Source organism: Lathyrus oleraceus, chromosome 2 (assembly GCF_024323335.1).
Source record: "Lathyrus oleraceus cultivar Zhongwan6 chromosome 2, CAAS_Psat_ZW6_1.0, whole genome shotgun sequence".
Taxonomy (NCBI): Eukaryota; Viridiplantae; Streptophyta; class Magnoliopsida; order Fabales; family Fabaceae; genus Lathyrus; species Lathyrus oleraceus.
The window spans coordinates 39778249-39850337 of NC_066580.1; the positions used below are offsets into that span (position 1 = coordinate 39778249).

The 72089-nt window shown below is 38.6% G+C and overlaps 4 protein-coding genes across 4 annotated transcripts; 3 read left to right on the forward strand and 1 right to left on the reverse strand.

Moving 5' to 3' along the window:
• The first annotated feature begins 7407 nt into the window (after nucleotides 1–7407).
• Nucleotides 7408–9695, forward strand: LOC127117971 (uncharacterized). Its single transcript, XM_051048102.1, has 4 exons — nucleotides 7408–7769; nucleotides 8360–8396; nucleotides 9217–9300; nucleotides 9461–9695. Exons 1-4 carry the CDS (start codon nucleotides 7464–7466, stop codon nucleotides 9511–9513), a joined length of 480 nt encoding a protein of 159 aa, XP_050904059.1. The 5' UTR covers nucleotides 7408–7463; the 3' UTR covers nucleotides 9514–9695.
• A 1989-nt stretch (nucleotides 9696–11684) lies between these two features.
• LOC127121827 (uncharacterized mitochondrial protein AtMg00810-like) lies at nucleotides 11685–12197 on the forward strand. The gene has a single exon (XM_051052264.1). It carries the CDS (start codon nucleotides 11685–11687, stop codon nucleotides 12195–12197), a length of 513 nt encoding a protein of 170 aa, XP_050908221.1.
• Nucleotides 12198–19075: 6878 nt separating this feature from the next.
• Nucleotides 19076–20514, forward strand: LOC127121098 (receptor-like protein EIX2). The gene has a single exon (XM_051051698.1). The coding sequence runs from the start codon at nucleotides 19159–19161 to the stop codon at nucleotides 20164–20166; it is 1008 nt and encodes a 335-aa protein (XP_050907655.1). The 5' UTR covers nucleotides 19076–19158; the 3' UTR covers nucleotides 20167–20514.
• A 45542-nt stretch (nucleotides 20515–66056) lies between these two features.
• LOC127117972 (CSC1-like protein At3g21620) lies at nucleotides 66057–70954 on the reverse strand. Its single transcript, XM_051048103.1, has 12 exons — nucleotides 70625–70954; nucleotides 69838–70176; nucleotides 69596–69742; nucleotides 69363–69498; nucleotides 69102–69203; nucleotides 68401–68520; nucleotides 68209–68289; nucleotides 67757–68097; nucleotides 67392–67637; nucleotides 66953–67277; nucleotides 66645–66878; nucleotides 66057–66504 (listed from the first exon to the last, which is right to left on the reverse strand). The coding sequence occupies exons 2-12, from the start codon at nucleotides 70149–70151 to the stop codon at nucleotides 66253–66255; spliced, it is 2298 nt and encodes a 765-aa protein (XP_050904060.1). The 5' UTR covers nucleotides 70152–70176; nucleotides 70625–70954; the 3' UTR covers nucleotides 66057–66252.
• Between the last annotated feature and the right edge of the window lie 1135 nt (nucleotides 70955–72089).

Genomic DNA, 72089 nt, shown 5'->3' on the forward strand with positions numbered 1-72089 from the left:
AAGCGCCAAAAACCACAATCGCCTTCTCTACAAAAGATGCAACTAGAATCCACCCTCACAATGATGACCCCATTGTCATTACCGTCAGATGCGACAAATGGAATATCAAAAATGTCCCCGTAGACCAAGGAAGTTCTACGAATATTCGGTACTAGGAGGCATTTGAAAGACTTCGCCTCAACCTTGAGGAATTAAAACCCTCCAAAGGTTCACTGGTTAGATTCTCTAGGGAGTAGGTACAAGTAAAAGGATACATCACACTGAAGACAATTTTGGAGAGCAGGACCAAACCAAATAAATAAAAGTCAAATATTTGGTTATTGATGCCATCTTTTCTTACAACATGATTATAAGGCGACCAACTTTTAACCAACTGGGCGTCGCCTTGTCCACTTTGTATTTATGCATGAAGCACCTGCTCTCTGATGGACGAGTTGGAGGTATTCAAGGAGATTAGAAGATGACAAAAAAAGTTAAGTGGAGAGCCTCAAACTGAAAAGGGTTTGTACCTTAGGCATAAAGGCTAAATAAGCGAGCTCAGGAATAAAGCCTCCAGGAGGAACCTACAAAGGAGACGAGGCTCCCCTCCAAATATTAAAGAGATTGAAGATTAAAGGCCGAGAAAGAAGGCCCTATGGAGTCACATGCATTGCTGCCATCGATTTGTTTTTCTTTACCATTGTTTAACTATTTTGCTATTGATTTTTATAGGAAAGTATTACATCTCTGCCGATTGTAAGAACAAGTTATCTCGTGGGATGCACTCTTTCCCCTCAGCATTTTCATAGGGTGAAGGTTTTAACGATGAACCTCATTTTATTATCTTAGAAAATTTGTGTTTCCTATTCCTTTCTTTGCAGGAAACCTGAAAGCTTGAGAGAAGATTTCCCTATGAGGCGATTACGATGTTGGATCCCTGAGTTAAATCCTTATTGCTCATAGAGGCAACCATAATGCTGGATATATATAAGTGGGATCCTTGCCTCCCACAGAGGTAATCAAAATATTGGATCCCTAATTGGGATCCTTGCCTCCCATAAAGGCGATCAAAATGATGAATCCCTAAGTAGGATCCTTACCGTTCATAGAGGCGATCAAAATGCTAGATTTATAAGTGAGATTCTTGTCGCCCATAGAGCCGATCAAAATGTTGGATCCTTAAGTATGGCCCCTTCCACGTATATAGAAAACAAAAATGCTGGATCCCTAAGTGGGATCCTTATCGCCCATATAGCCAATCATAATTCTAGATGCTTAAGTGAGATCTTTGCCGCCCATAGAGATGATCAAAACGAAGGATCTCTAAGTGGGATCCTTGCCGCCTATATATACGAACCAAATGATGGATCCTTAAATGGGATCCTTAGTTCCCATGTAGGCGATCAAATTAAGTGGGATCCTTGCCTCCCATAGAGCCGATCAAGATGTTGGATATCTAAGTGGGATCATTTCCACCTGTTGAGGAAATCAAAATGCATGTTCCTTAAATTGGATCATTTCCACCTCCTGGAATGAATACATCATTAGGTACCTTTTGTAGTTCTTAAAAGAAGTCAAATTATTGTAGAGGGAATGATGATAGTAGACACCCTCAGCCAAGGGCTAAAGGATTAATCGTACAAAAATAATATGACAGAAAATAACAATAAAGGCAATTAACATAAAAATCTCCCCCAAGGGACGCCACTATTCTTATAATTACCAAAAGTCCCATAAGAGGCAAATAAATACAACAAAAAAGTCACTAGGGGCTAGGAAACAATTGAACCATCAATTCCCCTCCCGATTCATCTCATTCCCGACAACATCCTCTGGCTAAAGGACTCCCGACTCACCGCCTTCCGTCGCCCCACTTATATTATAAGAGTCTTTGATGGGAGCATGACTTTTAGGATCTAGAGAGGCCATCACCTCCTTATCCACCAGCTGGCCACTACAGATGGATTTGAGGAAGTCTATTTGAATCTGAACCAGACCGGGGTAGAGGAAGGAACCATGTTTTTTGGAACGATAAAAGTAGACACCACCTCTTCGGTAAGTTCTGACACCCCCTTCTCCAACTCCTTTTGGAAAAGGAGGGCGATGTCTAAAGATTTTTGCAAGGATTCCTTCTCAGTAGAGATAGTTTAGCCTTGACCTTCACATCTTCCATCTTTCCCTCCCACTTCTCTTTGTCTTCATGGAGGGCCTTCAACAACCTCTGACTCTCATTATAGGCGTCCATATGCTCCTGGAGCTTTGCCTTCAACTCTTTCTCAACCTTATCCTGCCTCTCCTGGTCGAGTTCCTGCAACGTGAGCGCCCTCATCAGAAAGTTATCTTTTATGCTTAGAATAACAGAGGTTGATTTAGAGTGAAAAACCTAGTCCTCAACATGAAATTCCTTGGAGAAAGGAAATGGGGAGCTCTTGAATCAAAGTGTGTCAAATTCGACATCGCTTCATAAAGTAGTAGAAGATTGGTGAGCCTCGCCTGTGGAAGACGCCAAAGTGTTTGCCTTCCCAAAATTAGGCGAGACGATGTAAGCAGCAGGAGAAAACCCCCCATCTAGCATTTTAGATTTCACATTGGGCGAGTTGAGAGCCGAGTACTCAACCTACCTTTTTCTCACCTTGGTGGTGTAACCCTATGGGTAACTTTGAGGGCTGTTGGTGTTGGAACGAACAACATGGATCTTTTCCCACATATGCCTATTATTTTTAACAAAAAACCTCACCATTTGATATACAAAACAATGCGCAAACACGAATCCTGTCTAAAAATACCTACAAAGGAAAATAAAATATAACTTACCTAAATAAGCGACGAGGTGTTTTCCTCCGTCCAACCAATGTTTAACCACTTCACAAAAGTCCATAACCTCGAAATTCCGTAGAAGGTGAACAATCCTCTCTTATTAGAGGGTAAGGACAATTATATCCTCTAAAAAGATCATTCATCCACGATAGGGGAAATAAGGGGGTGCCATCAACCCCTAACACCCAAGAATACCCATATACCATTTGTCGTGATTGGAGTGAGGCACAAAAAGGGACTTACCAACCCAAGAATACCCATATACCATTTGTCGGTCTGGTGGTGTAAAAAGAGAAAAGGACTCCCACATTTGAAGTAACGTCTAGGTCCTCACAGACCATCTTGAAGGCTCTTATATATCCACAACTGTTATGGAACAATTGGGATGAAGTGACATTGAGGACCCTCAAAACCTCCATGGAAACATGGGGGAGGTGGAAAATAAACATTGCACATTTGATAAAATATAAGTAGAAGTAAAAGTATGTAGAATCAGGTTCAGAGGAGACAAATGCAGTTTCCCTCTCGGAGGACGAACAAGTCTCCTGAACAACCCGATCTTCATCTTCTGAAGGGAAATCCTCCATTCCTGATCAGAAATGGAGGATTTGTTCATCAGAATCATAATACGGTCCAATTTCGAATGTCTCTTCATAAACCCGACTCACTATAAAAAACGAGAGAAAGGGAAATTCATACCTGAAAGAAGGTTGTGAATGAGGGACCGAGAAAGATTAGGAGTTGAGCATTTTATATGAGATTGCATAAATAGGGAGAAAAATAGAGAAAATAAGATGGAAAAATAAATATTTTATAGGGGAGTTGGAATCAAAAGGTACCCTTTAGACTCCCCACCATGATTTTGAAAAACTCAACACGTTTCTGACACGTGCCACTAGCACTTAATATCTCAAAAAACAGGTCATTGTTGCTTACATTAATTGGAAATAAACATTACCATCTTAATGATTGATTGACATTCCTAACTGACATTTTTATCTATAGATATGGACACATGTAAAACCAAACGTGGCCTCCTTAACACTAAGTGACTAGCTCGACCACCACCTCCATGCTCTCACCTATTATGAGATGAGGCATCATCAATTACTATTTGTGATCATATACATTATTATTTTATTTTAATGGGGGTAGATAGGGTTTTCCAACAACTACAAAATAAGGCTCAATATGAGCCCCACTAATCTAATCATAATCCTAAAACACCTAGAAATCTGATCATAAGACATTGTTGACAGAATCACCATCACCATATATACACAAGTATAGCCTTATTCATAACACGCTTCTAAAAAAGTCCACCCCTCTAATTTAAGAAATAAAATGACAATATCCCCTCTTTCACCTTTGGATTTATAATATTTGCATCACGCTGGCTTGAATTTTTTGAACATCAAGAGATTCAACCTTTTGGAGATTTTCAATTTTTCTTTCATTGCCATTAAAATGGCTTCTATATTTGCAACCAAGTACAAATATGCACGTGAAGGAACTTACCCAACCACAAAGTCGTATTCTTTAGAAAGAGCGTCACGAACCACCATAACATGTTCTTGATCATCAATTAAGATCAAGCTGCACCTAAGGTCTCCATAATTCTTTGACATGCTCGAAGATAATCACTAATTTTACCCATTTTTCTTATGTTGTGCAATCTATTTTTCAATTGAGTAATTATTCCAAATTAGACATGCATGTTCACATTTCACCATTATTATGTAGTAAGATGGCAACATCAATGTAATGAGCTATCTAAGAACAAGTTATCATATTGTTCCCAAGTATCAAATTCACCACCATTTGTTTTGCCTTATTTTTCACTATTAGTGAAAAATTATCTAGGTTTCCTACCTTGTTTTTCTCTCAATATATTTATAAAATGTCCAACTTAATTCTTATAGATTAAAATTGAAATCTAAATTATTATTTTTTACATTAAAATATAAATTGTCGACCAACAAGACTATGATATCATTACTTAAGGAATGCTATTTACACTCTTAGGGGATGCGCCCACACTTCTAGAAACTAAAAATGACCCTTCATGCATTCAGAGATGCATCTCTAGACACACTCAAAAGTACAACAATCATCGCCTTTCTGAGATACTCCCCATTTTGAAAAAAATATGGTCCGAAGATATATCTCCGTAAATTATTTGGGTGTATCCAAATATACATCTCCGAATTATCTCATGTACTCATTTATGGTGTTTTTATTCACTGGGCTGGTTTATTTAATAACTCAGTGATGATTCCGGAGATGCATCTCTGGAAATGGCAAACTAGAATTTGGATAAAACACCAGATCTTCTTCCTTATGCTCAAACATACTTCATTTTCAAAATCCTTAAAAAAGTTTCTTTCATTCTCAATCAACTCTTTAAAACCAAAACATCATTCTTGTATTTCATCATATTAAAGAGAACAAAAGAAGTTGAAATTGCAAGTAAAGTTCATTCATTTCATCATTCATTCCTTCCATCAATGGGTTATTTGAGCTGAAAAAATGAACGTTGAATTTGAATATGCATCCCCGGACAAAGTTTGACGCGTTCCAGATATGCATCTCCGAATTGTCATGATAGTTTGAGTTTTAAACATTTTCTTCTATTATTTGTGGTATTAGATATAGTGCAACCATATATGTTTCTCAAATCTATTGTGAGTGTGGATGTTAAACCGGTCGAAGTGAAGTAGGATGTTAAACCGAATGAAGTGAATGAAGATGTTAAACTGGATGCTTGACCGATTGTTGTCGAGGTAGATATTCATGCACAATTTACAAATAAATAAGAGTTTATTGTTCGTGAACATATGCTACAATGGATCCATATGAAGGCCGAGAGATTGGGGTTTGGCGTTGTAATTGGAAGGTCTGACAATGATTCAAATAGAAAATAAGCATTTGTAACAATGAAATGCGAAATAAGTGACACGTACCAACCACAAATTATGAAGTTAAAATGAGATGACATTGTATGGAGAAAATGTCAGTGTCAGTTTAAATTACACGAAAACCGTATGACGGATGACACATGGAAATTTAATGTGATTTCCGGTATACATAATTATGCCTTGACTAACAAGCTAGCCAATCATCCCATTTTATATCACCTTATTCCAAAGAAGAGGGAACTTATTTTGGACATGACAATAAGGATGATGGTGTCGAGAATCATACTTGCATATTTGGAACAAAAAAGATCTCTAAGTATTTAAAATATCAAGCAAATACACAACACGCGTGTTCAAAACAACAAGGCGGTAAGAGGACCAAAATCCGATATGAAATAATTGTTGAAACTTTTGGAAGACGACCACTATGTTTCTAGGTACAAAATTTGTGAGGATAAAGTCATTGTTCGAGATATTTTTTGGACTCATCCCAATTTCAAGTTATTCAACATATTTTCCTCTGTGCTCATAATTGATTCAACATACAAAGCAAACAAGTATAAACTTCCACTCTTAGAAATTGTTGGTGTTACTTCTACAAAGATGACTTTTTGAGTCGGTTTTGCTTTTTTGGAATCCCAAAAAGAAGACAATGTTATATGGGCTTTATAAATGTGCAAAACTATGTTGAAGGACCAACAAAACATGCCGCACGCAATAGTCACTGATCACGACACCATACTGATGAATTTAATTTCAACGGTGTTTCCTACATCGTATGCATTATTTTGTAAGTATCACATCACCAAAAATGTGAGAAGTTGACTAAAACCTCCGGTTGACACCAAACAAATCAAAGGCGAAGACGAAAAAATGGTCAAACCTGGTGTCGTGGTGGAAAAGATAATTGGATGCATGAAATGATATAATAAATTCTTTTCGTCGATTTGAAATCCAAATTAAATGCTCTTTTGCGATATCTAGAAAATCGGAGAGTTGTCAAACTAGAGTACTGTTCACCCTCGATTGACAACGAATGGAAGATACAATTCATCATGCTTGAACTAAAGAGAATGATGGTTTAAAGGTGATGTGGAGTACCTTTTACCATTACAAAATAAATGATCTGATTGAAGTGGATGCGACGATTGCAAAATCAGACAAATATATTATAAGGATGTTGTAACGTCTTGAACCACCCATTTGTAATGACATGTAATGTTAAATTTATGATAACACTAACAATTAACAATTATCTATATAATATTTATTTTGATTTAATTTATGTTGTTTTTCCATTTTGCCATTGTTCTAATTGTTTTTCGTTTGAACTAACAAAATATATTTCAGATATGCATCTCCGAAACACTCATTGAATATTAAATTAATGGGAGTTACGAGGATACTCTTTTATGCATACGAAGATACATCTCGAGACTAAATTTTAACAGAATAAGAGTTTCTTAACAATTTCATCTGAAATGTATGGAAAAAATGCATCTTGAGATACATCTCCAAACGTTATGAACGGTTGTAACTTTTCACAAAAGTGAGAGAGCAACCATATATTGGTGGAAACAACACCCCTTCTTATTTTTACCTCATGAGATTTGTCAAAATTGAAATACAGTCTAAAAATATTTCAACCATTAAATAAAAGAAAAATCAAATAATAATAAAGGAGAGGCCATAGTTAAGTTAGCTCCACATGCTAATAAACTTTTTTTTTATTTGTTCTCTTTTTTATCAATGGCTACAATTTCTCACTACAACCTTCGTCCTCTATCTTCTTCTTCTTCTTCAACCTTGATTCATCTTTCACCATGTTTTTCTACATCTTCTCTAACTCTTCCCCAACCTTCATCTTCATCCAAATTCTTCTTCCCATCTTCCAAATGCAGACGGAAACCAACCAAACTCAAACACTTCATGATCATTGACCCAATTTTGCTCTTTAATGGCTTCGGCAGCGCTTTGTATTTCGATACTCAAACACTTCTTGCTACTGTTAGTGTTCTGGCTGCCATTGCTCTTTCTCTCTTTCTTGGCCTCAAGGTAGCACATTTTACATTTCTTCTATTATAGGTTTCTTTTTTTTAGTTTTCATAAAAATGTCTTTTTTTTTGTGTTAATTCCTCTTTGTTAAATGAGAATTATGCAATAGAAAACAGCAACAATTGTAATATACTTAGAGAGTTTCTTGAATTTTCTCTTTGTTAAATGATATTTTTTCATTATCTTATAGCATTTTTTGAGGGGTACTTTTAGTGGTTGAGCTTATAGCATATCATTTTTATCCTAATTATTATCATCTTAGTTAAAATTTTATAAATATTAATTTAAAATTATTTTATGTCATTTTCACATTTTGTATTTATCAAATCATTAATTAATGATGTTACTTTGGGTTTTCAGATTGCAGTTTGTGCTGATTGAGTTCTGGATTTCTGTTGGTTTTGATAAAAAAAACATTTTCGGGGTTGTGGGCGTGGTTTGAATGAAACTAATAGAATTCATATGCATTGCATATATAATTGCATCCAGTTTTGCTTCCAGAAGTGTATTTTCCTTTGTAACAATAAGATTGTGGATCAAGCTTGATGCTTTGTTTTGGACTTTTAGTAACGAGTGATGCGGTTTTGCAGGGTGATCCGGTGTCCTGTGAGCGATGTGGTGGAAACGGTAATTATCTTTCTGCTTTTGGACTTCAAGATTGATGAGCATTTTTGTTGTTTCTCTTATGCAAGTTATTATTGCTTTATGCTTGGGTAGTGTGAGGAGCATTTTAAAATGTTAGCAGTGAGGACATAACATGTTACTTGTTTAGAAAGATGATTGAGTAAGCATAGTGGGGTGAAAGACTTGTCGATTATTGCCTTATTTGTAAGCTGTTTTAGAGAGTTTATCGAAATAAGTTGAAAACTTGTCGTTATGTCGCAAGTCATTTTTCTAAGTGTGATTAAACACTAGTACAAGTGTTTATCTCATGAAGTTAGCTCTTCTAAATGCCCTACTAAGAGAGTGCTGTGCTTCCTAGTATTCCACTAGTTACCATGTTTTTTTTTATATTCCTTACCCTTCTATATCCCTACCCTGTAAATGGAGATATATTGTATGAAAATGTGTCGTTGGCTATGAAATACTGACACAAACACATACGCCAAACGTTACACTGACACTAACATGGAGAAACCGGTAATAATTTGAAAAAATATAAACGACTGAATGGAACTACACGTGTTAGTTTCGTACTAGTTGCAACACGCATCAGACACTCCCTCACGTCTTAAATCTGAAGTGTCTGTGCTAGATAGGTCATTGAAATGGGGAAAGAAGGTGAGATACATGGTATAGTGATAGTTATGATTTACAATTGTATTTTCTATTGCCATTGCACTCAAAGTTTTTATTGTTCAAGTGAACCTGTTAAAGAGGAAACTTGTATTAGTATTGTTGAGTGTTCACAAAAGTTACGATTTTAAACACCATTATTGATAAGCAGGTGGAACAAAATGTGTTTTTTGCAATGATGGCAAGATGAAGCAAGAGATGGGGTTGGTTGATTGCAAAGTATGCAAGGGTTCAGGTAGTAACATACAAAATATTGTTATGGTTGCTTTAGATTTCTAACAAAGTTGCATTTATATTGCATTCTTTATTTATCTGGATTGACAACACTAGAGAAAAACCAACAAGATATTTCACAGTATTTTCTGCTAATACCTGTGCTAATTCACATTTTGTAGGATTGATACTCTGCAAGAAATGTGCAGGTTCTGGCTATTCCAGAAGGTTATGAGCTTTGAATTTCGCTAAATATCTTAAACCTTCTTGTTCTGAAATCTGTAAGATATTGTAACTATCTTATTGTTCATAGTTTATATTTTTTTTTTTGTATGAATCTTTTTAATCATATAACTATGCTTCCCTTTGACATGTAACATATATTTTGTATGTTTAAAGTTCACAAATATTTATATATGATTATTTGTCATGTTTCACAAATGAGACGTCATTAAAAAAAGATACATCATCAATTTTCAGTATAAAAATGTGAGGGACCTAAATTGTTTGATTTTATAATAAGAGGACTAAATTTGTGAATCACCTAAAATAAGGGAACAAAACTTTATATAATGACATGTCTAAGAAAAAAACATCCTGATAATAATTAAAGCTTTCCATAAAAAAAACTAATCTACCCGCACATTATCGTGTCTTAATCTAGTTTCATTCGATGCAATAAGTTGTTGGTGTGTGGACATGTTTCCGTGTTAGCGGTGTTGGGAAATCAAATAATCCGAATATTTTGTCACATTTATTGATGATTATAGTCGTTTTGTTTGGATATATTTCCTTCGGTCTAAATCTGAAGTGTTTTCTATGTTTAAGAAATTTTTGACATATGTTGAAACTCAATTTCAAGCAAGTGTTAAAATTTTTCGCTCTGACTCTGGTGGTGAGTACATGTCTCATAAGTTTCAGGAATACCTTCAACAAAAAGGCATCTTGTCGCAACGATCTTGTCCCAATACCCCTCAACAAAATGGTATGGCAGAACGTAAGAATCGTCATTTGCTTGATGTAACACGCACATTGCTTCTCCAAGCTTCTGTACCATCCCGATTTTGGGTAGAGGCTCTTTCCACAGCTGTCTTCTTGATCAATCGTCTTCCTTCTACTGTTATTGAACTTGATTCTCCTTTCTTTCGTCTTTTTAAAATTCATCCTGATTATAGTGCTTTACATACTTTTGGGTGTGTGTGTTTTGTTCACTTACCTCCTTTTGAAAGGCATAAGCTTGGAGCACAATCTGTTCAATGTGCATTTATGCGATATAGTCACTCTCATAAGGGATTTGTGTGTTATGATGTCACTAACCATCGTTTTCGCATTTCTAGAAATGTGACATTTTTTGATAATCAGTTTATGTTTCCCTGTGTTTCTCCTGCCATTAATGATATTGTTACTCTTACTAAGTTTTCTATTATGCCTCAATCTATCGAACATTATAAAACAGGTCATGTATATGTTAGACAACACAGGCAGCAGGTTCCCACACCCCTTCCCGATGCTGAACCGCCACCTGATCCTGTACTGGTTGAACCACGGCGTTCTGGTCGAATATCTCACGCACCAGATAGATATTCACCAGACATGTATGATTCCTCACATACTTCTCTGACTGCCACACTCTCTAGCATATCTATTCCTACTTGTTACTCACAGGCTGTTAAGGATGTGCGATGGATAAAAGCAATGAATGAAGAGCTTCAAGCTCTTCAAGAGAACTTCACATGGGATATTGTCTCTTGCCCTCCTGATGTAAAACCTATAGGTTACAAATGGGTGTATTCTGTGAAATTGAATTCTGATGGGTCCCTCAATTGTTACGAGGCTCGTTTGGTTGCGTCAGGAAACAAGCAGGAATATGGAATTGATTATGATGAGACATTTGCACCGGTTGCCAAAATGGCAATTGTCCGCACGATCATCTCTATAGCTGCTTCTAATGGGTGGACTCTTCATCAAATGGATGTGAAGAATGCTTTTCTTCATGGTGACCTGACAAAAGATATTTATATGACTCCACCTCAAGGCTTATTCTCTTCGTCTAAAGGCATGTGTAAGCTCAAACGCTCCTTATATGGTTTGAAACAGGCACCTAGAGCGTGGTACGAGAAATTCCGCTCCACTCTACTTGGGCTCTCCTTTACTCAGAGTCAGTGTGATTCATCTTTATTTATTCATAGCACATCTGCGGGTATTGCTCTGCTTCTTTTGTATGTTGATGATATGGTTATTACTGGTTCGGATCATGCTTCCATTCAGCAACTTAAGCAACAGTTACAAGCATCATTTCACATGAAAGATCTGGGTAATCTACATTATATTCTTGGTCTTGAGGTTCATTCTACATCCAAGGGCATCTTTCTCCATTAACACAAGTATGCTAAAGATTTGATTTCTATGGCCGGTCTCGAATCGGCTAATCCGGTAGATACTCCTCTTGAGATTAATGTTAAATATCATCATGATGATGGTGATCTTTTGCATGATCCCTTATTGTATCGGCAACTTATGGGTAGCCTCAACTACTTGACTATTACTCGCCCTGACATATCTTTTGCTGTTCAACAAGTAAGTCAATTCATGCATTCTCCTCGCCATCTTCATTTGGCTGCGGTTCGTCGTATAATTCGCTACTTAAAGGGAACCTCTCACCGGGGATTATTCTTTTCTGTTGGAATTTCTCTTCAGTTGAGTGCTTATAGTGATGCTGATTGGGCAGGGTGTCCTGATACTCGTCGATCTGTTACTGGTTGGTGCATGTTTCTTGGTTTTCCATTGATTGCTTGGAAAAATAAGAAGCAAGCAAGAGTTTCTAAATCTTCTACCGAATCAGAGTATCGTGCCATGTCTGCTGTTTGTTCAGAAATACTTTGGCTTCGTGGTCTTTTGGCTGAACTTGGATTTTCCTAAACAGAGCCAACTTCACTTTATGCTGACAATACAAGTGTCATTCAAATTGTTGCAAATCTTGTTTTTCATAAACGCACCAAACATATCGAAGTTGATTGTCATTCAATACGTGACGCCTACGATGATCGAATAATATCACTTCCTCACGTCAGTACTCAGTTGCAGGTTGCAGGTATTCTTACCAAGGCTGTTCCACGCCCACGACATCAGTTTCTTGTTAGCAAATTGATGCTCCTTGACCAGCCGCATCAATTTGAGGGGGAATGTTAATCAGGAAATAATCAAACACATTTATTGTAAATAATTTACATTCATAGAATAGAAAATTAGTCATTATGAGTTGTAATTAGTCATTATGAGTTGTAATTACCGACACTATTATATATAGTATAAAATGCAATGAGAAAGACATCAAGCCAGAATTTCTAACAACCATGTCTAAGAAAAAAACATCCTGATAATAATTAAAGCTTTCCATAAAAAAAACTAATCTACCCGCACATTATGTGTCTTAAACTAGTTTCTTTCGATGCAATAAGTTGTTGGTGTGTGGACATGTTTTCGTGTTAGCGGTGTTGGAAAATCAAATAATCCGAATGTTTTTCAAGCGGAACACTTTTCTCAAATCGGTGTAATTTAAATGACAACCAACAAAACCAACTCCAAAGTATAATAATAATAACAGAAAAATAAAATAGCAAAAACACCAAATTTTTAAATAAATGGTGGACCCACTTTAAGAGTGGACCCATCCTACATCGGTCGGGTTCATTTGGTACTCTTAAAGATCTAGATTTGATACTCAGTATACAAGCTGTTTTTTATTTTGTAATGTGTAAATGGTATCTATCTTTGATTTATAGTGGAGTGGATAATGTTACAATATTCCTAGTGCTCTTTTAATATATTAATCATTGAATTAGGTGACATGCTTTCTTTGACTGTATCTAAAGATTGTATGAATGCATCCACTGTCACTCATATTCTCCTTTTTTCCACTTTGGTGACCAGAATTATTTGTCACCATATATTCCAAATGAGCAGCAATCAATTACTCATAATCAACTCTTCCACTAACTATAGATGATGCTGAACACTAGTGTTGTATGTATTCTCAAATTAGTTGCATTAACCATTCTTGTGTTGCACTTGATTCTGAATGGAGCTTTTGGTTGCTTAGAGAATGAGAAACATGCTCTCCTTCAGTTAAAGGCAAGCCTTGTCGGAAACTATGAGAAACATGACCCCAATTTTGTCCCTAAGATCCCTCATGGCATCATATCATATCATCACATTGCCTCAAGGATCATTGTGCACCTTTGCTTCCCTCCTAGTGGGTGGGTTATCTTGTGAGTGTGATTCTTGATCACCAAGCATGTATTGCATTTGTATATCATTGCTTTTCATTTGTTTATTAACCAAAAGTACAAAAATATGTCATCTAACCATGTTACTTGCAGATGAAGCAAACTAGGTCAAGACAATCAAAGCCAGCCATTGAGCAATGGATGGTGGCCATTCTTGAAGAATTTGGGCACCATGATTATCCATCAAGAGTTCATATGAGTTGTGATATCATTTGGAATCAAGATCTCAAGTGGTAGAGGTTTGAAATTCATCAGAACATGGCTCAGTCAACCAAAACCCTAGCAAAGTCAACTGTGGTCAACTGTGCATTTGATCAGGGATTTGATGGTGGGAGATGGTTGGAAAGGTCTCATTCATGTCCATACAAGTCTCATTTGACATTTCAAAGATCAATATTGAAGGATTTGAGGTCAGATGAAAAGTTTCCAAAAATAGTAAGTGACCTGTAATTTCAAACTGCCAAAAATGGAAAGGTCTTCTCCTCAAATTTACATCATCAAGGAAGCTTCAAATGAAATTTTGTCCAACATGAAAGTTGAAGATCTTGCTCTCACATTTCCAAAAAGTCCAAGAACATCCATTTCTCATGTGTGGTTGGCAAGTTATGATCAAATCATTTTCAAGAAAAGTTGAACTTCAAGGAGGCATAACTCTTGAACCAAAAGGCCAATTCATGTGATTCTTTTTTGAGCAAACTCCATTTGACATGCTTTATCATTATCATTCATTACATTTCATCAAAAATCATCACATAAAAAGTCCATTTTTCAAGTGAACCAATTTGAATTTTGGTGGGAAAAAAAGTCATTTTGAAAAGTACACATGATTTTCACTCCAAACCAATTGCAATGGCCTTGAAACAGAAATTTGGACTTGCTGCAAGAAGAATTACACTGTTCCATTGGTTACATTTGAAAAAGGGCATTTTTGCCAAATTGCATAACATGATCAATTCACTAATCCCTTGCATTTTTGCTAATCATGTTTAACAAGTGGATTAACAGGTGGGATAAAGCACTAATTGTAACAGAATTCTGCATCAACAATTCACAATCTCAGATCCAAACTCAAAATCTCTCAAATTCTCTCAAATTTGCTCAAACTTTTTTTCAACTTTTTCCATCGAAATTCTTGATTCTTTTTGCTTGCTCCTTGTTCTAATCATCATTTGCAGGCATGATGAAGATCTGTTGAAGCAAGGTTGTGCATAATTCAAGCTAGATCGCAGCTGTTGAACTTGGAGCACTCACATGGCAGTTGAGATTTCAAGAAGAATTGAGCATTGCTGAGCTATTTTCTTGCTTTCATTCATCAACATAAGCACCATAGAAGTTCTGTTTCACCATTACAAGGCCAAGGAACCACGATTTCAAATCTGCACTTCAAACAAGGTTGGAATTCGACACTCTTAATTGTTGAAATTAGGTTAGGCATTTGATAGATCTTCTGTTGCTGAGCATGTTGAACTTTGAATCGTGCATTTTCATTAGATATTAAGGAAGTTAGCTTGATTTAAAGTTTGGTTGTTAGAACTTCTTTTGATCGATCCTTTTGATAGGAGTACATTTAGATGAAATCAATGCCATATTAGTGTTGTACATGATGAGAGGATTCGATCCATATAAGTTTCATTGATTTCTGTGATGAAAAGTTCTTGAGCATGATGAACAGCATGAAGATGATGATGAATGTTTGAGTTTCATTTCCAGATGCGCATTCGATCCATGTTCCCGTGTTTTTGCATGTAATTTCTGTTTATGGGCCATATAGCCATTCACACGCTGCCATGTGTATTAGTGAAACGGCGCGTTTCACTTGAAACGCGCCAGATTCAAAAGCGAACACAGCTCGATTCCGCTTGAGTGCATTTTCCTTTTGGCTTGGCATTATTTTTCTTCATTAAGCTTCCATGTGCATATCACTTGTTTCACCTTTTTTTTTTCATGCCATTAGAAAAATCATAACTCTCTCAATATAAATCCAAATCACATGCAATTTTTTATGCCATGATCCTTATAATGTCCTTTATTTTTTGATGATTTTTAATAAATTTGTGCACGTGTAGAAAAAGTAATTTCCTAGGGTTTATTCTTGCTTATGCATTCATGTACCTAGCTTGCCATTTCATTTGTGAAATCATGATGCTTAATTGGAAATTCTTGAAAGTTTACATGCATAATCTAGACTCATTCCTGGTCATTTTGGTATATAGTTTGCTATTTTTGCATTTCTGGATTGTGAGATATGATGTGATCTTTGGAGGTGTGACAATGTGTGTCATACCATTTCTTGTTCATCTTCTTGAATTTCTTTACCATGCTTATACTATTCCAATTGTTCTGGATTTTTGCATGATGATACTTATGAATGTTAAGCTTGCTCATGAATTTTTGTAGATTTTTTGAGTGCATTTTCTATTTGTTTGAGAATTTTCCCTCTGTTTGATCAATTGTGGACCTTTTGTGAGTCATGATCTTATATGATTTGTGAAATTCTTGATATGTATTGGATGGACTTGAAAGTTGGCATGTGTATTATAGACATCTTGAAGTTTTCCATGGCTTTAGTTGCATTCATTTATCATGTTTGGTTTCTGTTTTATGATTGCTTGAAGTTGATGCATCATTTGTGGCCTTATATGAGCTTGTTTTTGCATACCATGACTTCATGATTTTCATTGACTTGCTTCCCCTTATCCAATTGCAATGAATTTTGGTATGTTGCTCATTCAATGTGTTCTGTTTAAGCATGATTTTTCTTGAAATTTATTGAGCCATTTTGGTATTGATATGCTTGTGTTCATTCTGTTTGCTCCAATGTGATTCCAACTTGCATAGTTTGACATAACTTGTTTGTGAAATGGATTTGGTGCATAGTTTTGACATGAGACCAATTGGACTTTGTTCTTATTTGATTAGTCTTGATTTTGATCAACTTTCATGTGCTGTTTTGGTTTATTGCTCCTCCTTTGACCCTAGGCCTTGTCCTAGTGGTCTTGCTTCTCATGTTTGAGTTTGATTTTCAGGTTGAGAAGCAAATGCTTTAAGGCGATTCATTCAAGTTGTTTGAGTTTGGTCTATTTGATTGTTATGAACTAACTTGGTTTGTTTTGTAGAATGCCTCTAGCTCATTTGATTTGAGCATTGTGCTTTACACATGTGATTGATTGTGTTGACTGTTGGCTCTTAACTTGTCTGTTTTGACTTTGTGATTGGTATACTGATTATATTTGATTGATTTCAGGTACATTAGTTGCTATAGTTCCTTTGTGAACTTGCTTTTGCTTTGCTTGATAGCATTAGCATTGAGGTATAACATCCTCTTCCTCATGTAGTCTGGAAGACCTGGCTTGTTACTTGGCCAGGCACCTGTCTGAAGTCCTCCTTAAGAGGCAATGTTCTTGATTGTTTATCTTTGTCCCCAAGCAGGAAAAGTCCTCATTTGAGGCAATTGGTAGATAAAAGAGATGTATAGTCCATCTCCTACTATTCTGTGTGTCTTCCCTTTGCTCACATTACATGTTGTAGCATTGTGGATCCTAACCCAAGATCTATAGAGTCAATAACTTGTGGAGAGAGTTCCAACTTTCTGAACTCCCACACCTTCTATCATTTGAAGCTCTCCCTGACCAGGGATAAGAGCATGAGGCACACCCCTCATATCCTTTCATCTGCTTCACCTTAACTCTCAATATTAAGGTTAAGAGCACCATTCACCCTATTCCAGTTGACTTTAAAGTCTAACCCTTGATTGAGCCTAATTGCTTGTGTATAGTGTGTGCTATTTGACCTTGCTTGATTGACTTGATTGATTCTTTTGTACATGTTTGCTTGTATGCCTTTGTGCATTTATCATCATTGATTGCTCATTATTGCATGATCATCATTTCATATCTGTGTGACCATCTTTGATTGCCCATTGAGGACAATTGTAAGTCCATGTTGATTGGCCATTGTTCCTATGATTTGGAAGGGATTGAGTGTAAGACCATTTCATTGGCCACTTATGTCTTCTTTGCTTATTGCTTGTGTTGTTGTATGTGAGGATTCAATTGTAAGTCCATGTTGTTGGCATTTGTATTCCTATGATCATACTGTGGAGATTAGTATAAGTCCAGATAGATTGGCATCTGATATCCATGTTTTGCTTTTGTTTGTTTGTTGTATGTGAGGATTCAATTGTAAGTCCATGTTGTTGGCATTTGTATTCCTATGATCATTTGGTGGAGATTAGTATAAGTCCAGATAGATTGTCATCTGATATCCATGTTTTCATGTTTGTTTTAGGAGATTGGTATAAGTCCAATTGATTGGCATCCGGTATCCATTGTTTTGTTTTGTTTCAGGAGATTAGTATAAGTCCATTTATTGGCATCTGATATCCATGTTTGTTTTAGGAGATTGGTGTAAATCCATTGATTGGTATCCGGTATCCATCCTTTGTTTGTGAGATTGGTGTAAGTCCATTGAGTGGCATCCGGTATCCATTTGTTTGTTTGTATGTTATTGCTCATTTGCCTATTCCTAAGGACACACTTGGATCATCTTCTATATGATTTCAAGAGGTGAACCCTTCTAAGAAGTTTTACACTCCATCATCCATTTTTTTCCTCTTTGTCCTAATCCTTTTCACATCTTGTTTCAAAACTTGAAAGTATTATTGTGCAAACTTCTCACTTGTTTCAAATTAGAAACCTGGACCTTAAGTCTTTGACTTTTTCAAACTCCATTTTCTTAACACTTCTTTGAATTGAATTCTAATCATGCTTTGACCATATTTTGTAAATACTCATAATCAATTAACTTCACCCATTCAATTGTTTTGTGGCTTCGTCCATTGTTAATATGTTTTCATACATTAGCCATAGGTTTCAATTATCATAGCGGTTGATGTAAATCTTACCATATCCTTAGTGAGTTGATTGTAAGTCTTCCATACTTATTATAGGGTTAACCCCTCACTAGTATGTTGAAGCTATCCTCGCATGGTGGATTGTTGGTTTTGGTTGAGTTTTCTCCCGTTGATAATGAAAAGCCTTAGTGCTCTTGTTTTTAAAATTGAATCCACTGATGTTTGGAAATCTTTTAGCCGAACTACGACGTTTTGATCCTTTACCTTTTTATGGAAAGGTACGTAGGCAACGGGTTCATCCGTTCAAACACAAAAAATAATAATTTGTACATTCTTTTCTCATCATCCCATTCATGTTTGCACAATAATATTTTCATAACAAATAACATTTTCTTACAACAAGTGTGAAAAGGGCTCCCTAGGAGTACCTAGGACGCATTGGGTGCCTAACACCTTCCCATTGCGTAATTTACCCCTTACCCAGACTCTCTGATCTTTTCATTAGTTTTCTATGTGTAAAACTTCTTAGGCTTTTGTTCGCTTTTTAGCCAGTCCTTTGGATAAATAAAAGTGCGGTGGCGACTCGATTTCTTTGTATGCTTTGCTTATGGTTTAATCAATAAATCATATAGCGACGAATACACCGCTACAAAGGCAACTTCCAGATTGCTGGGATAATTTGAATGCATTGCAATTTCTAGATTTGAGTGACAATAGTTTGTCCGGTGAAGTTCCATCCTCAATGGGATCATTACTTGAACTTAAGGTATTGATGTTGCGTAACAATACTTTTACCGGAAAGTTACCCGTCTCCTTGAAAAATTGCATTGAACTGATCATGCTTGATGTTGGAAGTAATAGATTCTCAGGACCAATACCGTATTGGTTAGGACAGCAATTGCAAGTGTTAAGCTTACGAAAGAACCGATTCTCTGGAAGTCTTCCAGAGAGTCTTTGTTACTTAACAAACATTCAGTTGTTGGATCTCTCAGGAAACAATCTATCAGGACGAATTCCCAAATGCATAAAGAATTTTTCTGCAATGTCTCAAGATGTTTCCTCAACTATTACCACAGAATCCGTTTTATATTACACAGTTACCTATAGAGAGAACTTTGAAGGCTTTGATATTATTGCATTGTTGATGTGGAAAGGCGCAGAACAACAATTCAAGAATAATAAGCTCATTTTGAGGAGTATTGATCTTTCAAGCAATCAACTGATTGGAGACATTCCAGAAGAAATACAAAACTTGATAGAATTAGTGTCGTTGAATTTATCAAGCAACCATTTGACCGGAAAAATCACTTCAGAGATTGGAAGGTTAACATCACTTGAATTTCTTGACTTGTCGAGAAACCATTTATTTGGCTCAATTACTTCTTCTCTAGCTCGAATTGATCGCCTCTCCATGTTAAATCTATCTGATAACAATCTATCAGGAAGAATTCCAATAGGCACGCAGTTACAAAGTTTCGACGCATCGAGTTATGAAGGGAATGTCGGTCTCTGTGGGAAGCCGCTTGATAGAAAATGTCCAGGAGACGAAGAAGCCGCACATGAGAAACCAGAAACAATTGAAGAGAGTGGTCCAGAAGATAAAAAATCAATTTATTTGAGTGCGGCATTGGGATTTATCACAGGATTTTGGGCACTGTGGGGATCTTTGTTTCTCATGAGGACTTGGAGACATAAATATGTCTTGTTCTTGAACAACATAGTTGACACAATTATGCGTTTATGGCGCTGATTGGAATTAAATTTCAAAGGTGGTTTATAGCTTTGCAGGTAACCTTTTTCTTTTCCGTCTTTCACTCTAGCTTACATATTTATTTTCAAGTTGCTCAGACATATGATTCATTTATTTCTGGGTATAATTTTCACAGGAAGAGTTTGTCTAAACATCTCCGATAGAATTCATATGCAAAATTGTTGAAGAAAAGTAGCAGAATAAGTAACTACTCTTTGAACATACAAAAATGAAGGAATTCAAAGTTCTCAGTCCTGTATTAATGACTAACATAATCCATTTCTGAAGCATATATATGTTCTGAGATTAATAATGTTATTCTGTGTTCAGAAAGTATCAAGTATGAGTAGTGTGAGTAGTGTTCAGAAAGCATTTATAAGTGAGAGAACTCACCCACCAATTACCTTAAGGTTTTAGGTGATATGTCTCTCACAAAGATATTACTCTAGAAAAAAAGTCTCACAATATTCAACATTCTTCCTCTTTTTCTTTTAAGATAGATTCTAGGTAAAACAATACAGATAGTTGAGAGTGAGATGGTGTCACGTGTGACATTATATCAGGTCACGAGATTGGTCTCCACCTTAGTCACGGTCGTCTCAAAGGTGAATTCCATCCCAATAGCACCACTGTCTTCCAACTTAAACATCCTCATCAACTCAACTTGACTTTTAAAGATCTTTCGCATAATGTTTTTCCTTGTATTAATTAACATTGATAGAAAATCTGACTCCATTTCACCCAAAATTGAATCATTATATTCCTAAATTCTTACCAATTGATGTATCTAGGAGACTGTTATTATTATATAAATCCAGTGATTACATCTTTTCAAAAGTATGTAAGAGAATCGAGTATGATAATCCTGGATAACTTCGAAGAATCGTGTTCGTACACTTTCCGAACAAAGTATTTCGACCCTATTCTTGCATGGGTTCACGAAATCTTTGTGGGGATAATTCTTGAAGAACAATTTGTTTCTGGCAAAGAGAAATGTTCAGGAATGTAGAGAGAAAGTTTGGTTTCGTTATGTTTTTCAAACTGAGGCCAAATGACTCCTTATATAGGAGATCAATAACAGAAACCGAAAAGACGCAACTGTTCAGAAACGGTTACGTCGGTTGGGAAATGGTTCAACTGTTCAAAAGAAAATTTTGAACGGGGCGCTACCCCGCCAGGGGCTTCGCCCCTTGGAACCCCGTTTCAATTATTCGCATTCAATTATACGTTGGCTCGACGAGCGTGCACTCCGCACTACCCCTAACTCGTTTCCAAGCTTTAACGCATAATTGCATCGGCCTATAGTAAATCACGTTACTACTAAAATACATTGATGATACTAAAATCACCAACAAATCCCCCCATTTTAGTGTAATCCTTGATTTACTAAGTATATACAATAATATATACAAGGGTATAACACACAGGTATAACGATCAAACAAATGCATAAATGAAAATGTCTTGCGATTGAATTTTCATCTTAGTACAAATACACATTCCAAATACTCGAAAATCGGGGTGTCATAGCGATTGAACCCGTCAATCCATTTGAGTGTCTGAAGATATAGTACACATATGTTTCTTACAATACTCTACTATTCATACTTGACACTTTACAAGCCATGTGTCCTTATCCATTAATAAGCATATAGGAAGCCAAGTCCAAGCTTCTTGAAGCGGCAAAACTTCATGCTCACATAGGTGATTCTTTTAATCTTGCACCTGCATTTGCAATTTTCCAAAAGAACCATTAAGAAGATATAATTCAACCTAGCCATCACTTGCAGGTCTGAGCACATACCTTGGGAAGATAAACACAATTGCTCCAATCTCTAACTATGATCTTTCCACATTGAATTCTGCTTCTAATGTTGTATTAGAAGGGAATTGGGTATACCATAGCTAATAGATTTAAATGGACTTTAATCCCATCCCAATTACCGACTTCTTCACTAAGTCTCTAGCTAACCCCTTCGTCAAGTGGTCAGCTAAGTTTTGTTGCGACCGAACAAACTCAATAGATATCACCCCATTCATGATTAATTCCCTAATCATACTATGTCTAACACCCAAATGTCTAGACTTTCCATTATATATTTAACTATAAGCTTTAGCCAATGTGGCAGTACTATCACAATAGATAGAAATGGGTGATATCGGTTTAGGCCATATCGGAATCTCATATACCAAATTCCTTAGCCATTCCGCTTCTTTACCAGCAGCAGCTAATGCTACAAACTCAGATTCCATTATGGAACCAGTTATACATGTTTGCTTCTTGGAAGCCCATGAGATGGCACCTCCCCCAAGCAAGAACACCCATCCACTTGTAGAGGATGAATCTTCAACATTATTTATCCAACTAGCATCCGAATAACCCTCTAACACCGAAGGAAATCCCATATATGACAATCCATAATTCATTGTACCCTTCAAGTACTTGAATACCCTAGTTATCGCATGCCAATGATGTCTACTAGGATTATTAGTAAATCTGCTCAACTTTCCAACCGCATAAGCAATATCCGGTCTAGTGCTAATCATAGCATACATCAAAGAGCCTATAGCTTTTGAATATTCGAGTTGATCACAGGTTTACCTGTATTTGGCATAAGCTTTTCTCCCGGATCCATGGGAGTACTTACTGGAGAACAAATTTCATAATTGAACTTCTTGAGTATTTTCTCAATGTAATGAGATTGCGTAATTACAATCCCCTTATTCTCCCGTTTAATCTTAATACCAAGAATAACGCCCGCTTCTCCCATATCCTTCATGGAGAACTTTGATGACAAGAAATTCTTCGTTTTATCAACTTGATTTTGGTCGGTGCCAAAGATCAACATGTCATCAACATATAAACAAATGAAAACTCCTTTACCGGAAGTATCAAATTTGCTATATACACATTTGTCAGCTTGGTTTAGAATGAAACCATTAGACAAAACAACCTCATCAAACTTTTGATGCCACTGCTTCGGAGCCTGTTTCAGCCCATACAACGACTTAACTAACTTACACACTTTATGCTCATTACCAGACATTACAAATCCTTCAGGTTGCTTCATATACATTTCTTCCTCCAAATCACCATTCAGAAATGCTGTTTTGACATCCATTTGATGAATCACTAGATTATGAATAGTCGCCAAGGCAATCAACAATCTAATAGTAGTGATACGGGCAACAGGAGCATAGGTATTGAAATAATCAATCCCTTCCTTTTGTCTGAAGCCTTGGATAACTAATCTAGCTTTAAACTTGTCAATTGTACCATCGACTTTCATCTTCTTTTTGAAGATCCATTTGCAACCCAATGGTTTGCAACCTGGTGGTAAATCAGATAATACCCAAGTATTATTTTCCATGATAAAACCAATCTCTTCGTCAATTGCTTCTTTCCAAAAGACAGAATCTCGAGATTTCACAGCTTCATCATACGTTCTTGGATCCTCCTCTATACTATAACAATAATAGTATTGAGTGTCAATCTGATCCTTTGATCCCTCAACTAAATATAGTTGAAAATCAGATCCATAAGATCTAGATTTTCTAGCTCTTTTGCTCCTACGGGGTTCAAGTGTCTCACTTGGCACATCATTTGAATGATCATCCCTTAGAGATTCATCTGAATTAGGTATAGAGTCCTTTGGTCTAGGTATAGAAGAGAAACAATTCTCATCAAATATGGCATCTCTCGATTCTATAATCGTGTTAATAGAAATCGAGTCATTAGGTTCTATAACATAAAACCTATAGGCCTTGGAGTGCTCAGCATATCCAACAAAGATGCAGGCTACACCCTTTTCACCCAAAGTTTTCCTTTTTGGGTCCGGGAGTCTAACCACGGCCCTACAACCCCAAACACGTAGAAATGTTAAGTTGGGTCGTTTCTTATACCAAAGTTCATATGGGGTAGTCTTGTTCCTTTTATTAGGAACCCTATTTAACAAATAGCAAGCCGTTAACATAGCTTCTCCCCAAAACTCTTCACTCAAACCAGAGTAAGATAACATGACATTCACCATTTCCTTAAGCACTCTAATTTTCCTTTCAGCCACACCATTTTGTTGAGGTGTATAAGGTGTCGTAGTCTCATGAATGATTCCTACGGATTGGAAAAATACAGGATCATAATATTCACCACCTCTATCTGTACGTAATGTTTTAATCAACACATTCTGTTGCACTTCAACTTCAGTTTTATAAATTTTGAATTTATCTAAGGATTCGTCCTTAGCGTGCAGCAAATAAACATAGCAGAATCTAGATGCATCATCTATGAAAGTGACAAAATATTTTTTATGTCCTAATGATGGAGTAGCATGCAAATCACATAAATCACTATGTATCAACTCAAGAATGACAGATTTCCTTGTTATACTTTTAAAAGGTTGCCTAGTGATCTTTGTTAACATGCAAGTTTTACAATTTTCTACATTTTTATCAAAAACAGGAATTAAATCATCTTTAGACATTTCATGCATTCTTTTATAATGTACGTGTCCTAGACGAGCATGCCATAACGATGAATTGATAACATTCGAAGAGGACATAAATACAGAACCAGAATCATTAGGAACTCCATTCAAATTCATCATAAACATACCATTATTATAATATCCAAATCCTACAAACACACCAGACTTCGATAAAACATATTTATCGGATTCACACACTTGCTTGTATCCAAGCTTATTTAATACAGGACCAGAAATTAAACTCTTACGTAGTTTAGGAACATACAAAACATTAAACAAAGTAATAGTCTTTCCAGAACTGAATTCGAGCACCACGTTTCCTTTGCCTTCAACGGGAGCGAAGTGATCATCTCCCATGTAGAGGACAGAACCATCTTCCACTAGAACAAGAGTCTTGAACCAGAAACGATCCTTGCAAACATGTGTTGTAGCGCCAGAATCAATCCACCACGCGATAGCATCATCCTGCACATAGAATGCTTCAGAATTTAGTGAAACCAAATGTTTAATCAAACTATTCAAATCACGAATTGATTTCTGACCTTGGTTTTCGGATTGGTCCTTAGACCCCTTTCCTGAACCACTTGCATTCGCGTTATCATGCTTTTTGCCGGAACGACAATCCTTATTGAAGTGGCCTGTTTTGCCACACTTCCAGCATTCTAGTTTCGGTTTCTTGTTAGCACCGAAACTGCCCTTATTGTTCTTGAAAGCACGCTTCTTTCCTTTGTTTTTGTTGTTACCGTTCTTACCACCCTCTTCAACCATATTAACCGAGGGTCAAGCAATTTCTTTGCCTTTTCCTTTGTCATCCTCATGCGCTCTTAGAGATTCTTCTATGCGCAAGTGACTTCCAAGTTGGATCAAAGACAGTTCGTCTTTTCCATGCTTCAGATTGTGTTTGAAATCCTTCCACGAAGGAGGCAACTTGTCTATGATGCTTGAGACAGATATTGTTTCATCCATCTTCAATCCGTGTTGTGTGAACTGTCCAAGGATTCGGAGGAGTTCATTGAATTGTTCCATGACAGACCTCGATTCAACCATTTTGTAATTGTTGAAATCGGTTACCAGGAACTTTTTACTGGATGAGTCCTCTGCCATGTACTTGGATTCGAGACAATCCCACAATTCCTTTGCAGATTCTATGTTTTGATAAATATCAAATAAGGGATCAGACATACCGTTAAGAATGTGCCCTCTGCATATGTAGTCGTCGTTCTCCCATTTTGATCTGCGTCTCAGATTTTCAACCGTGTCTTCCTCCAGAAGTTCTGGAATCGGTGTAGACAGGACGTGCACCACCTTCAACGTTGTCAACATGAAATGCATCTTCTTCTGCCAACGCCTGAAGTCTTGTCCTTGAAACTTGTCCAATTTTCCGAAGTTTGTAGTCATCTCCTTGACGGTGCTTCCTCCAGCCATGATTATCAGAAAATACTTTGTTTGTTTGTAAGAGAATCGGGTATGATAATCCTGGATAACTTCGAAGAATCGTGTTCGTACACTTTCCGAACAAAGTATTTCGACCCTATTCTTGCCTGGGTTCACGAAATCTTTGTGGGGATAATTCTTGAAGAACAATTTGTTTCTGGCAAAGAGAAATGTTCAGGAATGTAGAGAGAAAGTTTGGTTTCGTTATGTTTTTCAAACTGAGGCCAAATGACTCCTTATATAGGAGATCAATAACAGAAACCGAAAAGACGCAACTGTTCAGAAACGATTACGTCGGTTGGGAAATGGTTCAACTGTTCAAAAGAAAATTTTGAACGGGGCGCTGCCCCGCTGTCGCATCGCGCGAAAAACCGGCGGGAAAAGAAGAACAACAGAGCCGCCACCGTGCGTTATTTATCCCAAAAGAGGGAAAGGAAACGCTCAGAGTAAACCTGGAAAGAACATGGTCTCGCGACCAAAGAGAATGGGTTCGGGAGTCGGTTATGCGAAGGGAAGGTATTAGCACCCCTACGCATCCGTAGTACTCTACGGGATCCACGCACACTAGAAAGGAAAATTGGTTGCTAAAACACTGCTCAAACATTCACAAATACTGGCTGAAAGAGACACAAGAGACTGACTGAAACTGACTCGGCAGGATGTCACATCCTGGGCCTACTTAGTCTATCAAGCATAGACATCAGAGTCGAAGTAGTTCGGACTGGGGAAATAACACATGCTCGCTAGGATGTCGCATCCTATGCATACGTATCTTCTCGGACGAGAGAAGAATCAGAGCATTCGTAGCTCGGCTGACACGCACTGAACAACTAAGCAAACAGACACACAAGGGTGGCAAACATGGAGCCCGACTACCACTCAATGGAATTACGTCAGCATCCGAACCAAAACACACGCAAAGAGGCAAACGTGGAGCCTGACATCCAATCACTGGACTTATGTCAGCATCCGAACCTAAACACACACACACTGGAATCCAAATGCCACTCGATGGACTTACATCAGCTTCCAAGCACACAACAACACAACAAGTTGATAGGGAGTCGGGGACTCAGCCTATAACTGTCAAACACACACAAAAGAAAAGAAAAGGCGCCCGGAGAGATCAGCTCAATCTCCTGCCTACATACTTCATCTGGTATGAAGATCAGGGCGATGTAGTTCCCCTACGCAGGGATAAAGGACTAGCCTAACCAGATAACAGAGGGAGACACAACTCTAGGGAGACTACGACTCGAGCCTAGATGTTGTCATGCAAAATCAACCCTAAGTTAAGGTTTCTAGCTAAATGGCACAAGGGCCAACCTATCCTAAGTATGGCTCACACAGGAAGCAAGCCACACACACTTAACTTGCACAGGAAGCAAGTCAAGCAAAACCTAACTTGCACAGGAAGCAAGTCTAAACAATCCTATCTTGCACAGGAAGCAAGTCAAACTATCCTAACTTGCACAGGAAGCAAGTCAAACTATCCTAACTTGCACAGGAAGCAAGTCAAACAATCCTACAAGCACAGATAGCACACGCTATACACAAACAAGTGGCTCAAACAAGGGTTAGGTTTTAGTCAAGGGGTCATATCAACCTCGACAAACAAACCTCTGGAACTGGGTGAATGTGCTCTTAACCTTGCCATTGAGAGACTAAGGTGAAGCAGATGAAAGGTGAGTGAAGATAAGACTTCACAGCTCTTATCCCTGGCCAGGGAGAGCTCAAGACAAGGATGTGTGGGTTCAGAAAGTGGGAACCCTTCTACACATTAAAACTGACTCAACTGTACAATTGTACAAGATCTTGGGTTTGTATCTGCAATGCATCAACACAGTGGTGTGAGCAAAGCGGATGACACACTGAATAGTGGGGGATAGATTGCATATCCCTACCTTCCACCGATTGCCTCTTCTCTTAGGAGGTCTTTGACTCTATGCGAGGACAAAAGTAAACAGTCACAAACATTGCCTCTTAAGGAGGACTTCAGACAGTTGCCTGGCCAAGTAACAGGCCAGGTCTTCCAGACTACATGAAGTAAAGGAGGCATACCTCAATGCAAATTGCTTATACAAGCAAAGCAAAGCAAAAAGTTCACAAGGAACTAAGCAACTAAAACACCTGAAACAGTCAAGCAGATGTTAGTATGCAACTTCAAACAGACAGAAACAGACAACAACAGTCCATTAGTGGGCACAAGGATGTGCAAGGCACAAGGCTTATGGCATATGAGCCAAGCCACCTACAAAACAAAGATGTTAGACAACAATATTTAACCAAGCTCATGTCAAAAGAATGGGTCACAATGGCCATTTGGTGGTCAACCTGAAATCACAAGCTCAAAGGTGAGTAACAGGACCACTAGGGCAAGCCTAGGGTCAAAAGTGAATGAGAAAGTCAAAACAGCAAGGGTTAAGTATCCAAAATCATGTTCAAACAATTAGGAAACAAAACCAATTGGATTCACATTCATACCAATCACTGTCATCATTTCATGAACCAATTAGGTCAAAGTAAGGCAAACAAAAACCCACAGAAGTCAACAGAAAGACTTGATTCAAAACCAATCTAAACATTTTTCAAAAATCACCAAATAAATCATGATCAAACCTAACACATAGCATGGTAAGCATGTCAAATTTCATCCCATTTGGACAAGTGGAAGGCAGTCAATGAAAATCAGAAAGACAAAGCCAATTTGAACATGCTCAATGAAGTCAACCAAACATGCATCAACTTAGAAAAATCATAAGTCTAGAATGGTGTATGATAAATGAATGGGACCAAAACCATGGTGAAGATGAGGATGTCTAGTTATCACATATGAAATTTCATGGTCATACAATAAGATTTGAGAATTTCACAAAAGATTTGGCAAGACATAGCACAAAAAGTCAACAAATGACCACATATGGAAGAAAATTCACAATCAAATGGAAAACAGCATGATTAATTCCAAGAAAAATCATACATCAATTAGACATACAAGGGATCATTCATGCAAAATTTGGAGTCATTTGGATGTGGGGAAGTGTGTGAACAAAATTTGTGAAAATACATGATCATGGTATGACACCAAATGCAACACATGACTTCAAAAAATCATAACTCTCAATCCACAAATGATAAATGCACAAACTTTATATGGAAATGAAGGTCAATGTGTCTAGTTTCACCACAAAAAATTTCAAGCTCATTGGATGCAATATTACAATTTCACAATTGAAATGGCACAAGGTATCATTTATGCACACATGTTAGAAAGCCAATTATCATTCAAAATCCAGCCAATGAAAAATTAATTAAAATTCATAATTAAATAATAGACTCAATTATGAACATCATGGAAAAAGAATCATAATTTTTGGATAAAAAACGAATTGGAAATTAATTTGTGAAGTTGGATGAAAAATTGGATGAAGCATGAAACAATAGGCATGGCAATTGGTCAACACAAGTCAACAGAATGGCATACTTGTAATTAAAGACCTCACTAATTGAAACTACTGCGTTTTGAGGAAAGAAATGAAATGTTCCTATTGGCTCCCAGCCAATGGAACAGTAGCACGGCCAAACAAGTGAGAAATCTGAGTTTTCACATAACCCCTTAGGGTTTAAGCATGGCAAAGGCATTGGCAACAATCAATCATGAACAACAAACAACAAAACAGCATCAATGATCAATCATGGCAAGGTAACATCATCACTAAGCCAAATTCGACCATGAACAAAGGCATAGTAAGGCAATGGTTCATGCAATTAAAGGCAAACAACAGCAGCCAACAGGAATTTGAGAAATGGCTAAGGTTTATGCGCTTGGTTGTAGCAGCAGCAAGTCGAGCTTGTGTTGTTCACCCAACGGCAAAATTCCAACAGCAAGAACAAGACTATAAGGCAATGGCACTTGTGCAGCCTCAACACAAACAAGCAAAACATGAACTCATGTGAAATCCTGGACAGGGTTATGTTCAAGCAAAAGCACATAAACAGCATGGCTTGGCAGCATCATGTCATAAATCTCATAACACAAAATTTGAGCAAGCAATCACAACAGCACATAAACAGCGTGGCCTTCAGCATTTATCTCAATTTGCAGCATGGTTGATAGCATAACAACATTCATTTTCAAATAGCATCAAGGTTATGGTTTAACAGCAGCAAACATCATTAGAACAAACATGCTCATGGGAAATCCTGTACAGCTTAAGGTTTCAAAATAGCAGCCTATGTTCATCATACATGTAATCATCATCAATTGAAATTCCACCATGGCAATCCTCATGGTAGCTAAACAACATCATTATGCATCATTAACAATAAACCAACAAAATCTTGAGAAAATTCTGGGCAGGACAAAGTTTAACATGAGCAGTATTCACTATCATTATCCATGCTCATCATTTAAATCACCAACACATAAACAACAGTATCAAACAAAAATCATGGCCATGAAATATCATCATGAAGCATCATTAATCAATAGCAACACACAGCATGGCAAAAGAAAGGATTCAAAAGCTTACTTGGCTGTGAAGAAAAATGGATGCAGGGCTTTTTCATTTCTTTTGTCAATTTTCAACAGAGTTGGAATCTGCAGGATGCTGTCTTTTTGATGCTGTAGGATGTTGGTTGATGTTGGTAAGGTTTTTGATCATCCAAGGCCAAAAAGGCTAAGTCCAATTTTTTAGAGAGTGTGTTGGTTTGCTAGGTTTTGTTATGACAGTAAATTGCAAATGGCAAGGTTTGGTTTTGGTTGGAATAACATGGTTGATCCTGCTATGTGGCTGCTAGGGTTTGTCTGCAGTGTGATGTTGGAAAACCAAATACAAGGCTTGGTGACTGAAGGTTACAAAATGCAAAAATGGCAAGGTTTGGTTTTGGTTGGAATAACATGGTTGATCCTGCTATGTGGCTGCTAGGGTTTGTCTGCAGTGTGATGTTGGAAAACCAAATACAAGGCTTGGTGACTGAAGGTTACAAAATGCAAAAATGGCAAGGTTGGTTGGAAAATGCAAGTGAGTTTTTTTTGGAATGTTACTGGTTTGTCTATGTGCTTTTGGACTGGTTCAATGCATTGCCAATAGCAGGGTGGTTTTGACTGAGTGTTTCGTGCAGTCTGTTGGAACTATGGACTTTGGCAGAAAATTTAAATGCAAATCAAAATGGCCAGGTTATTGTTCATTGGAGGTTTGGGAATGATTTTGGTTCATGCACCCAAAGTGAAGCTTGAGGGATGGTTAGAGGCTGCTGCAGGTTTTTCAAGAGTGGCCAAGGGCTTTCTTTTGCTTGCTGCAGGCTTTGACCAACCAACTTAATTCATTGGTTTTGGATAGAAGAAGTTTAGCAGGGCAAGGTTGGAAACAAATGAAGGTTCTTTTTGTGAATGAGGTTTTGGTTTTTGACTGTTAGTTGGTTTTATGTTTTATGCCAAGCTAGCAAGGCAAGGTTGGTTTTTGAAGATGCAAGGCAAAATGGCCAGGTGAGGTTTTTTGAGTGAGTAAGGGCCAAGGCTTTCGTTATGGTGTGGCTAGGTTGTATTATGTTGGTTACTAGCAAGTCTCAGGTTTGGTTCCATTGCTGTTGCTACAGTTGGATAGAAGGTGTGTTTGGTCATGACAAAACTTCTGCTGTTAGAAATTGGCAAGGTTTGGGCAGAAAGATACCAAGCAAGGCAAGAGCAGGGTTTGTGTCATGTTAGCAAGGTTTGGGAATGATGAGAAATGGAGATGAAAGTAACCAAGTGTTTGTGGTTGCTATGTTATGTTTCCATGAGATGAAAGGGTCCTGCCAAGCACAGTGAGTTTCTTTAGAATGAGAATCCTCTTTTTTCTGATTTTGCCTTGGCCAAAAGTAGTTTTTTTGTGTGATGCCAATTGCTGCTGCAGTGTTAGGTGTTGGTTGGTTGCAGATTTTATGCCATGCCCTGCTGCTGGTTTCATGACAGGTTTTTTTTTGAAGAAAATGGCCAAGGGTTTTGGTTAGAATCGATGAAGTTTGTTGGTTGCCCCTGAATGGATCTCTGCAGAATCCTTCTTGATCAAGCCCTCTTGCTGTTACCCGTTTCATGACAGGAAGTACCCATACCATAGGCTGTTGAGTGCTGCTGTTGCTGTCCTTTTGTTGACAGAAAATCCTGAATTCTGCTGCATTAACTATAGCATGGCATGGTTATTCTTTGATTTATACAGCAAGGTGTGGTCTTGGACTGCTGCAGCAGGCTTTCCATTGTCCTATGTGTGTGTATGACAGAAAAAATGGCTCAAAATTCTGCTATGTGAGAGTAGTACAAGGCAAGGTAAGAGGTATGGTTCATGAATTAGACATGTCCTTTTGCCAAAATTCAAATGAGCAAGCATGGCTAAGTGTACTATTGGTTATGGCTGCAGAATGTGTTTATAATTGACAGCAAAAATGATCAAGAATGCTGTAATGATGCTGGTACAAAGCATGGTTGTGGACAACAAGGACAAGCATGGTGCAATGGTACCTTTTTTACAATTCAAACAACCAAACAAGATTCACATGTTCTGCATAATTTGACCTTGCAAACACCTTCTAAATGACATTTATGAGCTGTCCCAACTGGCCAAATGCTGAAAAAATGCTTGAGTCAAAAAGTCAACTCTTGGTCAAACTTACTTTAAATGAAAAAGGTCCAAAAATGCCATTTTGATTGGTAAGGTTTTAGGTCATGAAATTTATATTTTTGGAAAGAGGATGAAAAATGTGGTTTGTAGGAAAAAACCCCACCAAATTTGGCCAAACGGTTTGGGAGATATGGCCCTTTGAAGTTCAAGATTTTCTAAAATCGATTCGATCATAACTTGCCAACCATACATGGGAATTGAGAGTTCTAGGACTTTTTGGAAATGGGAGAACAAGATCTTCAACTTTCATGTTGGGCAAAAATTCATTTGAGGCTTGTATCACAATGTAAGTTTGAGGATCAAAACTTTCCATTTTTGGTAAGTTTCAGTTACAGGCCCAGTTTCCGTTTTGGGAAATTCATGATCTGGCTTCAAATTCTTCCATGATGGTGTTTGGCATGATGTATGATGACTTTTTGGACATGAATGAACTCTCACAGACCAAATCCAATCATCCAATCACTGATTAAATGGACAGTTGACCAACAGTTGACTTTTAGGTTTTTTTGTCTGATCATGCATTGACTGATGAATTCCAAACCCTAATCCCTTGAGAACTTGACTTCAAATGATGTCCCAAGTTGTATGAACTCTTGATTATTGACCATGGTGCCCAAATTCCACAAGAATGACCACCAACCATTGCCTTGACTGACAGTTGATTATCTAGGGTTTTGTGCCTGCCTGTGCATTGACTGATGACATCTGAGCCCTCAACCCTTGACTTGAACACTTCAAATAGACCTCCAGGATATGTGAACTTGTTGGTCAAACCCTAGGACCTTGATTCCTTGAGAAACACCTTGGCTTGAATGGTGGACTGACCTCCTGATCAGTTTGACCTAATTCCTGCTTGCTTGCACTTGAGGCAACTGAGGAACAATGCAAATGCTATGCAATGGGTTATGATATGTTATGACCTAACATGAAATGATATGTACAATGATAGGTGCAAATTTGAGGTGCTACAGCTGCCCCTATTCAATCAGCTGGGAACCCGAACGGATGATGGCGATTGCTGTCAGACTTTCAGGGTAAACAGAGATTGAATACAAAAAAAAACCGTAGAAATTTGCACCGACTGGATAAGATACAAAGATAACCACGTCATTTACCGATGACAAACTGCATGACAACTTCAGAAAAGCAAACATGATTTACCGATGGTTGAAGAACTGGAAACTTGATATTTACCGATATCAACTTCAGCACGACCATTTACCGATGGCGGCTGGGGGAAAACAAACTTCTGAAAAACCAAACCATTTACCGATGGTTAAAACTGGGACCTTGATATTTACCGATATCAACTTCAGCACAACCATTTACCGATGGCGGCTGGGAAACAAATGATGTTGGCAGGAAGCGAGACCATTTACCGATGGTGGCTTCAAAGCAAACTTGATATTTACCGATACCAAGGCCATTTACCGATGGCATACTGCAACTGGGAACTCGATATTTACCGATATCGAAGAAAACTGGGCCATTTACCGATGGCATCCTCGCTTGGGGAGGGATAAAATCTTTGTGGTGATACCAGACAAGACGTTTACCGACGACTTCTGGGGATCTCGATTTTATTAACAAAAGAAACAAGGAATGACCAGACATTTACCGATGACTGGGTGAGACACGATGTTTACCGACATCGAAAGATGATGTTTACCAACATCAAAAGAATGACCAGACATTTACCGATGACTAGGTGAGACTCGATGTTTACCGACATCGAAAGGTGATGTTTACCGACACCACAAAAAGACCAGACATTTACCGATGACTGGGTAAGACTCGATGTTTACCGACATCGAAAGATGATGTTTACCGACATCAAAAGAATGACCAGACATTTACCGATGACTGGGATGGGAAATTTATTGGGGAAAGACAAACAGATATTTGCAACTGAAAACCAGACAAGACATTTACCGATGACTCTACTGGGGATTTCTGTTGGGGATTATCAGACATTTACCGATGACTGAAAGAAATACTCGATGTTTACTGACACCGAAGCAATGGCGTTTACCGACACCAAAAAATGACCAGACATTTACCGATGACTGGGTGGAACTCGATGTTTACCGACACCGAAACAATGGCGTTTACCGACACCAAAACAAAGAAGACACACGCGGGTGTTGACGTGACACTTACTGATATCACAAGAATAGAATCTGGGATAAGTTGAAGCAAGGCTGATCACTTGCTGGGAGTCTCACTGGGGAGAAACAAACTTCTGTCACCATCGGGTGAGGAAATAAACCTCTGTGGGGATAATCAATTCCGAATGCTGTCGAGGCAACTGTAGCAGACTGGTGCTGATTTTGAACAAAATGATCCGCTTCTGCCGGGGATGCGGTCTGATGTGGTATCGAACACATGAATGCATATGTTTGAATTTTTCTATGGCGTAATGCTCCATATGGGATGGAAATGCTACGCAATTTTGAGGATGCAATGATTACTATATGCAATGCAATATGATAAGAACTCTGCGGGGAGAGATACACAGGACGACTGTGCTAAGGAATCTTCAAGATAAATCCACTGGGGGAAGCAATACAAACCGCTGCTGGGGAGCCAACAAAACAAATCCATTAGGGGAAGACAAGGCAACTCGCTGGGGAGTAATGAAGCAACTTTGTTGGAGAGAAATGAATCAACTCTGCTAGGGGAAATCAAAGGGAAACCTGCCGGGGATAGCCCAATTAATCCACAAAAATTCCGCTTGGGGAAGATAATCCAGGTAACTCTCTGGGGATAAGGCTCAGACAATCCTCAGATACAATGAACTCTGCTTCGGGGAACATCTGTTACTCTGCCGGGGACGACCCACATAATTCACAAGTAGAAATCAACTCAGCTGGGGATGCGGATATCGATCTGCCACGATAACTCATCCAATCCTCTGGTAGGATAATCTCCGCTGGAGAAACGACTGCTTCGCTGGGGATGCGGTCGAACAATCCATAGACTAGGGTAATGATTCTGTCTGGGGAAAGCACTACTGGAGAGTGCTCACAGGCGACGACCTTACCGGGGAGAATACTCACAGGTGACGACCTGCACATCGGAACAACAGATGCCCCAGGGGGTACATGGACAAGATATGGTCAAGTGTCCTCAACATTCAAAATGATTTTCAAACGTTTTAATCTTTCTGCACGTCATTGTTTAGCCTTCATGTTTTTATATGCAATGTTTATCAAAAATCGGACGTTTTTGCAAACAAAACAGTAAAAGTAAAAACAAGAGAGCAATTTATCTGAATAACGACTTTTATTGATTGGAAGTGTGCCTGAAAAGGCAAGTACATTGGGAAGCAATTCCTAGAAAGAGGTAATTGCGCACAAAAGGAAAAAAATAAACTATCCTAATGGCAATGTGAACACGGCATCCACTGTTTCCCAACTCTGTTATAACTCATAGATCATCAGTTTCCTCCCAATTCCTTGCTTTCTGAGAAGAATGACTGGACCGATCACATCTTTGGAGATGGCAGCTGACGAAGCATGACGAAGTGCAGATGACTCAGAATGTAGTCTTCGCTTTAATCCCTCTTTTGGCTGGATCGCCCTTTCGGGTTTTCAATCCACCGGGATACCCATTTTTGCCTAAGCCGCCCTTGCGGGTTTTCGACTTACCGGGTGTACAATTTTTTTCAATTTTTATCCCTAACTTTTGCCCGAACCTTTTCTTTCTGTTTTTTGGTTCGCCGGGATGCCCTATTTTTGCCTGGACTATTTTGTTCTTTTTGTCCAGCGGGTCAATTTATGCGAAGTATTTTTTGACTACATCTGAGTTGACAGGAGACGGAAAATCTTCACCATCCATAGTTGTAAGCATCAAGGCTCCACCGGAGAAGACCTTCTTCACAACATACGGACCTTCATAATTAGGAGTCCATTTGCCCCTGTTGTCTGCACCGGGAGGAAGGATCCTTTTCAAAACTAAATCACCGATCTGAAATGTCCGAGGACGCACTTTCTGATCAAAGGCTCGCTTCATCCTTCGCTGATACAACTGTCCATGACATACAGCTGCTAACCGTCTCTCCTCGATAAGGCTCAACTCGTTAAACCTTGTTCGAATCCACTCGGCTTCGTCCAGCTTGACATCCAATAAAACTCTCAGAGAGGGAATCTCCACTTCAACAGGTAGGACAGCTTCCATACCATACACAAGGGAGTAAGGGGTTGCCCCGGTCGACGTACGTACTGAGGTACGGTACCCATGCAAAGCGAAAGGCAACATCTCATGCCAATCCTTGTACGTAACGACCATCTTCTGCACAATCTTCTTGATATTCTTGTTTGCCGCTTCTACAGCACCATTCATCTTCGGTCTGTAAGGAGAAGAATTGTGATGTTCGATCTTGAAATCTTTACAAAGCTCTTTCATCATCTTGTTGTTGAGATTCGAACCATTGTCAGTGATGATTCTCTCAGGAACTCCATAACGACAGATGATTTCTTTCTTGATGAACCGGGTAACCACTTGTTTGGTAACGTTAGCATAGGAAGCTGCTTCTACCCATTTGGTGAAGTAATCAATCGCAACCAGGATGAAGCGATGTCCGTTCGAAGCAGTGGGCTCAATCTTCCCAATCATATCAATGCCCCACATGGCAAACGGCCAAGGCGAATTCATGATATTCAGAGGGCTTGGTGGTACGTGTACCTTATCAGCATAGATTTGACACTTATGGCACTTCCGAGCATACTTGAAACAATCGGATTCCATAGTCATCCAGTAATAACCCGCTCTCAACAATTTCTTAGCCATTGCATGTCCGCCGGCATGAGTACCGAAGGAACCTTCATGAACTTCTTGCATTAACATGTCTGCCTCGGGTCGGTCCACGCATCTAAGCAAGACCATGTCAAAGTTTCTCTTATACAGCACATCATCCTGATTCAAATAGAAGCTTCCAGCTAGCCTTCTCAGGGTTTTCTTGTCATTCTTCGACGCACCTTCAGGATACTCCTGAGTTTTGAGGAAATTCTTGATGTCATAGTACCATGGCTTCTCATCAATCACAACAGTCTCGGCTGCAAACACATACGCAGGCCTCTCCAGTCGATTCACCGCAACATGTGGCACATGATTCCACCAATGAACTTTGATCATAGACGACAAAGTAGCCAAGGCATCAGCCATCTGATTCTCGTCCCGGGGGACATGATACAACTTCACCTTCTTGAAGAACGTCAGTATTCTCCTGGTGTAATCTCTATACGGAATCAAATGCGGCTGGTTCGTATTCCAATCTCCATTGACTTGATTGACCACTAGAGCGGAATCTCCAAATATATCAAGAGTTTTGATCCTCGGATCAATGGCTTCTTCTATCCCCATGATACAAGCCTCATACTCAGCTTCGTTGTTGGTGACGTCAAACGTCAATCTGGCAGAAAAAGGTATATGAGCACCTTTAGGATTGATCAATACTGCCCCAACACCATTACCATTCATATTCACAGCCCCATCAAACATCAGTGTCCATTTGTCATCCGGGTCCGGTCCTTCCTCGACAAGAGGCTCTTCGCAATCTTTCATCTTCAGATACATGATGTCTTCATCAGGAAATTCAAACATCATAGGCTGATAATCTTCAATCGGTTGTTCGGCGAGGTAGTCTGACAGAATACTACCTTTGATGGCCTTCTGTGACGTGTACTGAATGTCATACTCTGTTAGAATCATCTGCCAACGGGCGACTCGTCCGGTGAGAGCTGGTTTCTCAAAGATGTACTTCACTGGATCCATCTTAGAAATCAACAAAGTGGTATGGTTCAACATATACTGTCTTAGTCGGCGAGCAGCCCAGGCCAAAGCACAGCAAGTTTTCTCGAGCAGTGAATATCTTGTTTCACAGTCGGTAAACTTTTTGCTAAGGTAGTATATGGCATGCTCTTTTCGACCAGACTCGTCATGCTATCCCAATACACACCCCATCGAGTTCTCAGTTACTGACAGGTACATTATCAGAGGTCTCCCTGGAACTGGAGGTATAAGGATTGGAGGTTTCTGTAAGTACTCCTTAATCTTGTCAAAAGCTTTCTGACAATCATCGTTCCACTTGATCGCTTGATTCTTTCTGAGCAGTTTGAAAATTGGTTCACATGTAGCAGTTAGGTGAGATATGAACCTTGCAATGTAATTCAATCTCCCTAAAAACCCACGGACTTGCTTCTCCGTTTTTGGTTCAGGCATCTCTTGAATAGCTTTGACTTTTGCTGGATCCACCTCAATCCCTTTCTCACTGACAATGAAGCCTAAGAGCTTCCCGGATCTCACTCCAAACGTGCACTTGTTCGGATTCAACCTCAGTCTGAACTTTCTCAACCGGTCGAACAGCTTCTGTAAATTAACCAGGTGCTCCTCTTCTGTCTGCGACTTCGCAATCATATCATCTACGTACACTTCGATTTCCTTGTGCATCATGTCATGAAAGAGAGTCGTCATTGCCCTCTGATAGGTAGCACCAGCATTCTTTAGCCCGAACGGCATCACCTTATAGCAGAACGTGCCCCAAGGTGTAATGAATGTCGTCTTTTCCATGTCCTCTGGCGCCATCTTGATCTGATTATATCCGGAGAAACCATCCATGAAAGAGAATACCGAAGATTGAGCCGTATTATCAACCAATACATCAATGTGAGGTAATGGGAAATCATCTTTCGGACTCGCTCTATTCAAATCCCGGTAATCGACACACATTCTGACTTTACCATCCTTCTTTGGCACAGGAACGATGTTGGCCACCCACGGCGGATAACTTGTAACAGCCAGAAAACCTGCATCCCACTGCTTCTGAACCTCTTCCTTGATCTTAGTCGCCATGTCAGGACTTGTTCTACGAAGCTTCTGCTTAACCGAAGGACATCCTTCCCTAAGAGGTAATCGATGCATCACAATGTCTGTATCTAAACCAGGCATATCTTGATACGACCAGGCGAACACCTCCACATATTCTCTCAGCATCTCAATCAGCCTCCTCTTGACAGAGTCCTCTAAAGTAGCCCCAATCTGGATTTCTCTTTTGTCGTCCTCAGTACCCAGATTAACAGTTTCCAACTCCTCCTGATGAGGTTGGATGACCCTTTCCTCCTGCTTCAGTAATCTGGCCAATTCTGCAGGGAGTTCACAGTCTTCCTCACTCTCCTCTTCAGCTTGGTATATGGGATTATCGAAATCATACTGAGCCATAACAGAATCGTTCATAGTGAATGCCATAAGATCGCTTCTGCATGTTCGATGCTTTGTTTTAGAAAAAGAGTTCAATAAAGTCACAAAAAACAAAAACATTGCCATTTTTATTGTTTTTGAAAAAGAAAACAAAAAAACAGAAAGACAAGGATCACAAAATTTGTTCAAAAAATGTCCTTCATTAATGATAATCATTCAAAACATGATGAGGCCCTACAAAAATGAATCACTACGCCTTGGGCAGCACGTAGGATTTTCATGCAAAATGACAAAACAACAGAAAATTACTCTGTCAGAAGAGTAACTTGAACCACTTCTTCAGCCGTCCAGTTGTTGATAGACCCCCCTGGTGCACACGGGCGAACCCAGTTGTCCAAATCACAATTGCTGTCACAGTCTTCACTACCGGTTGCAGAGACGTCGCCATGATTCATCAGCCCAGCGCTGGTAAAGGTACTTGGACCCGCTTGACCATTCTGCTCTGCTTGGAGAGGCTCATAACCAACACCAAATTTGTCTTCTTTAACCGGCAAATCCACCATCTTGCCCCAGCCTTCAGCTTTTCCAGAATCAACAACCTCCTTAGCCTGCTTGTAAGAAGTAATTGAAGCACCTGGCCTCCTCTGCTCAGCGTACGCCACTTTCTCAAGAGCCACAGTCTCAAATGCCTGGCATAATGTTTCGTGGATCTCGCCGTCCACCTCAACATATTTGAACGAGGATAGATGACTCACCAGAATCTCTTCTTCACCGCACACAGTCACAATCTGACCATTCCAGACATACTTGAGCTTTTGATGGAGAGTCGACGAGACTGCCCCTGCTGCATGAATCCATGGACGCCCCAATAAACAACTATAGGCGGGCTGGATGTCCATAACATAGAAGATGATATTGAAAACCTCAGGACCTATCTTCACAGGCAAGGTAACTTCTCCACACACAGAACGTTTGGATCCGTCGAAAGCACGAACGATCAGGTCACTGGGAGTAAGCACGGACCCTTCCGCCTCAATCTTCTTCAAAATCTGCTTAGGCAACACATTCAGTGACGACCCGGTGTCTACCAATACATGAGACAACACTGCCCCCTTGCACTCCATGGTGATGTGCAAGGCTTTGTTATGGTTCCGCCCTTCAGGCGGTAAGTCCAAGTTGGTGAAACCCACACCATGCCTGGTGCTCACATTGGCCATCACACCCTCCAGTTGATTGACAGAAATCTCTTGAGGCACGTAAGCCAGATTCAACATCTTCAGCAAGGCATTACGGTGTGCCTCAGAGCACATCAACAGTGAAAGTATAGAAATCTTGGACGGAGTCTGATTCAACTGATCCACAATCTTGTAGTCACTCTTCTTGATTATCTTCATAAACTCCTCTACGTCCTTCTCAAATGACCCCTCGGGCGCTTCCTTCTGGACAGGCTCTTCCTCTACCACAGCTTGCTTACCCTTTGCTCTGGCGAGAGCTTCAGCGTTATTGTCCCTCAAAGGCTGCGGTGCGAACAGACGACCGCTTCTGGTAAAACCTCCTGGACCTCCTATATTATCCACAGCCGGACCAACAGTTGCAGGAACTCTATTCGGTAAACCAATTGTCACTGGAGTTTGATTCACTGGTCTTGTTTGACTTTCAGCCCTTCTGTAACTGCGGTGAGCATTATCATACTTCCACGGCACAGCTCTACTATTCTCAACAGCCCTTCTTTCAGACGCAACGATAGTAGTTGGAACACTAATGGTTACAGGCACGGGAATGGTAACTGGGGTACCATTTGCTGCAGGTGCACTGACAACCCTTTGTCCACGTTCTTCAGACGATTTAAAGTAAATGGTGATAGTTGACGCTGTTCCACGATCTTTTACAGTCCTACTGAATTGCAAACAACCCTCATCCATCATACCCTGGATACCGGTCCTCAACTGGTCACAACCATTCTCAGATTCTGCACAGCCCAAACAATTCTCATCACAGCCCGGGTAGACACCCCCTTTTAGCAGACGGCCTTTCACAACTAGCAGAGAAGTCTGAACATCATCAACATTAACAACCAGATCTTCAGCTTCTTTCCCTTCAATATTGTTCACTCTATGCCCACCATGCTGAGGCATAGGGTTGTTCACGACGTTAGGCACTGGAGCGAAGTTGATTGCCTTGGCATCGATCAAATCTTGGACCTTGTGCTGGAGAGCTCGACACTTCTCAGTATGGTGGCCTGATGCCCCAGAATGAAAGTCACATCTAACATTAGCATCATAACCGGGAGGCAGCACTGTAGGCGGAGCCATTGTACGCAACTCAATCATCCCCAACTTGAGTAGTTCGGGTAATAATTCTGTGTAAGACATGGGCAGAGGATCAAATCTTCTATCAGCCTGCAATTTCTGTCTGGGCTGATAAGGACGTTGCTGTTGTTGTTGTTGCGGTTGTTGAACTCTTTGTTGTTGTTGTGGACGAGGTTGAGGTGCAGGAATGGTCACTGCAGCTACCGGACGATATTGATCTATGTTTGCATTTGCTCTGTACACACCCCCTCTGTGTTGTACAGCATTGGTCTCTCCTTCTCTACGGCGAGGTGCCCCAGAGAAGGGTTTCTTCGAAGATGAAGAAGAACCCCCATCATGAATCCTTCCAGCCTTGATTAAACTTTCAGTTCTTTCGCCACAGATGACGACATCAGAAAAACTACCGAATGGGCAGCTCCCCATCCGATCCATAAACACACCTTGAAGAGTACCAATAAACATATCTGTCAACTCCCTCTCCAGCATAGGGGGTTGAACTCTAGCAGCCAGTTCACGCCACCTCTGGGCATACTCCTTGAAGCTTTCATTGGATTTCTGACAAAGACTCTGCAGCTGAGTCCGGCTCGGTGCCATGTCCATGTTGTGCTTGTACTGTCTGAGGAACGCTTCACCCAGATCTCTCCAGCATCGGATCGAATCTCTCTTTAATTCCATGTACCAGTCCAAAGAAGCCCCAGATAGACTATCTTGGAAAAAATACATCCACATCTTTTCATCATCGGTATATGCAGAGATCTTTCGATAATAAGCCTGCACATGGGTGCGAGGGCAAGAAGTACCGTTGTATTTGTCGAAGGACGGTGCTTTGAACTTGTGAGGGATTCTCAAACCTTCAACCAACCCCATATTGGTAACATCAAAACCGAGAGAATTCTGACTTTCCATAGCACGGATCTTCTCAGCAAGAGCTTCAACTTTGCGACCTCTCTCATTGTTTCTTCCCGGAACATCTCCGTCTTCGCTGAGCATAGAGAACAAATCTTCTTGTCTATCAACGATCGGAACTCTATCACGGGCCGGAGCATGAATGACTCTGGCATTAGCAGCATCTGGAGCAATTGGTTGACCGTTGATTCGAATACCCCCCAACTCATCACCTACAGCATAGTTGTTGATGGCAGCAGCAGGAGTATCAGGGACTGGGTTCCCCTCTGGCGGAGCATGGTTGGGCGGTGGAGTTGCAGCCTCTTGTCTCTGAACCATAGCTCGAAGCTCTTCTTGACCTTGCGCAACCCCTTGCATCATGTTCATAAACTGGGCCATGCTTGCCCTCATCTCAGCTAACTCGGTTTGAAACTGGTCCATATTCCTCTGATGGTTGAGTCTCGTTGAGTAGCGGTGCGGTCTTTGATCAGCTATCCTGCCTGAACAGGAACCAAGAGTGAGAAGTCACGACCAAGAACACCTGTTATGCAAAATGATATGAGTATGATGCAAATGATGCGTATGATGCACATGATATGCTCATTTCTCAGGCATTCAAAGAGCCTGACCCATCCTGAAAAGATGGCAACCTGCAGCAACAAGAGGACAAACAGATACAGGGAAATGCTGACATACATAAGGGTAAAAAGGCATACAACCAATGTCAACAGAATATCTGAATAAACAACGTACAAAGAAAAAGAATCCCATCCAACAAGCCTGGAGGTGATTCTTAACAAAAGATCCAAGAGATGGCTTACACGCAAATGAATCCCATCCAACAAGCCTGGAGGTGATTCAACAAAATACAATCAGAGATACAAACTAAGACAGACGGTCTTCCGGAATGAGGGTCTTCAGGTAATGGCACTGGTCGATCAACAGTGAGCATTCTGAACAATCTGGTAGAGGAGTGATCTTCTCTTTCAACTGTCTTCTCAGCTCCAAGACTTCTCCTCCAAGGTGGTCCTCTGATTTCTGTCTCAACTCCATCTCTTTCTTTATCTGAGCATCTTTGTCCCTGAGTTGCTTCTCCAAGTCTCTGATCTTCTTCTGATAACTGATTTCTGATCTCTGTAGTCTCAAGCGCTCCCGGTGTTCTGCATCTAACATACTCTCCATCTCCTCATATGACCTCTTCTTACTCCTCAGTCTGCTAGCATCTTCTCCTTGCACTTCCCTGAGTTGATGGGCCAAGTGCAGCTTATCAGCTTTGGCTTTGTACAGCTCCATATGAGTATCTTGCTCCTTCTCTCTCAAACGGCGATTCTCCATTAGGGCTTGCTTGTAGTGCTCCGCAGACACACTCTCAGCAAGGATCAAAGGTGGTTGCTCCTGCAACGGCTCCATCCTATCGTAGGGTAACAACAAAGTTTCTACTCTCTCCTTGACCCAATCAGTGTAATCGGGCATAGCAACGGCAAACTTTTTCCCTAAGACGGATCCATCTCTGACACCAATGGACTTCCAAGCTCTTCCAATCTGCTCCAACCTGACAAGGTCATCCTTCTTCTCAAAATACACACTTTCAGCTACCTCGGTCTCAAGTGGTCTTCCCTTCATCACAAACCCCAACTGGCGAAGAGAAAGAACCGGGTTGTAATTGATGCAACCCCTAGTCCCTATGAGTGGCACATTACGGAATCCTCCACAGCTCATAATGACGTTACGCACATCCATCCGGTAAGATTGCCACCTGATATCATAGGAAGTAAGAGACATAACCCTCTGAGTCCATTTATGTGTGCTCTGAGCATCCACAAAAGGTCCACTGACTGGCAGAAGAGACAAGAACCATCTGAGCAAAAGTGGGAGACAACACCTGATAGCCCCACCCTTACCATGCCTACTGTGAATAGCATAGTAAGTGTCAGCCAATAGAGTAGGAACTGGATTTCCTCCAATGAAAATACTGACTGCAGCATAGTCAACAAAATTCGGCATACTCGGAAACAAGACGATCCCATAGATCATGACGGCCAACTGAGCATGAAAGGCTTCCCAACTTCCCTTCTCTGCTTCTTCTCTAGCTACCCTCAACAGAAATTTCAAAGGCAACCCTACAACATCCCCACTGGACTTCCAACTATCACTGACTTCCTTGATACCCAAGTGGAGAGCTCTAGCAATCAATCTAAAGTCAACCTCCTTTGGGACGTCTAAGAAGGGAGTCTGATGCTGAATAGGGATACTCAACAGGATAGAATACTCCTCGAGAGTAGGTGCAAGCTGATAATCCTGGAAAGTGAAGCATCTGAGCTCTGGGTCATAAAACTGTAGTAGTGTCTGTAGAGGCACCGGATCCACTACTGTCTTCAGCACTGTCAAGATATCTCCATACTGTCTAACGAAACTCTTCAGACGATCATCTGTCACAAAGCTACCCAACTCAATCAGTGAAGTCAACGGCTCACGATGAAAGCTGTAGGAACAGGTCCTCCGCTTCGGCTCTGAGACTGTTGCCATCTCTATCAGTAGACAAGCTCTGGAATGTACCTGAGAAATGATATGCATGCAGGGATTAGTTTTTTTTTCTCTTTTTTTTTTCTTTCTCCTTTTTTTTTGGATTTTTTTTTTGCGTTTCTTTTGAAAAATAAATATGCTATGATGCACATGATGCAGACTGGACTGGCTGGTTGTGCAATCTCTGATCACTAGGTCAAAGCTTCAGTCAAAATCAGAACATAAATCCCACTTAAGGTTTACTGAACACTGTCTGAACACAAAGTCACCATCAGAACCAAGTCACCAACAGAACCGAGTCACCAACGGTACCTGTAATGAATAACCCTTCCCCACTCACGGGTGTAGTCTAGGCCAGGGTAAAGCTTGAGAGAAACGCAGCATAAATAACCTTTCGCAGAATACTGTCATATACACACCCGAAGTATGTAACGACAGCATCCCACCAGGGTCTGAACTGCTCGTGATATCAATGTTCCGCTAAGTGGCGCCATACCACCCGCTTCCCATGAATCACTCTATTCCTAATCATCCTAGATTTTCACTCATGGTCTGGGTATTGGACCTTTTACCTCAACTGACTCTTCCCCCCCACACAGAGAGAAACAACAACCAGCCAGGTGAACAGATGAATAAATGCAAACATTAATGCAAACATAAATGCAAACAATAGACAATGAATGCAAACAGTAAATAATGAATGCAATAAATAAACACAGCACAAAGCAACCAAAACCCTAACCTAGAGAGCGCTAGGAGAGACTCGCTCAGGGAAGATGGACCAGCATAGGTCAACTTCTCTAGATTCCCCAGCAGAGTCGCCAGCTGTCGCATCGCGCGAAAAACCGGCGGGAAAAGAAGAACAACAGAGCCGCCACCGTGCGTTATTTATCCCAAAAGAGGGAAAGGAAACGCTCAGAGTAAACCTGGAAAGAACATGGTCTCGCGACCAAAGAGAATGGGTTCGGGAGTCGGTTATGCGAAGGGAAGGTATTAGCACCCCTACGCATCCGTAGTACTCTACGGGATCCACGCACACTAGAAAGGAAAATTGGTTGCTAAAACACTGCTCAAACATTCACAAATACTGGCTGAAAGAGACACAAGAGACTGACTGAAACTGACTCGGCAGGATGTCACATCCTGGGCCTACTTAGTCTATCAAGCATAGACATCAGAGTCGAAGTAGTTCGGACTGGGGAAACAACACATGCTCGCTAGGATGTCGCATCCTATGCATACGTATCTTCTCGGACGAGAGAAGAATCAGAGCATTCGTAGCTCGGCTGACACGCACTGAACAACTAAGCAAACAGACACACAAGGGTGGCAAACATGGAGCCCGACTACCACTCAATGGAATTACGTCAGCATCCGAACCAAAACACACGCAAAGAGGCAAACGTGGAGCCTGACAGCCAATCACTGGACTTATGTCAGCATCCGAACCTAAACACACACACACTGGAATCCAAATGCCACTCGATGGACTTACATCAGCTTCCAAGCACACAACAACACAACAAGTTGATAGGGAGTCGGGGACTCAGCCTATAACTGTCAAACACACACAAAAGAAAAGAAAAGGCGCCCGGAGAGATCAGCTCAATCTCCTGCCTACATACTTCATCTGGTATGAAGATCAGGGCGATGTAGTTCCCCTACGCAGGGATAAAGGACTAGCCTAACCAGATAACAGAGGGAGACACAACTCTAGGGAGACTACGACTCGAGCCTAGATGTTGTCATGCAAAATCAACCCTAAGTTAAGGTTTCTAGCTAAATGGCACAAGGGCCAACCTATCCTAAGTATGGCTCACACAGGAAGCAAGCCACACACACTTAACTTGCACAGGAAGCAAGTCAAGCAAAACCTAACTTGCACAGGAAGCAAGTCTAAACAATCCTATCTTGCACAGGAAGCAAGTCAAACTATCCTAACTTGCACAGGAAGCAAGTCAAACTATCCTAACTTGCACAGGAAGCAAGTCAAACTATCCTACAAGCACAGATAGCACACGCTATACACAAACAAGTGGCTCAAACAAGGGTTAGGTTTTAGTCAAGGGGTCATATCAACCTCGACAAACAAACCTCTGGAACTGGGTGAATGTGCTCTTAACCTTGCCATTGAGAGACTAAGGTGAAGCAGATGAAAGGTGAGTGAAGATAAGACTTCACAGCTCTTATCCCTGGCCAGGGAGAGCTCAAGACAAGGATGTGTGGGTTCAGAAAGTGGGAACCCTTCTACACATTAAAACTGACTCAACTGTACAATTGTACAAGATCTTGGGTTTGTATCTGCAATGCATCAACACAGTGGTGTGAGCAAAGCGGATGACACACTGAATAGTGGGGGATAGATTGCATATCCCTACCTTCCACCGATTGCCTCTTCTCTTAGGAGGTCTTTGACTCTATGCGAGGACAAAAGTAAACAGTCACAAACATTGCCTCTTAAGGAGGACTTCAGACAGTTGCCTGGCCAAGTAACAGGCCAGGTCTTCCAGACTACATGAAGTAAAGGAGGCATACCTCAATGCAAATTGCTTATACAAGCAAAGCAAAGCAAAAAGTTCACAAGGAACTAAGCAACTAAAACACCTGAAACAGTCAAGCAGATGTTAGTATGCAACTTCAAACAGACAGAAACAGACAACAACAGTCCATTAGTGGGCACAAGGATGTGCAAGGCACAAGGCTTATGGCATATGAGCCAAGCCACCTACAAAACAAAGATGTTAGACAACAATATTTAACCAAGCTCATGTCAAAAGAATGGGTCACAATGGCCATTTGGTGGTCAACCTGAAATCACAAGCTCAAAGGTGAGTAACAGGACCACTAGGGCAAGCCTAGGGTCAAAAGTGAATGAGAAAGTCAAAACAGCAAGGGTTAAGTATCCAAAATCATGTTCAAACAATTAGGAAACAAAACCAATTGGATTCACATTCATACCAATCACTGTCATCATTTCATGAACCAATTAGGTCAAAGTAAGGCAAACAGAAACCCACAGAAGTCAACAGAAAGACTTGATTCAAAACCAATCTAAACATTTTTCAAAAATCACCAAATAAATCATGATCAAACCTAACACATAGCATGGTAAGCATGTCAAATTTCATCCCATTTGGACAAGTGGAAGGCAGTCAATGAAAATCAGAAAGACAAAGCCAATTTGAACATGCTCAATGAAGTCAACCAAACATGCATCAACTTAGAAAAATCATAAGTCTAGAATGGTGTATGATAAATGAATGGGACCAAAACCATGGTGAAGATGAGGATGTCTAGTTATCACATATGAAATTTCATGGTCATACAATAAGATTTGAGAATTTCACAAAAGATTTGGCAAGACATAGCACAAAAAGTCAACAAATGACCACATATGGAAGAAAATTCACAATCAAATGGAAAACAGCATGATTAATTCCAAGAAAAATCATACATCAATTAGACATACAAGGGATCATTCATGCAAAATTTGGAGTCATTTGGATGTGGGGAAGTGTGTGAACAAAATTTGTGAAAATACATGATCATGGTATGACACCAAATGCAACACATGACTTCAAAAAATCATAACTCTCAATCCACAAATGATAAATGCACAAACTTTATATGGAAATGAAGGTCAATGTGTCTAGTTTCACCACAAAAAATTTCAAGCTCATTGGATGCAATATTACAATTTCACAATTGAAATGGCACAAGGTATCATTTATGCACACATGTTAGAAAGCCAATTATCATTCAAAATCCAGCCAATGAAAAATTAATTAAAATTCATAATTAAATAATAGACTCAATTATGAACATCATGGAAAAAGAATCATAATTTTTGGATAAAAAACGAATTGGAAATTAATTTGTGAAGTTGGATGAAAAATTGGATGAAGCATGAAACAATAGGCATGGCAATTGGTCAACACAAGTCAACAGAATGGCATACTTGTAATTAAAGACCTCACTAATTGAAACTACTGCGTTTTGAGGAAAGAAATGAAATGTTCCTATTGGCTCCCAGCCAATGGAACAGTAGCACGGCCAAACAAGTGAGAAATCTGAGTTTTCACATAACCCCTTAGGGTTTAAGCATGGCAAAGGCATTGGCAACAATCAATCATGAACAACAAACAACAAAACAGCATCAATGATCAATCATGGCAAGGTAACATCATCACTAAGCCAAATTCGACCATGAACAAAGGCATAGTAAGGCAATGGTTCATGCAATTAAAGGCAAACAACAGCAGCCAACAGGAATTTGAGAAATGGCTAAGGTTTATGCGCTTGGTTGTAGCAGCAGCAAGTCGAGCTTGTGTTGTTCACCCAACGGCAAAATTCCAACAGCAAGAACAAGACTATAAGGCAATGGCACTTGTGCAGCCTCAACACAAACAAGCAAAACATGAACTCATGTGAAATCCTGGACAGGGTTATGTTCAAGCAAAAGCACATAAACAGCATGGCTTGGCAGCATCATGTCATAAATCTCATAACACAAAATTTGAGCAAGCAATCACAACAGCACATAAACAGCGTGGCCTTCAGCATTTATCTCAATTTGCAGCATGGTTGATAGCATAACAACATTCATTTTCAAATAGCATCAAGGTTATGGTTTAACAGCAGCAAACATCATTAGAACAAACATGCTCATGGGAAATCCTGTACAGCTTAAGGTTTCAAAATAGCAGCCTATGTTCATCATACATGTAATCATCATCAATTGAAATTCCACCATGGCAATCCTCATGGTAGCTAAACAACATCATTATGCATCATTAACAATAAACCAACAAAATCTTGAGAAAATTCTGGGCAGGACAAAGTTTAACATGAGCAGTATTCACTATCATTATCCATGCTCATCATTTAAATCACCAACACATAAACAACAGTATCAAACAAAAATCATGGCCATGAAATATCATCATGAAGCATCATTAATCAATAGCAACACACAGCATGGCAAAAGAAAGGATTCAAAAGCTTACTTGGCTGTGAAGAAAAATGGATGCAGGGCTTTTTCATTTCTTTTGTCAATTTTCAACAGAGTTGGAATCTGCAGGATGCTGTCTTTTTGATGCTGTAGGATGTTGGTTGATGTTGGTAAGGTTTTTGATCATCCAAGGCCAAAAAGGCTAAGTCCAATTTTTTAGAGAGTGTGTTGGTTTGCTAGGTTTTGTTATGACAGTAAATTGCAAATGGCAAGGTTTGGTTTTGGTTGGAATAACATGGTTGATCCTGCTATGTGGCTGCTAGGGTTTGTCTGCAGTGTGATGTTGGAAAACCAAATACAAGGCTTGGTGACTGAAGGTTACAAAATGCAAAAATGGCAAGGTTTGGTTTTGGTTGGAATAACATGGTTGATCCTGCTATGTGGCTGCTAGGGTTTGTCTGCAGTGTGATGTTGGAAAACCAAATACAAGGCTTGGTGACTGAAGGTTACAAAATGCAAAAATGGCAAGGTTGGTTGGAAAATGCAAGTGAGTTTTTTTTGGAATGTTACTGGTTTGTCTATGTGCTTTTGGACTGGTTCAATGCATTGCCAATAGCAGGGTGGTTTTGACTGAGTGTTTCGTGCAGTCTGTTGGAACTATGGACTTTGGCAGAAAATTTAAATGCAAATCAAAATGGCCAGGTTATTGTTCATTGGAGGTTTGGGAATGATTTTGGTTCATGCACCCAAAGTGAAGCTTGAGGGATGGTTAGAGGCTGCTGCAGGTTTTTCAAGAGTGGCCAAGGGCTTTCTTTTGCTTGCTGCAGGCTTTGACCAACCAACTTAATTCATTGGTTTTGGATAGAAGAAGTTTAGCAGGGCAAGGTTGGAAACAAATGAAGGTTCTTTTTGTGAATGAGGTTTTGGTTTTTGACTGTTAGTTGGTTTTATGTTTTATGCCAAGCTAGCAAGGCAAGGTTGGTTTTTGAAGATGCAAGGCAAAATGGCCAGGTGAGGTTTTTTGAGTGAGTAAGGGCCAAGGCTTTCGTTATGGTGTGGCTAGGTTGTATTATGTTGGTTACTAGCAAGTCTCAGGTTTGGTTCCATTGCTGTTGCTACAGTTGGATAGAAGGTGTGTTTGGTCATGACAAAACTTCTGCTGTTAGAAATTGGCAAGGTTTGGGCAGAAAGATACCAAGCAAGGCAAGAGCAGGGTTTGTGTCATGTTAGCAAGGTTTGGGAATGATGAGAAATGGAGATGAAAGTAACCAAGTGTTTGTGGTTGCTATGTTATGTTTCCATGAGATGAAAGGGTCCTGCCAAGCACAGTGAGTTTCTTTAGAATGAGAATCCTCTTTTTTCTGATTTTGCCTTGGCCAAAAGTAGTTTTTTTGTGTGATGCCAATTGCTGCTGCAGTGTTAGGTGTTGGTTGGTTGCAGATTTTATGCCATGCCCTGCTGCTGGTTTCATGACAGGTTTTTTTTTGAAGAAAATGGCCAAGGGTTTTGGTTAGAATCGATGAAGTTTGTTGGTTGCCCCTGAATGGATCTCTGCAGAATCCTTCTTGATCAAGCCCTCTTGCTGTTACCCGTTTCATGACAGGAAGTACCCATACCATAGGCTGTTGAGTGCTGCTGTTGCTGTCCTTTTGTTGACAGAAAATCCTGAATTCTGCTGCATTAACTATAGCATGGCATGGTTATTCTTTGATTTATACAGCAAGGTGTGGTCTTGGACTGCTGCAGCAGGCTTTCCATTGTCCTATGTGTGTGTATGACAGAAAAAATGGCTCAAAATTCTGCTATGTGAGAGTAGTACAAGGCAAGGTAAGAGGTATGGTTCATGAATTAGACATGTCCTTTTGCCAAAATTCAAATGAGCAAGCATGGCTAAGTGTACTATTGGTTATGGCTGCAGAATGTGTTTATAATTGACAGCAAAAATGATCAAGAATGCTGTAATGATGCTGGTACAAAGCATGGTTGTGGACAACAAGGACAAGCATGGTGCAATGGTACCTTTTTTACAATTCAAACAACCAAACAAGATTCACATGTTCTGCATAATTTGACCTTGCAAACACCTTCTAAATGACATTTATGAGCTGTCCCAACTGGCCAAATGCTGAAAAAATGCTTGAGTCAAAAAGTCAACTCTTGGTCAAACTTACTTTAAATGAAAAAGGTCCAAAAATGCCATTTTGATTGGTAAGGTTTTAGGTCATGAAATTTATATTTTTGGAAAGAGGATGAAAAATGTGGTTTGTAGGAAAAAACCCCACCAAATTTGGCCAAACGGTTTGGGAGATATGGCCCTTTGAAGTTCAAGATTTTCTAAAATCGATTCGATCATAACTTGCCAACCATACATGGGAATTGAGAGTTCTAGGACTTTTTGGAAATGGGAGAACAAGATCTTCAACTTTCATGTTGGGCAAAAATTCATTTGAGGCTTGTATCACAATGTAAGTTTGAGGATCAAAACTTTCCATTTTTGGTAAGTTTCAGTTACAGGCCCAGTTTCCGTTTTGGGAAATTCATGATCTGGCTTCAAATTCTTCCATGATGGTGTTTGGAATGATGTATGATGACTTTTTGGACATGAATGAACTCTCACAGACCAAATCCAATCATCCAATCACTGATTAAATGGACAGTTGACCAACAGTTGACTTTTAGGTTTTTTTGTCTGATCATGCATTGACTGATGAATTCCAAACCCTAATCCCTTGAGAACTTGACTTCAAATGATGTCCCAAGTTGTATGAACTCTTGATTATTGACCATGGTGCCCAAATTCCACAAGAATGACCACCAACCATTGCCTTGACTGACAGTTGATTATCTAGGGTTTTGTGCCTGCCTGTGCATTGACTGATGACATCTGAGCCCTCAACCCTTGACTTGAACACTTCAAATAGACCTCCAGGATATGTGAACTTGTTGGTCAAACCCTAGGACCTTGATTCCTTGAGAAACACCTTGGCTTGAATGGTGGACTGACCTCCTGATCAGTTTGACCTAATTCCTGCTTGCTTGCACTTGAGGCAACTGAGGAACAATGCAAATGCTATGCAATGGGTTATGATATGTTATGACCTAACATGAAATGATATGTACAATGATAGGTGCAAATTTGAGGTGCTACACCCGCACCCCGCCAGGGGCTTCGCTCCTTGGAACCCCGTTTCAATTATTCGCATTCAATTATACGTTGGCTCGACGAGCGTGCACTCCGCACTACCCCTAACTCGTTTCCAAGCTTTAACGCATAATTGCATCGGCCTATAGTAAATCACATTACTACTAAAATACATTGATGATACTAAAATCACCAACAAAGTATATATAGTATACTTTGTAATATATGAAGATCAATGGAGCAAATTTTAGGAGGATTTAATTTGCCAAACCTCGACTTTGAACTAAATTTTCGATAGTATAATTTAAATTTCTGATAGATATTATGCATAAGAAATTTTATAATTTTTGATATATGTGATACATTACCTATAAGTAATTCAGTCTGAGATAGTGTTGTTCCTTCCTCATATCCGCACTAAAAGATTATAAAAATAAAAATTATACTAACTATTAGAAAACTCAATTTCCAAAAAAAATAAATTTCTTATGGAAATTTCAACATTTCTCGTAATATATGTAAAAATAAATCAACTAACCGCAATTTGATACTGATATACCGGAAACGTTGGAGTTTCTGGTATAAATTGTATAAATATATTCGAAAATATGAAATCCACATTATAAATATATCAAATTTTTTGGAATTTTTGATAAAAACTCATACAATTTATGATTTTTTATTGAAAATTCCAACATTGCCGATAAAAGCGCATGAAGAACGACAAAGAAAATCCACTTTTTAGAAATTTCTGATACGCCGTGATTTTCGATATCTTTGGGGGAGGTTTTAAGATTTGCACAAATTTTTAGTGAATTTGATAATATGATTTTAAAGATGTGTCAAAGATAATATGTTAAAATCATCCGAGTGTCAAATATAATTGGGGACAACAAATTAAATTCAAAAATTTTAGTCATGTTGAAGATATTTTACTTGCTTCCAATAATATTGTTTTGCTATTACATATCTCTATGCAAAATTATTCTTTAAAAAATGTTATAAACTTTTCTATATTTTTTAATTTTTTTTCTTAAGTTCTCTCTTCCCCTCTTCTTTAAATTAGGTTTTGTATGAAAGTTTGAAGGAAAAGAGAGGAGATGACTTTGAAAAAAAAGAAGAAGTAGAATTGAATAAAAATAATAAAAGAATTTAGATGAGAGGGTTTTAAATTTATTTTTATTAAAAAACCAAATTTCTCTAATTTAGAAAATTAAAAAATTGTATTCGACGGTTTTAGAGGATTTAGACAAATTATTTAAATATAATTTATGTTGTTATAATATTCTAAAAATTAAAAATATATTAATGATAAAAACACGTTTTTAAAAATTTCTCTATATCATTCTATAATTTTTTTTTTCAAAAAATATTAAATTTCTCTATATTTAAAAAAATATATATTTTTCAAATCTCTTCCATTCTCTTCTCTCCAAACTCATAATTGGGCCAAAATCATATGGTGCAAGGATATCCCTCCCTTCAAGTCTATTTTTGTTTGGATATTGATGTTAGATAAGCTCTCAACCGATGATAATCTATGGTACATGGGTTGCCACATCACCTCTATGTGTAGTCTTGCAAAAGAAATGTGGAAACCTCTAAACATTTGTTTTTTGAATGCTCTTTCTCTATTGTTCTTCTCTTTTCATTGTTATTGTGTGAGTGATAACAATCTTGTTCATCAAGATTGATTAAAATTCTCCATAGATTTTGGTGGATTTCCAACATCTGGTACCAGAGCTTCGGTTTAATCGATTCGTGGGAAGAAATCACCATGACAACTAATCATCCAAACAGGTATTTTCTAGCAAATCTTCTGATTCTCAAGAACAACAATTATGAGAATTGGTGCAAGCAGATAAAGGCTGTGTTGTGTTATCAAGATCTTTGGGATCTTGTGAAGAAAGGAGTAACAACGCTTGTAGAAGACGCGATAGATCAAGTAAAGACTGCACATAAAGAATTGAAGAAGAAAGATTATAAAGCTCTTTTTATAATCCATCAATGTGTTAATGCAGATAACTTTGAAAAGATTAGTGATACAGAGTCAACGAAAGAAGCATGGGAAATTCTGGAGAAATCGTTTGGAGGCGCAGAGAAGATGAAAGAGGCGAGGTTACAAACTCATAAAAGGACGTATGAATTACTTCAAATGGAAGATAATGAAAGCATAACTGATTTCTTCACCAAGGTTACGAAACTGGTGAATCAAATCAAGGTATGTGGAGAAGTGTTGACGTCAAGATCTGTTGTTGGAAAGATCTTGAGGTCGTTGGCTCCAAAGTTTGACCACATGGTAGTAGCCATAGAAGAGTCGAAAGATTTGTCAAAATTGACAAAGGAAGAGCTTCAAGGGACATTTGAATCTCATGAACAAAGAATGGTTAAAAGAGATGCAGGAAAGTCGAAGAGTAATATGGCTTTGTAGACTCAATCAGCAAAAGAAAGAAAAGGCAAAGGAAGCTGGAATGGCAACAAAGGCAGAGGAGGCTACAACAATTTGACTGGTCGAAATTAGCCAGAAGGAAACTAGTCGAATCAGAGAAAACCCTGGAACCAAGGCAACCAAATAGGTGGTGTTGCAAGTAGAGGAAGAGGTGGTGGTCAAAAGCCAGACAAGAGTCACATTCAGTGTTACAATTGTCAAAGGTTAAGTCACTATTCTAGTGATTGTCCAGGAAATCAGAAGAATCAAGAAACTTATGCAAAGCTGGCGAAATATGAAGAAGAAGAGATGTTACTGATGGTTACAACAAGAGATGAAGAGATATTCAAGTACTAGTGGTACTTGGACTCAGGATGCTCATCACACATGTCTGGAAGGAAAGATTAGTTTGTCAACATAAAGCTCTCAATGAAGAATGTGGTGAAATTTGCAAATGATAACATTCTAGCAGCTGAAGGTGTTGGTGATGTTCTGATTATGAGGAAAGATGGTAAAAGGTCAGTAATTTCAAATGTGTTGTATATACCAGGCATGAAGAGCAATTTTCTTAACATATGACAGTAAGTCGAAAAGAACTACAAGGTGTCGGTCGAAGACAAGATGATGAGAGTTCTCGACTCAAACGGAAGGTTGATCTTGAAGGCTCCAATGTCTCAGAATAGAACCTTCAAGATTGAGCTTAATATGGTGGAGCATAAGTGCCTTGCAAGAGCAGCCAACAGAGATGAATGAATATGGCATTATAGACTTGGCCATCTCAATTTCAAAGACATCGGAGATTTGAAGAGAAGAAATACGGTTTCAGGATTACCAGAAATCGACATTCCAAATGAAGTGTGTGAAGAATGCGTGTAGGAGAAGCAACATAAGAACAACTTCAGTAAGGATGCAGGAAGCAGGTCGAAGGAAACTCTTGAAGTCATATACTCTGATGTATGTGGTCCTCTCCAGGTGGATTCGATTGGAGGTAACAAATACTTTATTACATTCATAGATGATTTCAGTCAAAAATTGTGGTCTTACCTGATTAAGAAGAAAAGTGAAGGGATCGAGGTATTTGCCAAGTTTAAATTTATGGTCGAAAGACAGAGCAGTCGAAAGATCAAGATTTTGAGGACTGATGGTGGTGGAGAATATGTGTCGAAAGACTTAGACGCATTATGTGTTAAAGAAGGGATTATGCATGAGGTGGTGCCACCCTACACTCCACATCAGAATGGAGTCGCAAAAAGAAAGAATAGAACCATCATGAATATGGTTAAAAGTATGTTGAAAGGAAAGCATATACCCAAAGAATCATAGGGAGAAGTTGTGTCGAATGCGACATATATCCTGAACAGATGTCCGACGAAGAAGCTAGAAGGAATCACGCTAGAAGAATGTTGGTCTGGTGTCAAGCCTAGCTTGATTCATCTGAAGGTGTTTGGATCTATAACACATAGACATGTGCCAGATCAGTTGAGAAGAAAACTTGATGACAAGTCAAATCAGACGATCCTGATAGGATATCATTTGACTGAAGGATACAAGTTATTAGACCCAGTGAATAAGCAAGTGGTGATCAGCAGAGACGTGATCATAGATGAGCTTAAAGAGTGAGATTGGACTGAGAATGTTAAGAAGGATTCATTAAGAATCTTTTGTGATGAACCAGCTAGTGAAGTCGAAAGAGAAGTTTGACAGGAAGAAGTCAGAGGTGAAGCATGCCCAAGCAGACCTCAAAGAATAAGACACATGCCTGCAAGGTTGCAAGAATGTGTGATTACATCAGATGATGTGGTCAATGAAGAAGGTGAACTGGCACACTATGCTTTCTACGCAGATGTCGAACCAGTCAATGCAACTTAGGCATTGAAAGATTCGAACTGGATGAAAGTAATGAACGAAGAGCTGAAGTCAATCGAAGTCAACAACACTTGGTCACTTGTCGAATTGCCCCAAGACAAGAAGGCAATCGATGTGAAATGGGTACTAAAGGTGAAGTTGAATCCCAAAGGAGAAGTGACTCGACACAAGGTGAGACTTGTGGCGAAAGGATTTCTTCATAAAGAAGGAATCGACTTTGATGAAGTTTTTACACCTGTTGCTAGGATCGAAACAACCAGGTTGGTTGTTGGTCTAACAAACATGAACAACTGGCATATGTGTAAGATGGATGTGAAATGTGCATTCCTAAATGGTCCCTTAGAATAAGAATTTTATGTTGCACAACCAACTGAGTTTGTGAAACAAGGTGAAGAAAGAAAGGTGTACAGGCTGCATAAAGCCCTGTACGGACTTAAACAAGCTCCAAGAGCTTGGAACAAGAAGATATATGGCTTTCTAAGGGAGAAGGAATTTGTGAAGTGAAAATCTGAACATAGAGTATATGTAAGAAGAAGCAATAGTGAATTTCTTATACTATATCTCTATGTCGATGACCTGTTGATAACATGTAGCTGCAAGAAGGAGATTGAAGACTTCAAAGGTGAACTCAATAAGGAATTCGACATGTCAGATCTGGGTGACATTTCATATTTCCTTGGCATCAAATTCTACAAGAGTGGTAGAGGTTTGATGATGTATCAAAAAAGGTATGCAGGCGAAATACTCAAGAGATTTGAGATGCAAGATTGCAACCTAACTTCGACTCCAGCTGAGCCCTGATTATAACTGTCAAAAGATTCAGATAAAGATGATGTAGACCCAACCCAATATAGAAGATTTATTGGGTAACTTCGATACCTTTGTCATACAAGACCTGACTTACCACACAATGTAGGTATGGTGAGTAAGTTCATGCAGAAGCCAAAGGTATCACATCTAGCAGCGACAAAGCGGATACTAAGGTATCTGAAAGGAACTCCCGACTATGGGATTTTATTTCCTGCAACTGATGAAGGAAAAGAATGAAAATTAGTGGGATACACCGACTCAAGTTGGTGTAGTGATGCTGAGGATCGAAAATCCATAAATGGCTATGCGTTTATGCTAGATGATGCACCAATTGCTTGGAGTTCAAGAAAAGAGCCAGTACTGGCATTATCGTCTTGTGAAGCAGAATACATAGTTGCTTATCTTTGTGCATATCAAGCAACATGGATGGTGAATCTGGTCGAAGAGATAACAACGAAGAGTCATGGAGCAATTACCATGAAGATCGACAACATGTCAGCTATCAATCTGGCGAAGAATCCAATAACACATGGTCGAAGAAAGCACATCCAAATGAGGTTTCATTATCTTCGAGAGCAGGTAGCAGATGGGAAGATGAATATGGAATACTGCAGAATTGAGAATCAGATTGCAGACATCATGACGAAGGGAGTGCAAGTTGAAGTGTTGAGAAGACTAAGAGTTATGATGAATGTAGATAGCTTATACACAATGAATTAGGTGGTGTGTTGAATTACAATTCTTTGTGTCGAAGAAGGTGTCTCGACAGAAGCAAGGAAGTGTCGAACCACCTAATGTGTTGAGTTGTGTGAGTGTGTTGAAGTGTCGAAGCATGTTGCTTCACACATAATTTCTACTTAGGCCTATTTTAGTAGTGTTAGCTATTTATGGATTTTATAGTTTTGGACTTTGACTTGAGGTCCAAGTTAACCTAAATCTATAAATAGAGGGAGTAACCCTTATTGTTGTAGTGAAGTGAATAGAGCATTCATAATATTGTAATTCACAGTATTTTGCAGTTGCAAAGTGAATAAGAAGTTTTCAACAGTTTGTGGATAGAGAGAAACTCTGTAGAATTTAATTCTTATTCTCCTTCATCATTTCTTACTTTATTTCTTTCTCTATTGTTCTTCTCTTTTCATTGTTATGGTATGAGTGATAACAATCTTGTTCATCAAGATTGATTGAAATTCTCCATAGGTTTCGGTGGATTTCCAACAAAGACAATGTTCTTTAATTCTCAAAGCTTCAATTACTTACAACCTAAGCTACATTCGGGAGGCAAGAAATTTTGACAGGTTTAGAGGTAAATCTCCTAATAAACAAAATCAAAGATCAGATTGTATTGATCGAGACAAACTCAAAATCTACTACTTCATCTTCTGTGAATGATTTCCAAATCATCAAATCCTCCAAGCTTGCTGTTAGGCCACCATGCTCCTTAAATCAAATAAGTTTTTGTGGCATCCTTTCCATATGGATTGGTTAAAGTGCAATTGTGATGGAGCTTTCCACCATGATTCTCCTCTGGCTAGTTATGGAGGGATTTATTGAAAATAAAACTCTCAAACATAAGTTTGCCATCCAAGATCTAGCGATTGCCTTTTGCCTAAAGATCTTTGTTGAGCGCCAAATTAGTGAGCATTTAATTTGACACTCCCTACTTGAACCTGACACTCCCATAATATGACTGCTATTACCTTTATGTCTTTACTATTTTATTTTTGAAATTTTCTATTGCATTATCGAAAATTTCAAAAAAATACCGGATTTTTTTCGAAATTTCTAGTAAACAATACCTGAATTTTAAAAAAAGAATTTGAAAATTTGAAAAAAAGAAATTTACACTATCGAAAATTTTGTAATTTTTGATAAACTACACAATTTTTCTAAATTTCTGGTAAATTACAAAACTTTTCGAAAGTGTACTATTTTCCAATTAAAATATATATGATAAGTGTACAATTTTCGGCTAAACATATATAGTCTCTTCTTATTTTCACTCCTTAAAATACGTTTGTTATATTTTCATTGAAAAATAGTATAAATCACACTTAAGAAATTGTTGATAAATTTTCTCCTTAAAATAATTAGGTGTATCTTAGCTAAGTAATAACTAATATAGTTAAACTTTTTTTTTATGTTGTCTTAACAAAAGTAAAAAATTATTGTAGAAATATTTTACACCTTCCGTCTTATAATAGTTGTCTTCTTTCCAATTTTTATTTATCTTAAACTATTTATCACTTTAGAATATCAATGTGATATTTATTATTTCTTTCCACTAATTTATTCTTATTTATAATATTTTAATTTCTATAATTTCTCCAGTATCTATTAATAATAAGGTTATTTTAATAAATGATACTCATTTTATTATTGATATTAACACAATTAATTATTATCATAAAAAGTGTGAAAATCTCATAAAGGACACCTATTATGAGACTGAGAGAGTATATAGTAATAATAATAACAATAATAATAGCAGTAGTAATAAGTTTATTAGGTGTTGACTTTTTGTTGTAATTAACTTTAATAGTATATATTAGATTTTCTCGAGAATGAACGTATTTTGTTTGACCTCACCTTTCCTTGACCCAGATTAATTTTCAGGAGTATTAAATTTGGAAAATGCTCTTTCCATCTTTATGGATGCTCTCACACCACCATGAAAACTCAGAATTGCCCCTAGCGTCCAGAGATCTTGACACACTTATCCTTAGCCATTTTCAAATGAAATTGATGGGGCAACCCTATTATGTCAAATTTAATCCGGAGATGCATCTCCGTATGCACTAAAGGTACGTTCAAAAATGTATCTCTTTACACACTATTTATTTAAAAGTTAGTGGGTGGTCCGAAGATGCATCTTCGAACGATATTGTTTCTTATCATGATGTCAGATCCTTCCCTCTTCCTCCTTCTTCATTTTCTCAAAAGTTCTAAAAAATATATTTGACCTCTCATAACCACCGAAGCATTTCATCTTTCATTCAAGATTATATTAGTGAAGCTCTTTCTCCTCCTTTCCAGCATCTCATAACATTCAAGTTTCTCATTTTCATCAATTTTATTTAGTATGTTTTTCAAACTTTATTTTCTTTTTATGTTTTGATTTGTAGTAGTTTTTTCATTCACATTAGTTATTCTAGGTACATTAGATATGCATTGACATATTTTTAGAGGGTTAAGACATCTATGGTGTTTCTTCCATGGTTGAGAATCGCAAGTTAGTCTGGAGATGCATCTCTAGATTTTCTTAGTGCTTTTTTTAGAGATGCATATCCGGATTGGACTTAGGCTAAAATTTGACCAATTTTGTGGATTTGTATTGACATGCTCTTCATCTTAGTGTGGGTTTGTAACACATGTGCAATGAATGATAATAACGCCGAAAAAAATGTTGGTAGAGTTAGGTTGGGACGTGTGTCCCAAACCGCGTCGATGCGACGTGAGAGGATCAAAGCTAGGACCGTGAGGCCACAATTTAATGATAACTAGTTTGATGGTTCACAACCATCAAGTTCGCAGTGTCTAGGTTCTGCTTCTAGTAGACGTCTCTCTCAACCATCCACTTCACGGGGCCACGCGTCCCCAGATGTTGCAACTAAACCTCAAGTCCCTGAAGGCTAGGGGGAAGCTGCTGGCCCATTAGAGAGTTATCCAGGAGGCCCATTTGACACCCCTTTACTTCATCTTTATACAGATTAGGCTGCCATATCTGGGAAGGAGAGGTACATTTCTTTTGCAATACATATGTTTTCAACTAATTAAATTGATACTGATGGTAATATTTTAATTTTATAGGAGCGTACATGTTTGAAATCGGTAAACCATGGGCGGGAGATATTGGAGTTGGGGCAACCGACTGCTAATTGGTTTCAAGATGTTCTCTACTGATCCGGTCTTGCCAGTTTATATTCTGCTGCATACATAACCATATCCCACGACATGTAAACGACTTTTTCCGAGAGGTGACATTCAGGGACTTTGCCTTTCTACCTTCCTATAGGAGAGATGACCATCACCTTAGATGATGTCTCATGTCTCCTGCATCTTCCCATACGGGGAAAATTATTGGGCCATGAGAGGATCGGTCGAGAGGAAGGCATCAACATAATGGTCATCCATTTGGGGGTTGACCCAGCTGAGGCCTCACAAGAGGCACATGACACAATAGGTGCTCATGCCAGGTTTAATTTTTTAAGAAAAGCTTTATAAAGACCATGTGCAGAAGGTTGTGGACGCCGAAGGCGATGACATGCAGGTTGAGTACCATCATACTTCGCATTGAGGTGTTACCCCTTGTTCTTGGGTAGCACATACATTTTTTGGACAAATGTGCAACCTATGTCGATGTAGTCTACCTTAAGTATTTCATCGACTTGACTGTGATTCACGAGTACAACTAGGGGTCCGCTTGTTTGGTCTACATGTACTCGAAACTGACCATGAGTTGTCTTTGGAAGATAAAGGAGATAAAAGAGAGTTGTACACTGCTTATGGTAATTTACTATTACTAATATTTTCATAATTCATTTGTTACACTTATTATTAATATTGTATTTGAGCCATTTTCAGGGCTGGATCATCTCTCACTTCCCTCATATCACCAGGTTTGATGTTGCGCCTACCTATATTGAGGATTGGCTGCATGCTGTCGCATTTATTCTGTATAGGGGAATAATGTGGTTGAGCCATTTAGAATGCATCTTGACCGTCTTGTGACATATAACATTTGCTTCTGCCCATAGGTAAGTCAGTGCAAGACGCGTCCATTTAATGTCATTTCTTTATACTCCGGATGACTGGCATGTGAGTGAGGTATGGTGTTTCCTTATCTTCCCAAGCGAGTGATGTGGCAATTTGGCTATCTGCAAATTATTCCAAGACACCCCTCAGAGTCTGCTCCTCCCATTGTCCGTTGCAGATATCTCGATGCGATACTTGACGATTTTGGGAGTCACCTGGTACTAGAGAGTATCGCATGGTACTAGCTCTTATACAATGTGCATATGCAGACGACTACATGACCTAGATCACACACTATCATGACACCAAACGCTTCTGAAAGATCACTTAGGCTTGCTAACCAGGAGGTACTTGAGGCTCAGGATAACCACACTGAGAGCGTGACAACTGTCTGTCGGCGTGTTGTGGAGATGGATAGTGTAACACCTGAGGCCGGAGAGGGCGAAAGGTGGTTACATGTAACACCTGTGGGAGAAAGAGTGCTTGTCGGTGCACGAGGCATGACAGTGAGACACCCCTAGAAGCTTCTAGGAAAAAAACAAATTCACATCGAAATGAGAGGGATCCTGAGACTGTGCAGGTATGAGACTACATGGTTGAAGGAAGACTTATAAGGATTAATTTGTAATACCTATACCAATAAGATGCATTTTCTTTTTGGTAGTCTAAAATATAAGAACTCCATAGTTAAGCGTGCTTGACTTGGAGTAGTATTTTGATGGGTGACCTTCTGGGAAGTTTCTCAGAAAGCGTGTGAGTAAGGACAAATCATGCTGAAAAGACCCATGTTGATTTGTGGGGTCAGTCGGTAATCATGAAAGCAGTTTGGGATGTTACAAATGGTATCAGAGGCAGACCTTTTCCAATACGATGTGTTTCGGGGACGAACCAAACGGAAGCTGGTGGACATGTAACACCTGAGGCTGGAGTGGGCGAAAGGTGGTTACATGTAACACCTGTGGGAGAAAAAGTGATTGTCGGTGCACGAGACATGCCAATGAGACACCCCTAAAAGCTTCTAGGAAAAAAACCAAATTCACATCGGAATGAGAGGGATCCTGAGACTGTGCAGGTATGAGACTGCATGGTTGAATGAATGCTTATAAGGATTAATTGGTACTACCTATACCAACAAGATACATATTCTTTTCGGTAGCCTAAAATATAAGAACTCCATAGTTAAATGTGCTTGACTTGGAGTAGTATTTGGATGGGTGACCTTCTGGGAAGTTTCTCAGAAAGCGTGTGAGTGAGACTGTGCAGGTATGAGACTGCATGGTTGAATGAATGCTTATAAGGATTAATTGGTACTACCTATACCAACAAGATGCATCTTCTTTTCGGTAGCCTAAAATATAAGAACTCCATAGTTAAATGTGCTTGAATTGGAGTAGTATTTGGATGGGTGACCTTCCGAGAAGTTTCTCAGAAAACGTGTGAGTGAGGACAAATCATGTTCTTTTCGGTAGCCTAAAATATAAGAACTCCATAGTTAAATGTGCTTGAATTGGAGTAATATTTGGATGAGTGACCTTCCGAGAAGTTTCTCAGAAAACGTGTGAGTGAGGACAAATCATGCTGAAAAGACCCGTGTTGGTTTGTGGGGTTAGTCGGTAATCATGAAAGCAGTTTGGGATGTTACAGGTAGAACAGACGTAGATGCAAGGCTCTTTGAGGATAACAATCCCTAGTTAACCCTCGTGGAGAACATGGTTGCCAAGTTACGAAATGCCGTGTAGTACAATTGGAGGAGGAGAAGACATGGGTTCAACATACATAGTAGTTTATGTTTGAATGTATTTTTTTTTTTTGTATTTTCAAACAAATATTATATGGTGTTACATTTTTGAATTAATGTATCATTTATTACTTCCAATTACCTTTAATTAAACTTGATTTTACTACGATTTTACTTTGACTTTACGTTAATATAATTTGATCTCAAAAAATTATAATGTTGGGACAATGATGTTGTTATGTTACCATTATGGGGGATTTCCGACTACGCATCTCCGAATTAATCCCCCTTGCAATTACCATGCTTCCAATACCCGTAAAAGAACATCAGAGTGCTTCCAATACCCGTAAAAGAACTTCAGAGAACATTTCAAAGATGCATCTCCGAATACTCTCCATACCATATTTTAATTAAAATGAGGTGGATCTTAGAATAATGCATTTTTGTGTGATTTGAATGCATCCAGCGATATATCTCTAAATACATGGAGGACAATTTTGGATTTTCAAGGGTCTAGAATCTTCATATTCCTTTAAATTTTACACTTCTATCATTAAAAGTAAAATACAATTCATATATTTATGTAACTTCCATTCTTTAAATCCATGTGCTTGGTTTCAGAATCTTTAAATCAATAATTGACCCTCACTGGCAATTATTAAAAATAAAACAACGAGAAAATTTGATAAAGAATTGATAAAAACTTTTCAAAATTTGACCGGAATACTTCTCTTATCTGTCTCATCCCAAAATTTTCTTGCTTTGCATTTTTATGTACAAAAGAAAATCCGAAAATCACTGTGCAGTTTATTATAGTGACTTGTGAACCAAGCAAACTATGCTACCAGCAGGGACCAATCTACCTATATAACTATGCTGCATTAACTCTAAGGCTGTTAATGCTCATCGTCATACATCAGCCGTGTCATGCACCGAGGACAGTAATGAACCACTGTGTTTGCTAGGCGCGGGTGTGTTCCTCCGCGACTGGCGTTTTGTTTGGACAACTACCGGGTCTTCCTTATACTCTTGACTCATCGCATCACTGTCCGAGTCATCATCATCTTTGAAAACGGGATGGATATATGCACTTTGGAGGAACTCTTTCAAATTGAAGTTTGGCTCTTTCGTACGCTCCAATGTATCTTTCACCATTGCTTCCTGAAGTTCACATGCCGCAAAACAAGAAAGTTTAACTTAGGCTTTATAAAGAAGCAAGTTTCAAACATAGGGTAGGCCTAAATTATTGCTTTTTGTTTATAAAATACACGGAAAATAGTAATTTCAACCTCGGGACTAACCTGTAATGGATGAGTAGTAAAAGCAGGTTCGTAGCTTCCCTTGCAAAACCGATGAAACCATATTGTCAAAACTGGGAGAGCGATGAGTAGTGGAGTTGAGTTAGCAGCTTCTTTTGTACTCAATAAGCCCATTAACAGCAGTTGTGAGATAACTAACGCAAATACGATACGTCCATGAATATCAGGCCAGAATGCTCCAGCACTCTCATACTCTTGGTTGTACACATTTATAATCTGTCATTCAGTTTCAGGCGTTAATATTATACAAAATCGGTAACGACGAGAATCAAAATAGCATGGGTATCTACCTGATGACGGTAGACAAGATATGCCAAACCAAAGAACACAATGATGTATGGAAGTAGAAATGGTGTGACCACGGCATACACAAGGCCAAGCAAGAAATAAAGTTGAATTTGAGGTTCTCCGGTATTGAAACCAAAAGTCCCCGGATCCATTGCTTCTTCCCGGTCTTTTTCAGTTTTCACCAACAAGAAATTTTTTAAGTGATAAAATATCAAAGGCTTCAACCTTAAAATCTCACCAGCACATCCAGCCCACCCATCAACCATAATGTATGTTATGAAGAAAGTTGCTTTCATTGGAATCGAAACACCGATTGTCTTGGGAATTCTGCATACATACAGATGTTTAGCATTATGAAGAAATCATGTACAAGTAAATCAATAGTTGATAATACGAGTACACATAGTTATATAATTGCATGCATATAACAGGTGAACTTACTCATTTGCAGACTGATGAAGGAATTTATCTAGTTGTTGGAATGCAGTCCCGGTTATTATGCTCCCGAGAAACACATTAATGAACTGAAAGATGTAATATCTTGTGGCTGCTCTTCTTTCTAGAGCAGACTTGCTTATAAACCCTTCGAACTTGGACATCATCATCAATATTGATGGCAAAAATATCAGGAATATCTTCAAAGCAATCCCAGGAAGTAAACCTTGTATAAGAGATTTAATGACTTTTCTGCAATAAAAATGAAGCATAACATGTGAAAAAGAGCCACTCAAAGAGTTATCGCAAGATTTTGTTTTCTTGTCGAATATATAATAAAATGTGAAAAAGGCAAAAAAAGGTAACAATACATTTCAATGAAGGCTTTGAGGAAGGGTGCTGCTTTTTCGATGCCTTCAATATTAGCAAGTGACTGTACAAATGCAATTGGAATCATGAAAAAGAATGTGAGAAAGAAGAAAGCAACAGCAATTACGAGCCGCCTAATTGTGAGTGAAACGTATGGTATAGCCATGTTATCCCAATAGACGTCACGGGGTTCTGGAGCCCATTCAGTCAACCATGTCGTCGGATTTCTAGTTTGTTGAGTTTGTGCACAAACTGCCGCACCCCAACGAGTTCTGAAGGAAACAAAAGCCGCTGGCATTATAGATCTAGAATTCTTCATGACCTTTTCTTTCTCCAACTCTATCTGAAATTTAGAGAAACATCAACTTATATTAAATACATATTTTTCATAAAAATAATGAACAATTTAATAACTTCTTATGCAAGAAATATAGTTAACAGAAGGTCTGCTTACGTCTCTTGACAGCCTCTCAACTGCTGCATTATAAAAATCAATAGCATCCACTTTACTACCGCAAAGACCTAAAAATCCAGTCTGAAAATATAGTGTTAGCCACAAAGAATTACGTAGTGCAAGAGGGAAGAGTAAAAAGAAATGGAAGATGACTTGGAGTTTATAGAGACCGGATTACTTGAAATGGCGTACCTTTATAGTTGGCCTTATGGATTGGTTTCTAGAATATTTTAGCTCATAGTAGTCAAGCCAATTCTGTTTTTTCTTCTTCTGAGCAACTAGACTAGAGAGTTTCTTTGCATCGTAAACAACCTGCAAAATATCTCTAAAAGTAAGGAAAAAAACAATGAAACAGCAAGGTAAGATTTGTACCAGATATATCTTCTTTTAGAAACATCGCATCATTTGCTTCTTATACTAGAGAAGAACTACTATCAACTTGAACACAGGTAAAAGTGGACACGAATTTGAAGACATAATAGGTTAACTTGATTGTTTTGATTAGGGTTGGCAAACGGACATGCCCGCCACACAAAAAAATGGGATGGGACGGGCATTGTTGAGGGTGCAGGCTTAAAATCTTGGCCCACCCCACAAAAAAATGAGGGCGAAGCGGACCCGCGGGCACTGCATCTTTAAAGCAAAAAATTATGTTAATGCTCGCGTCCGCAAAAACCTGCAAAAAAACGAGGGCTTGGCAGGCCTAAAACCTTGGCCCGCCCTGTGAAAATGCACGGGCAAATTAGGCCTGCCCGGTGGACCGGGCCTGTTTTGCCACCCCTAATTTTGATGTGTAATCAAATAGTTCAAGTTACAGAACATTATTAGTACTAGAAGCTCCAAACAAAGATAAACAATTAGGTATCTGCAGTTGTAGAAAAAAAGGATCAGACCTGATGAGTGAGATAGTTATCTGGATGATTGACCAAAAAGAAATGTTCAACTAGCTCACTGACTGATTCATCAGGATCAGGTGGTACATTCCTAACAAGTACCTGCACAAATGCACATTAGTTTCTTAAAGGAGTATGGTAACAAAATGAAAAACCAAAGTCATTTTTGAATATATATATATATATATCATTATCTTAGAAACGGTGCTACTATGATTATCAGTATATTGTATCTATGAGTGTGATAAGACTTGATCTTACCGTGAATTGGTCAGGACGGCGTCGTTCAGATGCAAGAAAAGACAATCTCATTGCTGCAACTATTTGATACTCCCTTTTCAAGATATAGCATGTCCAGAAGGTAAAAGCATAAGCCATTACCAAGTGAGTCCAAAATCTGCAATAAATAATGAGTTGTTGAAAGATAAAGAAACACACTTTAGAGCACGAAAAAGGTGGAAAACTAGAAATATAAGTTTAAGAGTTTTGCATACCTATTTGATCCCATTGGAATATTTGAAATTGAAAGCTTATCTACGCTGGTATAAACAACATTCGAACGTTCCAATGTTTTATTAGTCCAATTGACAGGAACCATAACAGAAAACGCTAGGATCGAAATTGGGACAAATATTTTCAGCCTGCACTTCAATTGTGTAAGATAATTCCATTAGTAAACACAAAAGACACAAATAGACCCATGATATTAGAGGAGTCAAAGTGCAACCGAGCATACCCGAGTAAGTATATCCTCAAGTATACAGCAGAATCCAAACCAGCATGTTCAATTAGTTCAGGTTCCGGCATTTTCAATGCTGCAGGCATCCAATTCAAGAATCTTATATATGACCTGAAGTCTATATTAACAAATTTCGACACAAACGCCCCTCCTTGCAACGGACTCGACCTTAAACCTTTCAAATACCATTTCGGAAAATAAACCCTATCATTTATAGGTTGAATCCGAAGAATGGCGAATGCAAGCAAGAAAGCAATCGCAGTAAGGATGTTTATTGCAGCTGCAAATCCTATATCTCCAAGTGAAGCCATGTTCTTCAATTCACAAAACTACTCACTGCAAATATACAAAATTTCATGATTTTATCAAAATAATTTCATTCATAAAATCAATGATATAAATTAGCAAACTTTCATACATCACAAAAAAAATTGCATGCAAGATAGTCACTTCACATCACATCACACAATTTGAAAGTACAATGTTCTTTTGAAGCAAGATAACGACACTGATTTAACATCTTATTTGAGATAATTTAGACAAAATAAAAACAAGATTAAAAAAAAGTAAAGTGGTGGGGCTGAAAAGTCATATATTCAAGAAATTATTCTTCATCAAACATGAAAACAAATAAAAATATAATTTTTGTATAAAAAAAAACATTATTCTTAAAAACACAGACAAGAACACAGAACCAAAATCTGCAAAATTGAAACTGTTAACGATGAAAAAAAGGAACATAGAAAAAAAAAACATTAGATCCATTGCATAGAGTATACATTACCTTGTTTAGCACCAAAACTCTGAAACAGCAAAAAGGTGAAACAAACAGAAAGGAGTTATTGATGAAACCAAAACTGAGATGATGAGAGTGACACTGTTACTGTTAAAGTTAATGTTAGTTCAACGCTCAATCAGGGGCAAAATGGAGAAAACGAGAAGAAAATAAGTCAAAAGTTGCAAACTTTATGGCTTTTGATTTTAAAGGGTATACAGAAAATATAAAATTTGTTACGAAACGTCTCAATTTGCTGAGATATGAATTGTGCCTGCTCATTCATGAATACATTGCCGACCAACTAGCCATACTCTGTCTGAAACGTGCTTGATGAAAAAAAAAGTAAAATATTATATATAAAAATAAAAAGTTAAGCATTAAAAAAATGGAATAAATTTGAAGTCTTTTGACTTTAAAACTGATTTTCTATTTTCTATTGAAAATTTTAATTGTATTTCTTATTTAGATATTTTAAAGTTTATTAGGTATGAAATCATAGTCTATTATTTGGAATTTGTCAATAATATGGCAATTTTTTTTTCGGGTGGAAAAAATTGAATAAAGTCATTTTCTTACTAAAAATATGAAAGATATGAAGAAAAAAATGTAATAATGTTTATTATGTTGAATTTAATTTTTATTCGATCCAATTATTTTAGATTAATTCTTAAAATATTTATATAAATATTTACTACTTTTATATTGATTATTAATTTTTTTTAAGAAAATGAGGAAAGACTAAACCAAAATGGCATGAGATTATTCATAGCCCTTGTATATATGTATTTTTTTTATGGTATCAAATATGGATTTTAATTATCTTTATACAAATGACAAAAAATTATCAAAAAAATAAAAATAAAGAATTATAAAATTCATCAATATTAACTATTAAAAGAGCGCCACTATATTTTATTTAACGAAGAAAAAATATAGATTGTGATTGCAAACATCCAAAAGTCATATTAATTTTAAAAATAAAAAAAATTTGGAAAAAAGGTTGTTACTAATAAATGGGTAATTGGAAGAAGGAATATTAAATTCCATAAAACAATGTTTTATGTAGGCTTGGCAGCATGTGGAAGTGGTGTGGTTGGGTTGGGAGCATATTGTGGTTTGTTTGTTTCCATAACGGCTATATTATACTTAATGTAGAGAGTACTTGTCTTTTAAAATCGTCATAACGGTCCACAACTATCACCGCTTTCTCTTTTTACATGCAAAAAGGCCATCAATGTTCAACTTCTAAATTACTTATTATACATTCTGTTTCTTTATAATCATCGTTTTAATTGTATTTCTTTTACCGTTTTAATTGTATTTACACATACAACAATATTAAAACTATTCCGATAATAGAAACATTAGGGGTAAGAGTGTGTGTGTTTGAACCTGCGATATATTATTCACTATAACGCGATTGAATTAGCGATATTTTTAACAATGATTTTAGTATTATGGACAAAAAATG

Coding starts and splice junctions, on each gene's coding strand:
- LOC127117971 (XM_051048102.1), top strand. CDS start 7,464: ATGGCTACAATTTCTCACTACAACCTTCGTCCTCTATCTTCTTCTTCT. Junction 7,770..8,359: donor CTCTCTTTCTTGGCCTCAAG/GTAGCACATTTT, acceptor GCGGTTTTGCAG/GGTGATCCGGTGTCCTGTGA. Junction 8,397..9,216: donor TGAGCGATGTGGTGGAAACG/GTAATTATCTTT, acceptor ATTGATAAGCAG/GTGGAACAAAATGTGTTTTT.
- LOC127121827 (XM_051052264.1), top strand. CDS start 11,685: ATGGCCGGTCTCGAATCGGCTAATCCGGTAGATACTCCTCTTGAGATT.
- LOC127121098 (XM_051051698.1), top strand. CDS start 19,159: ATGGGATCATTACTTGAACTTAAGGTATTGATGTTGCGTAACAATACT.
- LOC127117972 (XM_051048103.1), bottom strand. CDS start 70,151: ATGGCTTCACTTGGAGATATAGGATTTGCAGCTGCAATAAACATCCTT. Junction 67,638..67,756: donor CTCAAAGCCTTCATTGAAAT/GTATTGTTACCT, acceptor TTTTTATTGCAG/AAAAGTCATTAAATCTCTTA. Junction 66,879..66,952: donor ATCTTGTCTACCGTCATCAG/GTAGATACCCAT, acceptor ACTGAATGACAG/ATTATAAATGTGTACAACCA.